The 72,089-nt window shown below is 36.9% G+C and overlaps 5 protein-coding genes across 6 annotated transcripts in view; all 5 read right to left on the bottom strand.

The window, feature by feature from the left end:
- LOC100454959 (olfactory receptor 51V1-like) overlaps positions 1-45 on the bottom strand; it is a 3,201-nt gene extending 3,156 nt beyond the window's left edge. Inside the window, exon 1 of the mRNA XM_054525491.1 lies at positions 21-45. Within this exon, the coding sequence (XP_054381466.1) occupies positions 21-45 (25 nt within the window). The remainder of the gene's footprint in view (positions 1-20) is intronic.
- An 18,568-nt stretch (positions 46-18,613) lies between these two features.
- On the bottom strand, positions 18,614-19,526 carry LOC100938970 (olfactory receptor 52A4-like). Its single transcript, XM_009246741.3, is given in 2 exon segments — positions 18,614-18,956; positions 18,958-19,526. Coding segments are annotated over 2 exon segments (912 nt in total).
- Positions 19,527-29,750: 10,224 nt separating this feature from the next.
- LOC100443308 (olfactory receptor 52A5) lies at positions 29,751-30,773 on the bottom strand. The gene has a single exon (XM_002822134.3). The coding sequence runs from the start codon at positions 30,699-30,701 to the stop codon at positions 29,751-29,753; it is 951 nt and encodes a 316-aa protein (XP_002822180.2). The 5' UTR covers positions 30,702-30,773.
- Positions 30,774-44,667: 13,894 nt separating this feature from the next.
- Positions 44,668-63,699, bottom strand: LOC100442947 (olfactory receptor 52A1). 2 transcript variants are annotated; one of them, XM_024255694.3, is made up of 2 exons: positions 63,447-63,699; positions 44,668-50,650 (listed from the first exon to the last, which is right to left on the bottom strand). In XM_024255694.3, the coding sequence occupies exon 2, from the start codon at positions 50,327-50,329 to the stop codon at positions 49,391-49,393; it is 939 nt and encodes a 312-aa protein (XP_024111462.2). In that variant the 5' UTR covers positions 50,330-50,650; positions 63,447-63,699; the 3' UTR covers positions 44,668-49,390. The 2 variants fall into 2 exon arrangements, 1 of the variants encoding a protein (XP_024111462.2); XR_008511273.2 differs by lacking the exon at positions 44,668-50,650 and adding an exon at positions 61,267-61,635.
- A 4,479-nt stretch (positions 63,700-68,178) lies between these two features.
- Positions 68,179-69,117, bottom strand: LOC100442215 (olfactory receptor 51I1-like). Its single transcript, XM_002822132.4, has one exon. It carries the CDS (start codon positions 69,100-69,102, stop codon positions 68,230-68,232), a length of 873 nt encoding a protein of 290 aa, XP_002822178.2. The 5' UTR covers positions 69,103-69,117; the 3' UTR covers positions 68,179-68,229.
- Between the last annotated feature and the right edge of the window lie 2,972 nt (positions 69,118-72,089).

Here is a 72,089-nt window from a genome sequence, read left to right as displayed (position 1 = left end):
CTTTATTGTACTCTACTCACCTATTTTCTGACCATGATTGACCATGGATACTGAAATCATGAAAAGCAAAACAACAGATACCATATATGCTTTATCTTTTGCTATCCTGCAAGTTATCTATTATATAACTTCATTTTCTCCTATTAACACATTCTCAGTGAAAAATAACATGTTAAAAGTAATAAAACTAGAAAAAATTCTAATATTTATTTTTATAATCATGTACTTCATTTTATTTTTTAGTTGGGAACATCCTTTACAAATCAATGTTGTAATTAAAAATCAAGCAACTAAATATGCAAACATCTATGAATCTCTTTAATGAATGATGTAAGATATCCTTGAAAACTATGTAATAAGAAGACTCAGATAAATGGTAGAATATACCACACTTATTATTGAATTTAAAGACACAATATTGTAAATAATATGATTTTCCCTATAAAGATATTCAGATTCAATGCAATCTCAATAAAAATTTCTGAAAGTCATTTTGTGGAAATTTTCAAGTAGCATTGAAAGTTTGTATGGAGATGTAAAGGTCCTGGAATACTCAAGGCTTTCCTGTAAAACAAAAACACTGAGGGATAAACACAACCAGATACAAGATTGATACTAAGTAGACGTCAGAACCACATTTGCTGTAGTTTGACTCAAGAATAAGCAAGTAGGCTAATGAATCAAAACAGACAATGTAAAATCAAACCGCTAATATAGAGACAGAGACAGTGTACTACTTTGAGGAAATGATTTTTTAAAGGAATGGTGATGAAAATAGCTCGTGTATATGAAAAAAGCAAAATGAATCTCAATCCCTCAATTGCACTATATACTAAAATTAATCCCAGAGGAACTTTAAATTATAATATAAAAGATAAAAAAATAAAGTCTTTAGAAAAAATGCTCAAGGGAATGTGGAGAAAAATGAACTCCTATATGCTGTTTGTGGGACTGTTAATTGGTATTGCCATTATGAAAAACAAAATGGAGTTTTCTGAAAAATCTAAAAGTAGAACTACCATATGAGACAGCCATCTCACTACAGGGTATATGTCCAAAGGAATAAAAAATCAGTATGTCAAAGAGATACCTGTACTCCTATGTTCACTGCAGCACCATTCACAACAGCTAAGACATCAACCTCTCCAGAAAGGATAAAGAAAATGTGGTATGCTATGTATACACAATGGAATACTATTCAGCTTTAACTAGGAAGAAAATCTTGTCATTTGCAACAACAGAGATAAAACTGAAAGACATTATGTTAAGTGAAATAAGTCAGGCATGCAAAGACAAATACTGCAGGATATCACTTATATGTGGAACACAAAAAAGTTGAACTCATAGGAATAGATAGTAGAATGGTAGTTACCAGAGCTGAGGAAGGTAGGCAGTGATGGGGAGATATTGGCAAAAGGGTACAGAATTTTAGTTAGACCAGAAGGGCAAGTTTTTGAGATCTATTGTACAGTATCTTGACTATAGTAAATGATAATGTATTATGTATATCATAACTGCTAAGAGAATAAATCTCAAATGTTATTACCACAAAAAATAAGTATGTGAGGTGATTTATATGTTAATTGGATTGATTGTATATATTAGTTCTATATTAGAACTTTTCATTAACTCAGTGCATCTAAAACTCAATGTATCTAGAACTGATTTTAATATATCTAATATGTTAATTAATGTTAATTACATTGATCATTGCATAATGTATACATATACAAAAATATCACATTGTACCTTATAAATATATACAACCATTATGTGAAATAAATTAAAAGTCAAATAATATACAGAACATGTGTCAGGGACATTTCTAAATATGTGCATTTATTTCTATGTGTAACCCTTTCAGACAGGTACTGTCACTACCTCATTTCATGCATAGGGAAAGTAAAGAGCATGGAGACTAATTTGCCAAATGTCACTGCCAAAGACTTTTGGCACTTTTGAATGCTACTGCCAAAGACTTCTCCAGCCTTCCTAACTCACCTAAGAGGAAATAAAAATCTAGTCAACAGATGTCAAGGCTTCAAGGAAATAGATTAGGAACACTGAAGTCAGGGAAGAGAACAGAGAAGGAGAGGGCACTATACAACCAGATAAATACTTGTGAAGGTAAAGACGTGAGCCAAAGGGCCACCAGAAGGCTGTTTAATTGGAAGATTATTGAGAGCTTTCCTTCTGCCATACCTTACCACCATGCAAACAGGGTTCCAGTATAATAGTGGATTATACTTGAAGGAACTGAGAAATAATCTTTAGGATGATTATAGTCACATGTTGCTTAACGATGAGGATATGTTCTGAGAAATGCATCCTTAGGCGATTTTGTCATTGTGTGACATCATAGAGTGTACTGACACAAACTGTGATGGTACAGTCTAATACATGTCTGGGCTATAGATTACTGCCTATTACTCCTTGGCTACAAACCTGTACAGCATGTTACTGTGCTGGATACTACAGGCAGTTTTAACACAATGTTAAGTATTTGTATATCTAAACAGAAAAGTTAAGAGTAAAAATATGATATTTTAGCACCACTGTCCTACAATACTGTAGGACCCACCCCCTAACAGGCCCTAGTGTGTGTTGTTCCCCTCCCTGTGTTCATGTGTTCTCATTATTCAGCTCCCACTTATAAGTCAGAACATGCGGTGTTTGGTTTCCTATCCCTGTGTCAGTTTGATGAGGAAAATGGCTTCCAGCTCCATCCATGTCCCTGCGAAGGACATGATCTCATTCCTGTTTATGGCTACATAGGATTCTATGGTGTATGTGTACCACATTTTCTTTAACCATTCTATCATTGATGGGCATTTGGGTTGATTCCATGTCTTTGCTGTTGTGAATAGTGTTGCAATGAACATATGTGTGCATATATCTTTGTAACTGAATGATTTATATTCCTATGGGTATACACCCATAGGAATATACACCCAGTAATATATACCCATATTCCTACGGGTATACACCCAGTAATGGGATTTCTGGGTCAAATGGTATTTCTTGTTCTGGGTCTTTGAGGAATTGCCACCCTGTATTCCACAATGGTTGAACTAATTTACATTCCCACCAACAGTGTAAAAGTGTTCCTATTTCTCCACAGCCTCACCAGCATCTGTTGTTTATTTACTTTTTAATAATCGCCATTCTGACCAGTGCATGATGGTATCTCATTGTGGTCTTGATTTGCATTTCTCCAATGATCAGTGATGTTGGGCTTTTTTTCATATGTTTTTTAGTCACATAAATGTCTTCTTTTGTGAAGTGTCTGTTCATGTCTTTGCCCACTTTTTAATGGGGTTATTTTTTTCTTATAAATTTATTTAAGTTCCTTGTAGATACTGGGTATCTACAATGCTTTGTCATAGACTGAAAGCATTTTCTTTCATCCTGTAGGTTGTCTCTACATTCTAATGACAGTTTCTTTTGCTGTACAGAAGCTCTTTAGTTTAACTAGATCCCATTTGTCAAGCTGTGCTGTTGTTGCAATTGCTCTTGACGTTTTTGTCATGAAATCTTTGTCTGTGCCTATGTCCTGAATGGTATTGCCTAGATTTTGTAGTTTTGGGGTTTACATTTAAGTCTAATTCATCTTGAGTTAATTTGTGTATAAGGTGTAAGGAAGGGGTCCAGTTTCAATTTTCTGCATATGGCGAGCCAGTTTCGCAGTACCACTTATTACATAGGGAATCCTTTCCCCATTGCTTGTTTTTGTCATGTTTGTTGAAGATCATCTACTTGTAGATGTGTGGTCTTATTTCTGATATCTCTACCCTGTTCCATTGGTCTCTGTGTCCGTTTTTGTGCCAGTACTATGCTGTTTTTGTTACCATAGCCTTGTAGTATACCTTGAAGCTGGGTAGTGTGATGACTCCAGCTTTGTTCTTTTTGCTTAGGATTGTCTTGGCTATAGGGGCTCTTTTCTGGTTCCATATGAATTTTAAAGTAGTTCTGTGAAGAATGTCAATGGTAGTTTAATGGGGATAGTATTGAATATATAAATTACTTTTGGCAGTATGGCCATTTTTATGATATTGATTCTTCCTATCCATGAACATGTAATGTTTTTCCATTTGTTTGTGTCCTCTCTTGTTTCCTTGGGCACTGGTCTGTAGTTCTCCTTGAAGAGTCCTTCACTTCCCTTGTTAGCTGTATTTCTAGGTATTTAATTCTCTTTGTAGCAATTGTGAATGTGAGTTCATTTGTGATTTGGGTCTCTTCTTGTCTATTGAAGGTGTATAGACATGCTTGTGGTTTTTGCACATTGATTTTGTATCCTGAGATTCTGCTGAAGTTGCTTATCAGCTTAAGAAGCTTTCAGGCTGAGATATGGGGGCTTTCTAGATACAGGATCATGTCATCTGCAAAAAAAGACAGTTGGATTTAATTTCTTCTATTCGTGTTTGAATATCCTTTATTTCTTTCTCTTTTTTTATTATTATTATACTTTAGGTTTTATGGTACATGTGCGCAATGTGCAGGTTAGTTACATATGTATACATGTGCCATGCTGGTGCGCTGCACCCACTAACTCGTCATCTTGCCTGATTTCCCTGGCCAGAACTTCTAATATTATTTTGAATAGGAGTGGTGAGAGCAGGCATTCTTATCTTGTGCCAGTTTTCAAGGAGAATTGTCCAGTTTTTGCTAATTCAGTATGACATTGGCTGTGGGTTTGTCATAAATGGCTCGTATTATTTTTTGATATGTTCCATCAAAATCTAATTCATTGAGAGTTTTTAACATGAAGAGATGATGAATTTTATCAAAGGCCTTTTCTGCATCTGTTGACATAATCTTGTGATTTTTGTCTTTAATTCTGTTTATGTGATGAATTACATTTATTGATTTGCATATGTTGAACCAACCTTGCATCTTGGGATAAAGTTGACTTGATCATGGTGGATAAGCTTTCTGATGTGCTGCTGGATTCGGTTTGCCAGTATTTTATTGAGAATTTTGGCATTGATGTTCATCAGGGATATTGGCGTAAAGTTTCCTTTTTTTGTTGTTGTTGTATCTCTGCCAGGTTTTGGTATCAGGATGATGCTGCCCTCATAAAGTGAGTTAGGAAGAAATCTCTCCTTTTCAATTGTTTGGACTAGCTTCAGAAGAAATTGTACCAGTTCCTCTTTGTACCTGTGGTATAATTCAGCTGCTAATCCATCTGGCCCTGGGCTTTTTTTTTAGGCTATTTATTACTGTCTCAACTTCAGAAGTTGTTACTGGTCTATTCAGGGATTCAAATTCATCCTGGTTCAGTCTTGAGAGGGTGTATGCATCCAGGAATTTATTCATGTCTTCTAGATTTTCTAGTTTATATGCATAGAGGTGTTTATCTCTGAGAGTTGTTTGTATTTCTGTGGGGTCAATAATGATATCCCCCTTATCATTTCTGATTGTGTCTATTTGATTCTTCTCTCTTTTGTTATTTTTCTAGCGAGAGATCTATTTTATAAATTTTTCAAAAAATCAGCTTCTGGATTCATTGATTTTTGGAAGTGTTTTTCATGTCTCTATCTCTGTCAGTTCCACTCTGGTCTTGGTTATTTCTTGTCTTCTGCTGGCTTTAAGGTTTGTCTGCTGTTGGTTCTCTAGTTCTTTTAGTTGTGATGTTAGGGTGTCTATTTCAGATCTTTCTAGCTTTTTGATATAGGCATTTAGTGCCACACATTTTCTCTTAACACTGCTCTAGCTGAATCCCAGAGATACTGGTAAATTGTCTCTTTGTTCTCATTAGTTTCAAAGAACTTCTTGATTTCTGTCTTAATTTTATTATTTACCCAGGAGTCATCATTCAGGAGCAGATTGTCCAATTTCCATGTAGTTGTGTGGTTTTGGATGAGTTTTCTTAATCTTGAGTTCTAATTTGATTGTGCTGTGGTCTGAGATGTTGTTATGATTTCAGTTTTTTGTGTTTTTTTTTTTTTTGCTTTTTTTGCATTTGCTGAGGAGTGTTTTACTTCTGATTATGTAATTGCTTTTAGAGTAAGTGCCATGTGGTGATGAGAAAAATGTGTATTCTATTGTTTTGGGGTGGAGAATTCTGTAGATATCTATCAGGTCCACTTGATCCAGAGCTGAGTCCAAGTCCTAATATCCTTGGTAATTTTCTTTCTCGATTATCTGTCTAATATGGACAGCAGGCTGTTAAAGTCTCCCAGTATTATTGTGTGGGAGTCTAAGTCTCTTTGTAGGTCTCTAAGAACTTGTTTTATGAATCTGGGTGCTCCTGTATTGTGTACATATATATTTAGGATAGTTAGCTCTTCTTGTAAAATTGAACCTTTTACTATTATTTAATGCCCTTCTTTGTCTTTTTTGATCTTTGTTGGTTTAAAATCTGTTTTGTCAGAAACTAGGATTGCAACCCATGCTTTTTTATGCTTTTTATTTACTTGACAATTTTTCTTCTATCCCTTTATTTTAAGCCAATGTGTCTTTGCATGTGCAATGGGTGTCTCGAATACAGCACACCAATGGGTCTTGACTCTTCATTCAGCTTTCTATTCTGTGTCTTTTAAATGGGGCATTTAGACCACTTACATTTAAGGTTAATATTGTAATGTGTGAGTTTGATCCTGTCATCATGATGCTAGCTAGTTATTTTGCAGACTTGTTGATGTAGTTGCTTCATAGTTTCATTGGTCTGTGTACTTCAGTGTGTTTTTGTAGTGGCTGGTAATAGTTTTTTGTTGTTGTTGTTGTTGTTGTTGTTTTGGTTTAGTTTTGGATCGTTTTTCGAGATGGAGTTTTGCTCTTGCTCCCCAAGCTGGAGTGCATGATCTCGGCTCACTGCAACCTCCGCCTCCTGGGTTCAAGTGATTCTCCTACCTCAGCCTCCCAAGTAGCTGGGATTACAGGCATGCGCCACCACGCCTGGCTAATTTTTTGTATTTTTAGTAGAGATGGGGTTTCTCCATGCTAGTCAGACTGGTCTTGAACTCCCAACCTCAGGTGATCCACCTACCTCAGCCTGTCAAAGTGCTGGGATTACACGCGTGAGCCTCCGTGCCTGGCCAGCAGTTTTTCTTTTCCATATTTAGTGCTTCCTTCAAAGTCTCTTGCAAGGCAGGTCTGGTGGTGATGAATTCTCTCAGCCTTTGCTTGTCTGAAAAAGATTTTATTTCTCCTTCTTATTTCTCCTTTGCTTATGAAGCTCAGTTTGTCTGGATATGAAATTCTGGGTTGAAAATTCTTTTCTTTAAGAATGTTGAATATTGGCCCCCAATATCTTTTGGCTTGTAGAGTTTCTGCTGAGAGGTCCACTGTTAGTCTGATGGGCTTCCCTTTATATGTCACATGGTCTTTCTCTCTAACTGCCCTTAACATTTTTTCCTTCATTTTGACTTTGGAGAATCTGCTGATTATGTGGTTTTAGGTTCGATCTTCTCATGGAGTATCTTACTAGGGTTCTCTGTATTTCCTGAATTTGAATGCTGGTCTGTTTTGTTAGGTTGGGAAAGTTCTCCTGGATGATATCCTGAAGTATGTTTTTCAACTTGGTTTTTTCCCTGTCTCTCTCATGTACCCCAATCAGTTGTAGTTTTGGTCTTTTTACATAATCCCATAGTTTTCAGAGGGTTTGTTTGTTCCTTTCATTCTGTTTTTTCTAATCTTGTCTGTCTTATTTCAGCAAGATAGTCTTCAAGCTCTGAAATTCTTTCCTCTGCTTGGTCTATTGTTATTGATACTTGTAATTGTATTGTGAAGTTCTTGTGTTGTGTTTTTCAACTCCATTAAGTCATTTATGTTCCTCTCTAAACTGGTTATTCTGGTTAATCGCTCCTGTAATGTTTTATCATGGTTCCAAGCTTCTTTGCATTGGGTTAGAACATGCTGCTTTAGCTCAGCAAAGTTTGTTATTACCTGCCTTTTGAAGCCTACTTCTGTCAATTCAGCCATCTCACCCTCCACCCAGCTCTGTGCCATTGCAGGAGAGGTGTTGCAATCATTTAGAGAAAAGCCACTCTGGTTTTTGAGTTTTCTGCATTTCCTCACTGATTCTGTCTCATCTTACTGAGTTCATCTAGCTTCAATTGTTGAGGCTGCTGACCTTTGGATACGGTTTTTGTGGGGATGTATTTGTTGATGCTGCTGCTGTTGTTGCTTTCCATTTGTTTGTTTGTTTTTCTTTTAATAGTCAGTCCTCTCTTCCACAGGGCTGCTGCAGTTTGCTGGGAGTCCACTCCAGACCTTATTCATCTGAGTGATCTTTTGATATTTAGTAAAAGGTTATTGAGTGTAGAGGCTATATCCAATCATCTGTATATCTTCATCGGAACTTATTACAGATCCCACAGCATTATAGTTTTTTTATCATTATTTATCAAAAATTGTCAGTAGAAAATGTTACTATTAATGAATGAAAACAATATAAATAATAAATTCACCTTGCTCATGAAACATTGTCTTGGATGGTAGGGTATAAATCATGCCAGCGTTATTTACAGATCTCGCCATACTCTTGCACTTAGCATATCTACTTTGGTACATCAAATGAATAAATTAACAAAACAAATTCACACAAAATAACAAATTTCCTGTGGACCCCAGAATTTTAAGGATACAAAAGAGACAGCAAAAAAGGATTGACAAAAGCATAACAATTATTCTCAGCCTCTGCTAAATGCCTCATTTGATTTAATTGCTTCAAATGTCCAATGCAGAAATTGAGATTCGTGGAAATTAGTAACTTTCACAGTATCAGACTAGTCCATGGAAGTGCTGACAATCAAACCTAGGTATGCTTGACTTCAAAGCTGATTTGCTTTCCACTGTAATTCTTCCTCTTAACCAAACATTCTACATTCTAACTTCTTTGTTTCTACATCAATATATGCTCTCTTACTCATCCTGAGTTCTAAACTTTATTGCTTTTAATTGAACAGCATGTATCCCTTTCTTATTCTTGGACGCCTTCTCTTGAGTTACTTTAGAAATGTCCGTTAGAGAAATATCTTCACTTAAACACACACACACACACACACACACACACACACACACACAATATATCTATCTTCCAAAGAACGTCTCAAATACTTCATCATTAACCATGTCTTTCCCCAAAAACCTTGAACTCAGCATTGAATGTCACCTTTCTCTTTTAAGCTCCTTGGCATTTTGTACATACGGTTCTGATAAAATGTATTAAAGTCATATTTTACCCTCTTGTTATTTTGATGTGTGGTACACTTTCAAAAATACCAACATTTCTTTATAATGTATAGTATGTCTTGCTCTTTTTATATTTTGTATCAAAAGCACTGCACTGTGCAAGAGACTTTAACAATCCCCCAGTATGGATTCTGTCTCTGTCTCAGTAATAGATTCCTCTCCACCTCCACCAGCCTATAGTTTAAGCTCATCTCATAGCCACTCATCTAGAGACTGCATTTTTCTTTCACTCCTGTCCCTGGTTGTGATCATGTGGTTGGGTTTAGACCAAAGGAATGTGAGAAATGATGCATATGACCTCTTTGACATGAATAAAAATGTTTGAATTAAATTCACAACGTGATGCTACTGTACACATGCAAGAAAATGAAAGATTGATGATTCAAAATGCTAGCAAGGATATGAAGCAACTAGAACACTTAAAAATTGCTGGCCTAGGACTTAGTTGTACGTTGTTCTCATTACCCAACTTTTCGTTATCTTGACACCTTAAATTCTGATGTTCAATATCACAGTAGGGTGACAATTGTTAATAACAATATATTGCATACTCAAAAAACAGCTAGAAGAGAAGATTTGAAATCTTCCCAACACAAAGAAATGATAAATGTTTTAGGCTGTGGATATCCCAAATACCCTTATTTGATCATTACATGTTGTATGCATGTATCAAAATATCTAATCTACTACATAAATATCTATAAATACGATTTGTCAATAAAAAATGCAAAAAATCAGCTGTAACCTTACAAATTGGTACAATTACTTTTTTGCAAAATCAGTTTTCAAAAAATACTTATCAAGATGTATTAATATGAATCTTAGGAATATCATATTATCTGGCAATTCTAATTCTATACATACACTCCTTCAAATACAGCCATATACTATCAATACTATGTAAAGTAATGCCCACAACAACACTACTTTTGATAGCAAAATATTATGTATTATCTAGCCCCCCCACAAAAAAGCATACAATGTGTAAAGAAATTGTAGTGTATTCATAAAGTTGAATATTATAACACAATGAGAAGAAATACCTCATTTTTATATGCAACAATATAGATAAATCTTCAAAACCTAAACTTGAAGCAAAAAAATTTGCTGCAATATTTCATTTATGTACATTTCTAAAGAAGCAAAGTTATCTTGGTAATAGAAAACAGGATAGTGGTTATCTAACGTGGGTAGGGACAAGGAAACAAGTGAAGGAGAATTTCTGCTTTGCTGGTCGTGTTATGTTTCTTGATCTGGATGCTTTTTAGGCTCAGTCTGCCCATTATATGAAAATTCATGGCAGTGGCACACGTCTGTAATCCCAGCACTTTGCAAGGTGGAGACGGGAGGATGGCTTGGGCCCAGAAGGTCTATACAAGCCTGAGCAACATAAAGAGAGCTCCTCTATACAAATAATAATAAAAAACTTAGGTGGTGGGCCTAGGGGCATGCACCTGTAGTTCCAGCTACACCAGAGGCTGAGGTGGGAGAATTCCTTTAGCTCAGGCAGTTCAGGTTGCTGTGAGCCATGACTGCACCACTGCACTCCAACCTGGGCAATAGAGTGAGACTTGAGCTCAAGGAAAAGAGAGGGGAAGGGGAGGGGAGGGGAGGGGAGGGGAGGGGAGGTGAGGGGAGAGAAAAATGTAGTCTTAGGATTGGTGCACTTTTCTAATTGTATGATATACTTCAGTGAAAAGCTTAAAAATAATAATCTGAAAGAAGTTAAAAATTAAAGAAAAGGGGAGATAAGAGATATGAAGAAATTAGAAGCCAATAATTAGATGGAGGATTTAAATATTGACATATCATATAACACTACTTAGTTTGGTATGAAATAATTATTTGTTTTATTATTCTAGACCCTAAGCATGCAAACGGAAGCTGGTTTGACTGAATAATGGATTTAGATAGGCAAAATCTCTGAATCATAGTTTGCAGATTATAATGTGCTTTCACTTATCTCTTTTGGCAGCATCCAGCTACACTATTGTGGGTGGGTGGGTCAAATGGTGGGTGTTTGTGGAAGGCAAGTGGAAAGAAAAGGTGTAATTTCTGTTTTAAGAAAATAAATGAAAGACTTGGGGAAATAAATTATCAAATTCTGATAGCTAAATAATAATGGCAGCCTAAATTTACATCTTTTGTTCCAGTTGATTTTTGTGTGTTGTGCTGTTGGATAACTTTGAACTGAGTAAAACAAAGTCACATCATGATGGTGTAGGGGCATCATTAAAGAAAAGTTGAGAAAGGAGGATAGGCTTTTCTTAACAGAAGGTTGTTGCAGGAAATTTCACTAAAGTTGTCTAATAAGGTTTAAAATTAGTACTTTAGTATCCCATACATTTGTTTATAAATATTACAAGTGCTAAAGAAATATCTCAGGGAGTACTAATTCTTATTTTATTACCTAATTTTTCTTCAGGGAAAATTCCAGGAAAATAATCTATCAGTAAACAACTAGGTTTGGCTCCAGAATTAATATCTGCAATCAAAAATGTCAAAAAATACTTGTTCTTTACAACATCAAAGTATTCTATGACTTTAATAATTAAACTAGTAAAGTATGGTGGTATAAGGACAGTCAGAAAATAAGGACATGAAAAAATACACAAAGTTGTGGTAATATATTAAATGAAAAAAACACAGAATAACATGGAAAGATAATAAATTGCTTAATACAAACTCTATTTAGCAAAATAGAGTTTCCTCTATTAAGTTTCCTCCGTTAAGCTGTGTAATTCACTTTTTGCACAAAAACAAAATCCAGTGTGAATTAAAAATAAACTCAAAATAAAACCATGTGACTTTAAGTAATAAAACTATGGACTTTTTTAAATTTTTTTTCTTTTTTTTTTCCCATTTTTTATTATCATTATTATTATTATACTTTAGGTTTTATGGTACATGTGCACAATGTGCAGGTAAGTTACATATGTATACATGTGCCATGCTGGTGCACTGCACCCACTAACTCGTCATCTAGCATTAGGTATATCTCCCAATGCTATCCCTCCCCCCTCCCCCCACCCCACAAAAGTCCCCGAAGTGTGATGTTCCCCTTCCTGTGTCCATGTGTTCTCATTGTTCAATTCCCACCTATGAGTGAGAATATGCGGTGTTTGGTTTTTTGTTCTTGCGATAGTTTACTGAGAATGATGATTTCCAATTTCATCCATGTCCCTATAAAGGACATGAACTCATCCTTTTTTATGGCTGCATAGTATTCCATGGTGTATATGTGCCACATTTTCTTAATCCAGTCTATCATTGTTGGACATTTGGGTTGGTTCCAAGTCTTTGCTATTGTGAATAATGCCGCAATAAACATACGTGTGCATGTGTCTTTATAGCAGCATGATTTATAGTCCTTTGGGTATATACCCAGTAATGGGACGGCTGGGTCAAATGGAATTTCTAGTTCTAGATCCCTGAGGAATCACCACACTGACTTCCACAAGGGTTGAACTAGTTTACAGTCCCACCAACAGTGTAAAAGTGTTCCTATTTCTCCACATCCTCTCCAGCACCTGTTGTTTCCTGACTTTTTAATGATTGCCATTCTAACTGGTGTGAGATGGTATCTCATTGTGGTTTTGATTTGCATTTCTCTGATGGCCAGTGATGGTGAGCATTTTTTCACGTGTTTTTTGGCTGCATAAATGTCTTCTTTTGAGAAGTCTCTGTTCATGTCCTTCGCCCACTTTTTGATGGGGTTGTTTGTTTTTTTCTTGTAAATTTGTTGGAGTTCATTGTAGATTCCGGATATTAGCCCTTTGTCAGATGAGTAGGTTGTGAAAATTTTCTCCCATTTTGTAGGTTGCCTGTTCACTCTGATGGTATTTTCCTTTGCTGTGCAGAAGCTCTTCAGTTTAATTAGATCCCATTTGTCAATTTTGGCTTTTGTTGCCATTGCTTTTGGTGTTTTAGACACGAAGTCCTTGCCCATGCCTATGTCCTGAATGGTAATGCCTAGGTTTTCCTCTAGGGTTTTTATGGTTTTAGGTCTAACATTTAAGTCTTTAATACATCTTGAATTGATTTTTGTATAAGGTGTAAGGTAGGGATCCAGTTTCAGCTTTCTACATATGGCTAGCCAGTTTTCCCAGCACCATTTATTAAATAGGGAATCCTTTCCCCATTTCTTGTTTTTCTCACGTTTGTCAAAGATCAGATAGTTGTAGATATATGGCATTATTTCTGACGGCTCTGCTCTGTTCCATTTATCTATATCTCTGTTTTGGTACCAGTACCATGCTGTTTTGGTTACTGTAGCCTTGTAGTATAGTTTGAAGTCAGGTAGCGTGATGCCTCCAGCTTTGTTCTTTTGGCTTAGGATTGACTTGGCGATGCCGGCTCTTTTTTGGTTCCATATGAACTTTAAAGTAGTTTTTTCCAATTCTGTGAAGAAAGTCATTGGTAGCTTGATGGGGATGGCATTGAATCTGTAAATTACCTTGGGCAGTACGGCCATTTTCACGATATTGATTCTTCCTACCCATGAGCATGGAATGTTCTTCCATTTGTTTGTATCCTCTTTTATTTCCTTGAGCAGTGTTTTGTAGTTCTCCTTGAAGAGGTCCTTCACTTCCCTTGTAAGTTGGATTCCTAGGTATTTTATTCTCTTTGAAGCAATTGTGAATGGGAGTTCACTCATGATTTGGCTCTCTGCTTGTCTGTTATTGATGTATAAGAATGCTTGTGATTTTTGTACATTGATTTTGTATCCTGAGACTTTGCTGAAGTTGCTTATCAGCTTAAGGAGATTTTGGGCTGAGACGATGGGGTTTTCTAGATATACAATCATGTCATCTGCAAACAGGGACAATTTGACTTCCTCTTTTCCTAATTGAATACCCTTGATTTCCTTCTCCTGACTAATTGCCCTGGCCAGAACTTCCAACACTATGTTGAATAGAAGTGGTGAGAGAGGGCATCCCTGTCTTGTGCCAGTTTTCAAAGGGAATGCTTCCAGTTTTTGCCCATTCAGTATGATATTGGCTGTGGGTTTGTCATAGATAGCTCTTATTATTTTGAGAAACGTCCCATCAATACCTAATTTATTGAGAGTTTTTAGCATGAAGGGCTGTTGAATTTTGTCAAAGGCCTTTTCTGCATCTATTGAGATAATCATGTGGTTTTTGTCTTTGGTTCTGTTTATATGCTGGATTACATTTATTGATTTGCGTATATTGAACCAGCCTTGCATCCCAGGGATGAAGCCCACTTGATCATGGTGGATAAGCTTTGGGATGTGCTGCTAGATTCTGTTTGCCAGTATTTTATTGAGGATTTTTGCATCAATGTTCATCAAGGATATTGGTCTAAAATACTCTTTTTTTGTTGTGTCTCTGCCAGGCTTTGGTATCAGGATGATGCTGGCCTCATAAAATGAGTTAGGGAGGATTCCCTCTTTTTCTATTGATTGGAATAGTTTCAGAAGGAATGGTACCAGCTCCTCTTTGTACCTCTGGTAGAATTCGGCTGTGAACTCATCTGGTCCTGGACTTTTTTTGGTTGGTAAGCTATTGATTATTGCCACAATTTCAGCTCCTGTTATTGGTCTATTCAGAGATTCAACTTCTTCCTGGTTTAGTCTTGGGAGGGTGTATGTGTTGAGGAATTTATCCATTTCTTCTAGATTTTCTAGTTTATTTGCGTAGAGGTGTTTGTAATATTCTCTGATGGTAGTTTGTATTTCTGTGGGATCAGTGGTGATATCCCCTTTATCATTTTTTATTGCATGTGTTGAGGAATTTATCCATTTCTTCTAGATTTTCTAGTTTATTTGCGTAGAGGTGTTTGTAATATTCTCTGATGGTAGTTTGTATTTCTGTGGGATCGGTGGTGATATCCCCTTTATCATTTTTTATTGCATCTATTTGATTCTTCTCTCTTTTTTTCTTTATTAATCTTGCTAGTGGTCTATCAATTTTGTTGATCCTTTCAAAAAACCAGCTCCTGGATTCATTAATTTTTTGAAGGGTTTTTTGTGTCTCTATTTCCTTCAGTTCTGCTCTGATTTTAGTTATTTCTTGCCTTCTGCTAGCTTTTGAATGTGTTTGCTCTTGCTTTTCTAGTTCTTTTAATTGTGATGTTAGGGTGTCAATTTTGGATCTTTCCTGCTTTCTCTTGTGGGCATTTAGTACTATAAATTTCCCTCTACACACTGCTCTGAATGCATCCCAGAGATTCTGGTATGTTGTGTCTTGGTTCTCGTTGGTTTCAAAGAACATCTTTATTTCTGCCTTCATTTCGTTATGTACCCAGTAGTCATTCAGGAGCAGGTTGTTCAGTTTCCATGTAGTTGAGCGGTTTTGAGTGAGATTCTTAATCCTAAGTTCTAGCTTGATTGCACTGTGATCTGAGAGATAGTTTGTTATAATTTCTGTTCTTTTACATTTATTGAGGACAGCTTTACTTCCAAGTATGTGGTCAATTTTGGAATAGGTGTGGTGTGGTGCTGAAAAAAAATGTATATTCTGTTGATTTGGGGTGGAGAGTTCTGTAGATGTCTATTAGGTCCGCTTGGTGCAGAGCTGAGTTCAATTCCTGGGTATCCTTGTTGACTTTCTGTCTCGTTGATCTGTCTAATGTTGACAGTGGGGTGTTAAAGTCTCCCATTATTAATGTGTGGGAGTCTAAGTCTCTTTCTAGGTCACTCAGGACTTGCTTTAGGAATCTGGGTGCTCCTGTATTGGGTGCATATATATTTAAGATAGTTAGCTCTTCTTGTTGAATTAATCCCTTTACCATTATGTAATGGCCTTCTTTGTCTCTTTTGATCTTTGTTGTTTTAAAGTCTGTTTTATCAGAGACTAGGATTGCAACCCCTGCCTTTTTTTGTTTTCCATTTGCTTGGTAGATCTTCCTCCATCCTTTTATTCTGAGCCTATGTGTGTCTCTGCACGAGAGATGGGTTTCCTGAATACAGCACACTGATGGGTCTTGAGTCTTTATCCAATTTGCCAGTCTGTGTCTTTTAATTGGAGCATTTAGTCCATTTACATTTAAAGTTAATATTGTTATGTGTGAATTTGATCCTGTCATTATGATGTTAGCTGGTTATTTTGCTCATTAGTTGATGCAGTCTCTTCCTAGTCTCGATGGTCTTTACATTTTGGCATGATTTTGCAGTGGCTGGTACCGGTTGTGCCTTTCCATGTTTAGCGCTTCCTTCAGGAGCTCTTTTAGGGCAGGCCTGGTGGTGACAAAATCTCTCAGCATTTGCTTGTCTGTAAAGTATTTTATTTCTCCTTCACTTATGAAGCTTAGTTTAGCTGGATATGAAATACTGGATTGAAAATTCTTTTCTTTAAGAATGTTGAATATTGGCCCCCACTCTCTTCTGGCTTGCAGGGTTTCTGCCGAGAGATCCGCTGTTAGTCTGATGGGCTTCCCTTTGAGGGTAACCTGACCTTTCTCTCTGGCTGCCCTTAACATTTTTTCCTTCATTTCAACTTTGGTGAATCTGACAATTATGTGTCTTGGAGTTGCTCTTCTCGAGGGGTATGTTTGTGGCATTCTCTGTATTTCCTGAATCTGAATGTTGGCCTGCCTTGCTAGATTGGGCAAGTTCTCCTGGATAATATCCTGCAGAGTGTTTTCCAACTTGTTTCCATTCTCCCTGTCACTTTCAGGTACACCAATCAGACGCAGATTTGGTCTTTTCACATTGTCCCACATTTCTTGAAGGCTTTGCTCGTTTCTTTTTATTCTTTTTTCTCTAAACTTCCCTTCTCGCTTCATTTCATTCATTTCATCTTCCAGGGCTGACACCCTTTCTTCCATTTGATCGCATCGGCTCCTGAGGCTTCTGCATTCTTCACGTAGTTCTCGAGCCTTGGTTTTCAGCTCCATCAGCTCCTTTAAGCACTTCTCTGTATTGGTTATTCTAGTTATACATTCTTCTAAATTTTTTTCAAAGTTTTCAACTTCTTTGCCTTTGGTTTGAATATCCTCCCGTAGCTCGGAGTAATTTGATCGTCTGAAGCCTTCTTCTCTCAGCTCGTCAAAGTCATTCTCCGTCCAGCTTTGTTCCGTTGCTGGTGAGGAACTGCGTTCCTTTGGAGGAGGAGAGGTACTCTGCTTTTTAGAGTTTCCAGTTTTTCTGCTCTGTTTTTTCCCCATCTTTGTGGTTTTATCTGCTTTTGGTCTTTGATGATGGTGATGTACAGATGGGTTTTTGGTGTGGATGTCCTTTCTGTTAGTTTTCCTTCTAACAGACAGGACCTTCAGCTGCAGGTCTGTTGGAGTACCTGGCCGGCCGTGTGAGGTGTCAGTCTGCCCCTGCTGGGGGGTGCCTCCCAGTTAGGCTGCTCGGGGGTCAGGGGTCAGGGACCCACTTGAGGAGGCAGTCAGCCTGTTCTCAGATCTCCAGCTGCGTGCTGGGAGAACCACTGCTCTCCTCAAAGCTGTCAGACAGAGACATTGAAGTCTGCAGAGGTTACTGCTGTCTTTTTGTTTGTCTGTGCCCTGCCCCCAGAGGTGGAGCCTACAGAGGCAGGCAGGCCTCCTTGAGCTGTGGTGGGCTCCACCCAGTTCAAGCTTCCAGGCTGCTTTGTTTACCTAAGCGAGCCTGGGCAATGGGGGGCGCCCCTCCCCCAGCCTCGCTGCCGAATTGCTGTTTGATCTCAGACTGCTGTGCTAGCAATTAGCGAGACTCCATTGGCATAGGCCCCTCTGAGCCAGGTGCAGGCTATAATCTCCTGGGGCACCGTTTCCTAAGCCCATTGGAAAAGCACAGTATTCGGGTGGGAGTGGCCCGATTTTCCAGGTGCCCTCTGTCACCCCTGGAAAGGGAACTCCCTGACCCCCTTGCACTTCCCGAGTGAGGCAATGCCTTGCCCCTGCTTCGGCTGGCGCACGGTGCACTCACCCACTGACCTGCGCCCACTGTCTGGCACTCCCTAGTGAGATGAACACGGTACCTCAGATGGAAATGCAGAAATCACCCGTCTTCTGCGTCGCTCACGCTGGGAGCTATAGATGGGAGCTGTTCCTATTCGGCCATCTTGGCTCCTCCCCCCTTTTTTTAATTTTTTGGTTAAATTTTAATAATATAACATGGGGAAACAAGTACTTGAATTTTGCTTATGGAAGTATGAGCTACTGGAATTGTCTAAAATGAAATAACAATACTTATCAAAAATTAACAGAACAAACTTTTTATACTGCAATTTCATTTCTGTTAATATACCTAGAAAAATGCTTGCAGAAATATGTATATGTGTATATATATGTTTGTAGGTGTGTGTATACAGACACATTAATTTATTCATCAATCATAATGATACCCCAAACCACTGACTGGATCTCATAGGTCTAGTAATAGGTGAGCTATTATCTTTATGAAGAAACTATTTCAATCAAATTTCAAGCCTCATCTTTGGAACAGAATATTTTTACTACCTTATCTCTAATGTGCTTGGTCTTTATCCCATAGATAAAGGGGTTGAGGAATGGTGGGACCAGTAGGTAAAGACTGGACAAGGTAATATGTACATATGATGGGATATAAGATCCAAATCTGTGAGTAAAAAATGAAAAAAAAAGCAAGGAGATAGAATTGGAAGAAGACATATATATGGGGAATACATGTATTAAATACCTTAAGTCGTGCCTCTTTCAGAGGCAAGTGAAAGACAATGATAAATATTTGAATATAGGAGAGCGTGATGAAAATGAAGTCAAGCCCACCATCAATAAATACTCCAAGGATACCACAGACCTTATTAATGTAAACATCTTCAGTGGCAAGTCACAAGGGTCATGTGTTCACAGTAAGTGTGGGATATTAACTTGGTTCGGTAGAGTTTCAGATGGCACTTTATAAACAATAGGCATGGAATTACCAGAATGGCAGGCCGCAATGTCACTCCAACTACAATATAAGTGACTAGCTGTTGAGTGAATACTATAGCATGCCTCAGAGGATAACAGATCGCTACATAGCGGTCCAGAGCCATGGCTAGCAGGACTCCTGATTCAATGCCTTGAAATGTGTGGATGAGCCACATCTGAAAGAGGCAAGCATCAAAATATATCTCTGGCAAATGGAACCAAAAAATACCAAGCATCTTGGGCACAATGCTGGTGCTAAGTGAAATGTCTGTGGCTCCTAATGTGGCCAGGAAGATATACATGGGTTCATGGAGGCTTGGCTCAGATTTGATGATGATCAAAAGTAGAGAATTTCCAATCAGAGCAATGGCGTACATAGCACAGAATGGAATCCCAATCCAGCATTGTACAGATTCAAAACCGGGGATCCCAATAAATGTCAGCACAAAGGGCATGAACAAGGTACCATTTGTAATAGGCAGGGCCATTCAGGGGTCTTCTTAGAAAGGGGAGAAAGTTTGCCAAGCTGTGATTCTCTGTACTTTTATATATTTTATGCTTATCCAATCACAAAGTTATTGAATAGCAGAATTAGGAGAACCAACTCCATCAGCTTACTTATCTTTTTTTTAATGAATGAAAAAATGCCAAAATAAAGACCCATAGAAAGGTTCACCAGTTTACACTTTAGCAAAATCATCCGGCCACACTCAGTGAAGACTTTTGGACATCATTTCTGAGAAGAGGCCAATATGATCAACCTGCCTAGTGGTGCTTTCCTTGTTCCCCAACTCCATTTTCTCTTTCCTCTTCTAACCTGATCATGGAAAGCAGGAATACAAATATTTATATTTGGAATTATATTTTAGACAGAGAAATACAAACATTTGTTATAGCTTTAGCCCCAAGTTTTCAAATATGACACTGCTGCAAGACTCAGACTCCATTCAGTAGACAATGACAGTCACATAATTTTGGTGTATTACCATAGCAATTCTGATACAGGAGACAAGCCTTATACAAAAACTCTTTAGTTCATATAAGCACCCTAAACCTCTCACACCAGGATTTTTCCATGCATTGGAGGGTAAAGACATATTTAAACTATTTATATGTATATATAAATTTGAAATTAAGGAGATTTTAGAGTACCTGGTTTAGGAGAAGAGGAACCTCAGGTTGTATCATCAGGGAAACCATGAAGAAGATGCTGAATTAGTTAGAGGTGAGGTTTAGTTAACGAGTTTGGAAGCCTGGATCTCCATATGGAGGCAGTGTGAACAGATATAACCCTTACATAGAAATCAGGCCCCGGTGTGTGATGTTCCCCTTCCTGTGTCCATGTGTTCTCATTGGGCCTGTTGTGGGGTGGGGGGAGTAGGGAGGGATAGCATTAGGAGATATACCTAATGTTAAATGACGAGTTAATGGGTTCAGCACACCAACATGGCACATGTATACATATGTAACTAACCTGCACGTTGTGCACATGTACCCTAAAACTTAAAGTATAATAATAAAAAAAAAAGAAATCAGGCTACTTACTGCTGAAGGAAAGTCGAAAGCTCTATTTTTTTTCTTTTATCTTCTGGGAAAGTTGACATAAGAAAAATATTATGGGATGAGACTATTTGAAAATTCTCCAAGAAATTCAATGGGAAATAACTGACAAACATGTTGAGGTGGAAGTGCCTTGGGAAGCAGCAGAAATAGAGAAACATCCAAAACAAAATTCTGATTGCAATATAATGGCTGTGGCTGGGACACTTAACAATTTCTAGTAACCATATACTGGCAAATAACTATGGTTCAGTTGCAGGGCTGGTAACACAATATTATGCATCAATGATTTTTTTTTAAGTGAGAGCAGAGAGGTTATGCAAGTGATTAGTTGTCTAGGTCTAAATCAAGGTGATCTATAAATTTTATAAGTGGTGTGCTAAGCATTTCTAATATTTCTCCATAACTCAAGTCATCACATCCAAATATTATTCTGTGTTCTTCCCTGGCCCCTAGTCACCATAATAATTACAGATTTAAACTCTGGAATGTTTTGGAGATCATTACATTGTTAGAGCCCAGAAAACCAATATCCCTAAATATAGCACTTTAACATTCTGAACTAAAGAAGCAACCGCAAGGTTTCTCTGACATCCCCCAGCCCTTCCTGTCTTTCACTTCTTTGTCTTTCCCAAAGCATGGGATGAGGTTATTCTCTGAAGTTCCCTTATCTACCTAGACACTAGACCCCTAAAAAGAAACACAATTGCCTTCAATCCCTTCCCTGAAATTCCATTAACCAGAGAAGATTAAAACTCATATTACAGACGAAGACACTGAAAATTAAACACCACACCTGGAGCCCAGATGAACTTCATCTCAAACTATTGTCTCTTCTCAGGTCCCATTCAATCTCTCCCCTCCTCTATAAAGAAGGATATATAAGCATCTGTGCTTAATGGAGTTATCAGGTAATCATTCTCCTTAGATTTCTCCATGCTTATGCATGTTAATAAAATTCTATGTCTTTTTCCTGTTAATTTGTCTTTTGTTGATTCATTTTAACAGACGTAGACTTCAACCTTCAGAGGGATAGTTTGAACTTCCCTACACACTCATGATCCTTCTCTCTTTCAAGTAAAACATCTGCAGGTCTAAATTACTTCTCCAATAGCAGGCTCCTAACTGCCCTTAACATCTCAATCTTCCAAAGTAGATTCTTCAACTTATCATTATTGTTCTTTAATTGTAGTTCATAGAATTTCAAAGTCAGACTCTAACAAAAATATACTCTTCATGTTTATGATTTGGATTTTTTCTGGAGTCTACATTCATTAGCTGCACTTGTACTTGTACTTCAAGATGTACTGTTTCACCTCCACTTGAGCTGTACACATTCCTAACTATAACTTAATATCCAGAAGCAGCAGTGAGAAGTGACCGGCACAGAGGAAGGTTGCTCTTTGCTGGTCCCAGCTATGTAATATTTGTGGTTTGTAACATAATTTTCCCTGATTACCAGAGTTTTATTAGCCTTTCTCAAATCCTGAGAGATATTATTTTTTCCCTAGGGCAAAGATGGAAGTTTAAAGCCAGCCATTTCTAAGGGTTAGCGTCTTCCTCAATTCCCTGGGGGCCTGGCGTATCTAGTATGGCCAGGAGATGGCAGTGTTGAAGCATCTTCTGTTAGTAAAACACATCCCTGTCTCTCAGAGCCCCAGAGATAGGCTTTATCTCGTTCTCACTTATTTGACAAAGAAAAAGGACACTAAAATAAGGCAATGCATCGATTGAGACTCCATTTCATCTCTGAACAAATTGGACAGCGTTATTGTATGCTTGGTAAGGAAAGGGAATCAAAAACAAAACAAATATTGTATCTTATATTTACTCTTGACCATCAAAGGATTTCCAGAAGGCATTTCAGTGATCCAAGAAAGAAGTGTGTTTGGAAGTGGTAGGCAGAACAGGGTTGAGAGTACAGTAATCCCTATAAGAAGTAAGACTTGCTAAGAGAAAGGGAAGAAAATCAATTATGGACAGATGATTTTTGTCCTATTTTAAGAGACAGAAAATTAGAGCAGTCCTTCCTAGAAAAGTAAATCACAAGCTTTTTTTTTTAACAATCTCTTGATCCCAAGAAGTTCCCTACTCTTAAATATCTTTAATACAGAATTTAATTTAAAATGCATATATGTTTTGGCTTTTAATTTTTCCTTATGTAAAATTAATTAATGCAGAACAACACAAACTAGAGAACCTAAACGAAATGGACTAATTCCTGGAAACATACAACCTCTCAATATTGAGCCAGGAAGAAATTGAAATTTTAAGCAGACCAATAACAAGTTCCAAAATTGAATCACTAATAAAAAACCTATCGACCAGTAAAAGCCCTGGACCAGATAAACAGTCAAATTCTACAAAGAAGTATAAAAAAAGAGCTAGTACCCATCCTACTAAAATGATTCCAAAAAATTGAGGAGGAGGGACTAATCCCTAACTCATTCTGTGAGACCAGATTTGTTCTGATACCAAAACCTGGGAGAGACACAAGGAAAAAAGAAACCTTTAGGTCAATATCTCTGATGAACATAGAGTCAAAAATCCTCAACAAAATACTAGCAAACAAAATCCAGCAGCACATCAAAAAGCTAATCCATCAAGATCAAGTAGGTTTTATTCCTGGGATGCAAGATTGGTTCAACATACATATAACAATAAATGTAATTCATCACATAGAACTATAAACAAAACCACATGATTATCTCAATAGGTACAGAAAAGCTTTTCGTAAAATTCAACATCCCTTCATGTTAAAAGTCCTCAACAAACTAGGCATTAAAGGCACATACCTCAAAATAATAAAAACTGCCTATTACAAACCTACACCCAATGTCATACTAAACGGGCAAAAAGTGGAAGCATTCCCCTTGAGAACTGGAACAAGACAAGGATGCCCACTCTCACCACTCCTATTCAGCAAAGTACTGGAAGTCCCAGCCAGAACAATTGACAATAAAAAGAAACAAGAAACAAAAGGGATCCAAATAAGAAAAGGGGAAGTCAAACTATCTTTCTTCACCCGCAATATGATTCTATACCTAGAAAATCCCATAGTCTCTGCTCAGAGGCTGTTAGAACTACTAAACAACTGAAATAAAATTTCAGAATACAAAATTAGTGTACAAAAATGAGTAGAATTTCTACACATCAACAACATCCAAGATGAGGGCCAAATAAAGAATGCAATTCCATTCACAATAGCCACAAAAAGAATAAAATACCTAATAATACAGCTAACAAGGGAGGTGAAAGATCTCTACAATGAGAATTAAAAAACACTGCTCAAAGACATCAGAGATGACACAAACAAATCATAAAACATTTCATGTTCATGGATAGAAAGAATCAGTGTTGTGAAATGGCCATATTTCCCAAAGCAACTTACAGATTCAATGTTATTCCTATCAAATTACCAATGACATTTTTCACATAATTAGAAAAAAAATTCTAAAATTTATATGGAATCCAAAAAGAGACTGAATAGCCAAAACAATAGCAAGCAAAAGAACAAAGTCATGGAGTCACACCAGATGACTTCAAACTATACTCCAAGTCTACAGAAACTAAAACAGCATGGTACTGGTACACAATTAGACACATAAACCAATGGAACAGGTTAGAGAATTCAGAAATTAAGCTGCATGCCTACAACCATCTTATCTTTAACAAAGTTGACAATATGAGTAATTGGTAAAGGATGTCCTATTCAGTAAATGGTGCTGGGATAACTGGCTAGCCAATACAATCTTCTGTAACAGATGCAGAAGATTGCATATGGCTAGCCAGTTATCCCAGCACCATTTACTGAATAGAACATCCTTTAAATATCAATTCAAGATTAATTAAAGTCTTAAATGTAAGACCTCAAACTATAAAAACTCAAGAAGAAAATCTAGGAAATACTATTCTGGACATAGGCCTTGGCAAAGATTTTATGATGAAGGCTCCAAAAGCAACTGCAGCAAAAACAAAAATAGATATAACTATACTAAAAAGTTTCTGCACAGCAAGAAAAACTATTAACAGAGTAAGTAGACAAGCTATAGAATAGGAGAAAATATTTGCAAAATATGCATCCAAGAAAGGTCTATCAACCCCATTAAAAAGTAGGCAAAGAACATGAACAGATATTTCTCAAAAGAAGATATGCATGGGGCCATCAAGCATATGAAAAAATGCTCATCTAATCATTAGAGAAATACTAATCAAAACCACCATGAGATACTACCTCACATCAGTCTGAATAGTTATTTTTAAAAGGTCAAAAAGTAACAGATGCTGGTGAGGTTGTAGAGAAAAAAGGATGGTTATACACTGCCAGTGAGAATGTAAATTAATCTAGCCAGTGTAGAACACAGTTTGGAGATTTCTCAAAGAACTTGCAACAGAACTACCATTCAACCCAGCAAGCTCCTCACTGGATATACACCTAAAGGAATGTAAATTATTCTACCGAAAAAACACATACACTTCTGCGTTCATCACAATGCTATTCGCAATAGTGAAGACATGGAATCAACCTAGATGCTCATCAATGGTGGACTCCATAAAGAAAATGTAGTGCATGTACACCATGGAATACTATACAGCCATAAAAAGAAAGGGACCATATCCTTTGCAGCAACATGAATGCACCTGGAGGCCATAATCCTAAGTGAATTAATGCAGGAACAGAAAACAAAATAACACATGTTCTCACCTGTAAGTGGAAGATAAACTTTGAGTACACATGGCCACAAAGAAGAGAACAATAGACACCAGCATTTACTTGAGGTCAGAGGGTGGGAAAAGGGTGAGGGGTGAAAAACTATTTATTGGGTATTACATTCACTATCTGTTTGATGAAATCATTTGTACATCAAATCCCAGTGATATGCAATTTCCCAGGTAAAAAACCTACACATGTTCCACCTGAACCAAAAATAAAGTTTAAAAAAGAAAAAAAAAAAAAGAGTATATTGATCAATCCCCAAGGAAAAAAGAAAAATCTACAGTGTAGGAAAATCTAACATAGATCTCTTTGAAACTGAAAAAACAAGGCAATAATTAAGTTTTAAAAATTCTACAAACATCATATTTACACATAGAATGAATGTAAGAAACAGGGCTGCACCTTTATGGTCATTGCCTTCATGAACATTCCTTTATCCTAAATTCTAATCATAGTTCTTAAAGCATGGAATAATCTTAATAAATATTTGCTAAAGAAACTAAAACACATTAGGAGATATTTTTACTATGAATATAAAAATACTGTTTAACTTCTGTTAAACTAAGTTGTTTGCCAAGTACTACATCAGGAATATATTCACTTATCTTTTTTTGCCAAATATATTATACAATAAAAAAATATAAAAAATAAATAAAGCATAACTAAAAAATCCATGTAATCCATCACACTGTTTCTTGAGGGAAGGTTCAATACAATTGAATCACACTTCTTCTGCACTTTCACAATATTTCCCACCCTCCTTCCAGAGATAATCAATATCCTATACCTGGAGAGTATTATTTCTAATGTTTTTCTTTGTATTTTTACCAGTTCACTTTCCTCATTCTGACAACAACAATTTGACAGATACATTAAATGTATACATTAAATCTGTTGATCTCATCTTATTTCTGCTGTGCTCCATTTCTTTCACAGTTCATCTATGATCTTGCTTTCATTCTTTGCTAGCTATTCAACTATTTTATCTCATCTGGTCTCATCATATCTCATCTCATCTTTGAATTTAAATGTACACTTGTCTATTCCTTCTTCCCTGCAAATGAATTTTACTGAAGAAAAATACACAAAAATGTTGATAAGACTGGTTTTAAATGTATGACAAATAACATCAAATGGGTCTTTTAGTGATGTTTTTTAATGAAAGCTAACAATAGCCAAAAAGTGGAAGCATTGTAAATGTCTTTCAACTGATGAATAAATGAATAAAATGTGGCATACCCATATAATGGAATATTACTCAGCCTTAAAAAGAAATGCATTACTGATATATGGTACATGGATGAACATTTAAAATATTACATTAATATAAGAATTAATTGAAAAGAATTGGAAAAAAAGTCAATACAAGAGTTCACATATGTAATGCTTTATTTATATAAAGCGTCCAGACAGACAAATCCATTGAAACAGAAAAGAGATTAGCAGTTGCGAAGACTGGAGATGGGAGGAGCAGAAGTAATAGGATGTGACTACTAATGTGTATAGATTTTTTTTTAGGATGACAAAAGTATTTTCAATTAGGTAGTGATGATGGTTGCACAGCCTTTATAATACACTAAAAATCATCAAATTGCATACTTTAAAATTGCAAATATTATGGCATGTGAATTCCATCTCAGTAAAAATAAACAATTGAATAAAGATCACCAAGGTATTCTGTTGTCTCAGCATGCTTCTGAGAATGTTACACACAGCTCTGCCCAAAGACATTGACCTAGCTCTAGCTAGAGGATCATCAGCCACACAGCTATCCCGGCACTCTGCTCCATTCATTTCCGTCTCTTTGCACTTAATCCTGAAATCATTTTTCTCTGCATCTTAATTCTCAGAGTATGTACACCTGGGCCTACATGTTTAAGGTGTGTTTTAGCCTGGATCTGTGCTACATGCTTGGTGAGCCTTTTCTCACATATTCCTCACAAGTCTCTGAGGCTTGTATGGTTAGCCCCATTGCAGAGAAGAGGAAATAACATGCCTAGGGGTATGTAGAATGTTAAAGGAAGGGTAATGGAGAAACTCAGACCTTTTTGATTCCTAGCTAGGATACCTATTTAGCCATCTGTAACTTAAGGCAATCCCTTCGAGCCCTCAAACAATTTATTCTTGGAATAAATTTCTCTTTTAAAAATGTTCATTGCATCATAGTCAGGGCATATCAGTCTGACTCATATCTCAGCCCTCTAGCTGCTGTAGGTGGCTGTCCTTTACCTCGGATTCTGCATCCAATTAGCCAGAGTCCTCAATTGAAGAGCAATGGAGCAGACTCTCAGAAACTATGTGTACAACCTCATTTTGAGGCCAGGTCTTTTTTTATACCTTAAAAAAGGTAATATGAACCCAGATCTTCAGCATGGAACAAATTTGACCTGTAAAGAAGACCAAAAAGCAACCAAGAAGTCAAACAGATCTGTGTGCTGACTGGTACCTAGCTGAAATCAGCTGGACCAGGTGCTGTACTCCATGTGGAAATTGCTTCAGCTGGGGTTTCTTTAGCAGAGAACACTGGACAGGGACAACATTGTTTCAGAAACTAGTAATATTATTATGCACTGTAATTGTTCTTTTTATTAATTACAGGTTTAAATGGCTTGAAATGCCAACCCACAGTCTAATTATGACACAAATTTTTCATTTAATTTTTTTCCATTAGATAATGTGCATTTTTAAGATCTTTGTTGTTGTTGTTTGTCTTCCCTCATACTCCAGAGAATGAAAAAAAAATGTGTCTTTTAGGATATATAATGTGTTTTTTTCTGATAGACCTATGTTGAAATTTTTATTTTCTGTTGATTTTTTCCAATATGGGTGTTTTGTCCATTTTCATTTATATAATTTGGTGCATTTTTATACCAGATACTTTGAAATACAGTTTTTTCATTCTGTAGTTATCTGTAGTTATCATCATATTGTTTGTTTTATTAATAATTAATTAATGATCGATTAATCTGTAGTTATCATCATATTGTTTGTTTTGGTTTCTTATTTAGGAGTATCACTTACTTATTATCTTCATTCTTTATCCTTCATGTATACTAACTTTTCTGAAAGAATTCATATATTTATGATTTTTGATTTTATGAATTTATGATTTTTTTTTCTTTTGGGAGAATGATTCCTCATTAATTATTCATTCTGCGTTATTAATGGCACAACTACTGAAATATTTAATGCTCTAATCCAGAATTAAAATGGTTATTTCGTTATTAAGTTTTGCTTATCTAATTCAACAATGTTTAATATGTCTGCCTATCAACTAACATGTTGTTTTATCTTTTGTCATGTATTTTTGATTCTTTCTAAATATAGTTAATGTTTACATAAACTTTACTAAAAAAAAATTATGACTCAAAGTTATTTCTACATTATTGAGAAGATTTTTCCCCAAAATTATATGTATCTATGTCTGCCTCTTGAATGATATGATTTTTTACATCAGAACATTTTACTGTATTATTTCTTTCTTTGACCATGCATCTTTTCAAAATTAGTGACTCAGATGACTCTCTCTGTCAACTTGATTCTTAAGGAAAAAAAAAAATTTGTTTGGTTCTAAGTCTTGACTAAAGTCCTTATTCAGGAGGTGGTTTCTTATATGCCAGTTCTGTGTTTAGCTAATATATTATTTCAGGTTTGCATAATGATTATTTCAAGTCTTCACCTTTCTTTTACCCTGATAATATTAGAATAAAATCTCTAGCATGCAGGTTTTCTGTATGGTAAGATTGCATATTACTTAGAGCCTCCAAATTTGTGGCTTTTGAATACCATTAATTGACACAAAGAAAATGTTCACTCTGTTCATTATTCAATGTCATTTTTACTTAGATTCTAAGAATTCTCAGGCATTGTCCTCTGTATTGCTGATAAAGTGTAAATAAGATATAGTTTCTGTACTCGAGATGCTTTCAGTGGGTAATAGAATTTGTATGTTCAATTTTAGAACTTAAACTTCCAAATTTGAGTAAAACTCAAGTTAGGTAAAAATCAATAGAATTGTGTGGTTCTAGAAGGATATTTGATATGTAAGCCCAGATCACTGATTTTATTTTCCTAAAAATGATATTTGTGAATATGTTTAATACTTTTCAATTTTTTTTGCATTCTCTCCTGTGTAAATTCCTTGGTGTTTATAGTCATTGGTTGCATTACATAAGTTTTATGTTGTAGATATTGGTATTACTGATTTCATATTATTTTTATATTGATAAGTATTTCAGATAAAGTAGATAAGACACTGATAAATGATTCCAAATTTATCAAAATATAGATTCAAAGCAAATACTAAAAAGTGAGGCATAGCTAGAATTACAGGTATGTGTTGAGCTAGTAGTTTGAGAATATTGATCTGTGACTTTCATTACATTTAGGTTTTTACTTAGAACAAACCCTAAATCTCTATAGGAGTCACTAATGATCAAGTTACTTTTTTGAAGAAAAACACTTTCAGAACATGGTCACGAATTTGCTTGGTCTTCACTCCATAGACAATAGGGTTGAGAAAAGGTGGGACTAACAGGTAAAGATTTGACAAGAGGATATGAACATATGGTGGTATGTGTGAACCAAACCTGTGTGTGAAGAAAGAGAAGAAGGCAAGAAGGTAGAACTGTAGGAAGACACAAATGTGGGCAATGCATGTATTAAAGGCCTTGAATCGTGCCTCCTTCTGGGGCAGTTGAAAGACAGTGATAAAAATTTGGACATAGGACAAGGTGATAAATATTATGTCAAACCCCAGGATTGCGAAGGCAACAAATAGGCCATATATCTTGTTGACTCGGATATCTTCAGTAGCCAGCTTCACAATGGCCATGTGCTCACAGTAAGAGTGAGAGACGACTGTAGTTCGATAGTGTTTAAGACAGCATTTGATGAGCCCTAAGGAAGGTATTATAAGAATGGCAGCCCTGAGTGTCACCCCAAGTCCAATATGAGTTAAGAACTGCTGGGAAAAGATGGTGGCATGTCTCAAGGGGATACAGATGGCCACATAGCGATCCAGGGCCATTGCCAGAAGGATACCTGATTCAATTGCCTGGAATGAGTGAATAAGCCACATTTGAAAAAGACAGGCACCAAAAGAAATCTCTGACAAATGAAACCAGAAGATGCCTAACATTTTGGGAAGAATGCAGGTGTTAAGTGCAATGTCTGTGGCTGCCAACATGGCCAAAAAAATGTACATGGGTATATGGAGGCTGTTTTCATATTTGATTATAACTAAAATTAGGGAATTTCCAATCACACCAATAAGATACATGGCAGAGAAAGGAATCCCAATCCAACACTGCACTGACTCCAGACCAGGAATCCCAATTAGTATAAACGCAGAGGGCATGAAGACTGAGCCATTGAATGTCAGCATGATTCGTTCAGCAGAATCAAGTGGTAGATTTGCTGTTTCATCTTCTATTCTCTGTTGAGCCTTGATGAATTAAAAATTAAAAATATGTTAATTAATTTTAGGAAAATATACTTTAGTTATTTTAGGAGTGTATCATGTTGTGTTTTCTATTCTAACTAATCTTCTCTAATTTTCTGTCTCCTTTACCAAAGTCACTGAAAGACAAACATCAGGTTCTGTTTCTCCATGTCTTAATCATTTTCAATGGGCAAAATTAAATGGATTAGATGGCTTTTTTCTGGTTCATGACTATTGGATCAACAATATTTTATGTTTGTTACTCAGCATTATGTGCTTTTTCTGTGACTTACCAATTGAAATTGTAAAAAAAAAATTATTTAATGCAGAGCAAAGAATTTTAAAACTAGACTTCATCTACATTAGCCATAAAGAAAGGATCCACAGGCCGGGCACAGTGACTCACACCTGTAATCCCAGCACTTTGGGAGGCCAAGGCGGGTGGATCACGAGGTCAGGAGATCGAGACCATCCTGGCTAACACGGTGAAACCCCATCTGTACTAAAAATACAAAAAATTAGCCAGCGTGGTGGCAGGCGCCTGTAGTCCCAGCTACCCAGGAGGCTGAGGCAGGAGAATGGCATGAACCCGGGAGGCAGAGCTTGCAGTGAGCCAAGGTCACACCACTGCACTCCAGCCTGGATGACAGAGAGAGACTGTCAAAAAAAAAAAAAAAAAAAAAAAAAAAAGAAAGGATCCACAGTGAGTGCTGTCATTCTGGTCATAATCAGAAGACAAGTTTGACTGAAATGTTCTTTAGTTTTGAAATCCACTGGCTGTTTTTTTTTTTCCAGGTTAGTTTTTTTGTAGTCTGATTCTTCTCATATAGGCTCAAAATTCTTTCAACCTAATTTTTCAAACTTTCAGTGTCTTCTCAAAACCCAATCATATCTTATACCTTGTCCTGTGCATTCTCTAACAAAATTAATACCTTATTTTTGAATTCATGGGTCTTTTTCTCAGCACTTCCTATCAAAGCTTCTTCTCACCTACCATGCTCTGCCATGTGCACATCTCTTGTATTAATATCAAGTGCCAACATATACCCTCTAATTTTCATTACCTAGAAATAGGCATTGTTACCTCCCTAAGCCTGAACCATCATCTCTTCTTAACAACTTGAAATTACATGAAACTCTCTAAGAAATGTTATAATTATTTTCTTTACATAAAACTTTATGTATCTATACATCTTCTATCTACTCAAATACAATTATTTATGTAAAGGTGAAGATTTTCTTTGGCACATTATTTTGCATAGGACTATTTCAATACTCTTTTCTGTCTCTGCCCTTCACTGGTAACTCCAACATGTAATACTCTAGGCTTCCAGAGCCTTCTATCTCTGTTACCAGGGGACAAGTGTCAGTGTAGAGTGGCTTTGCCTTCTCATCATCCAAAGCTCAAGGGCTTTTTATTGTCTGAATTAATCTCTGCTTCAAGAAAATATTTGCATCACAAAAAATGTGAAATATTAAATAATTTACATATTACCTATATTTTCTTTTAGTAATTGCAAAACTCACTCTCTGAAATAATTTAAGTAGACTGCAAAATAGATAAAGATAGTATTGGGGGGCCAACAAGGAAAAATCTCACCAACCTGCCAGCCTCATCACCTTTCAATTGTCTATTTGTTTAATTTTTTTCTTTTTCCCCGATATAGTTAGATTGTTTCTGGGAAGTGAAAGAGTACGTATAAGCTATCTCCAGCAATTGCAGAAGCATCTCTTTCTTTCTTTCCATAAAACTTATCCAAAAAATAAATTAGAGGTTTATTATTTAATGATTTTAATTAACAAAGATTTATTAAGTATCCACTATGATCCAAATATTGTTTGAAGCAATTGAGAAACAAAGAGAAATTTATTTATTCCGTATTTATTAATTATCTACATTTTGCTGAATGTTTGGACTTCAAAAAGTAACATGTACCATTTATTAAATATGTGTTAAATATCACTCAGTTAAAATCTTTAAACATTTTACATTGTTTTACCATTCTTAATTTATGAAATTAGCACTGATTATATTAATATATTAATATTAATATAGTTGCTTATATTAATGAAAGTCTAAAACTTCTTGTTATAAGTAAATACACTTGGATCAAAATTTTATGCCGTATTTACCCAGAAAGAACAAAATGTGCAAATTTCTGTCCTCTGAGATTTATTTTTATTTTCATTTTTTTAACTTATTTTTGAGATTGTCACCCAGGCTGGAGTGCAGTGGCGCGATCTCGGCTCACTGCAAGCTCCACCTCCCGGGTTCACGCCATTCTCCTGCCTCAGCCTCCCCTCCCGAGTAGCTGGGACTACAGGCACCCGTCACCACGCCTGGCTAATTTTTTGTATTTTTAATGGAGACGGGGTTTCACCATGTTAGCCAGGATGGTCTCAATCTCCTGACCTCGTGATCCGCCCGCCTCAGCCTCCCAAAGTGCTGGGATTACAGGCAGGAGCCACCAAGCCTGGTCGAGATTTTATAAATATAATTCAATAAATAAGGATTACAAGATATATGTATCAGAGTGTAATTACGTGAGGCTGGGTGATGTAAAAATAAACCAACTATTTTCATCAGTGAGCTTGTTAAGATTCTGATGGACATTACTCCCCAATCACTTTAATTTATCACATAGGTATAGGACGCACAGTATAGAACACGTTTATTATATGCTACCTGTTTGATATATGTCCACTTCTTGAACAACATACCATCCAAATGTAAATAAAAAATAAAAGTTTAAGTCCCTTCAACCATTTGAATGGACTTTCTCCTGATCCAAGGCACTCTAAAATTTAACCTGAAAGGCTGGTTCAGGCCATGAAGGGAAGTGGGGGTGAGACATGCCTCATTACACCTCTCCAGTATTAACATCAACACAGACCTTAAGTCTAATAAGAAACATTTACAATCTGTTCTCTCTCAAGCCTGCTACCCAGAGGCTTCATCTGCATGATAAAACTTTGATCTCCATAACCTCTTACTGCAACTCAGATATTCCTTTCTAATTGCCAATTAGAAAAATTTTAAACCTACCTACAAACCTGGAAGCACCCCTGATTTCTGGACCTAACCAATGTATTTCTTAAATGTATTTTATTGAAGTCTCATGTCTCCCTAAAATGTATAAAACCAAGGTACCACCAGACTACCTTGGGCACATGTTCTCAGGACCTGCTGAGCACTGTGTCCCAGGCCATGGTCACTCATATTTGGCTCGGAATAAATCTCTTCAAATATTTTACAGAGTTTGACTCTTTGTTGACATTTATACTGGGCAATAATCTCCGATTTGGCTCAAAAATATTTATTATTGCCTTTAACAGAAATATTGCTCTGATTAATTTAACAGGGCCACATGAGTAATAGTTGAGCTGGAGACTCTTTGAAAGGTAACATACAAATTCAAGCTTTGACAATGTATATACTGAGTAGTCAGAGAAAAGACAGCAAAAAGAGACGATGAAGCAAGTGAACAAAATAGCAAGTAAATAAAATAGAAAAGCAAGCCTTCAATCAAAAAGCCCATAGATCATGTTGAGAAAACAATGACCCTTCTTCTGGATAGTTTTTCATTTCCATTTCTATTTCCACCTCCACTTCCACCTTCCATTAGGCCTAATTTGTTTTTCTAGGGCAGACTTTCTCAATCTCAGCACTGATATCTTAAGCCAAATAAATTATTTGTTGTGGGAGATATCATCTGTATTGTAAAAGGTTTAGCAGCATCTCTAGCTCCTATCCATTGAATGCCAGTAGCACTTCCTTGTAGCAACAATAAAAAATGCCTTCAAGCATTGCCAAATGTCCCTTGGATGCATGAAGAGGGACATATCTCTGGTTGCTAGCAGTTATAACCTAAGACTTCACATTAGAGGGGAAAATAAGCCCTTAATTAAATAAAGATTGATGAATTTATGTATGTTCAATCAAACTGGGCAGAATAAAACTGGGTATTGAGGGAAATATTTTTTCAGTAGATATTGGCCAGATAAAGGAGATAGACAAGGGCATTCCTTAAAGACAAAATAGTTTGTATAAAATCACAGAAGTATGAAACACATGCTGGAAATACATATCAATAAATATTTTACTACATAAATTCATTCATAAGCAGAAATAATAGTTGGTTAAATGTAAAGGGAAAGGATCAAATGTAAAGTTACTATTTTAAGCCAAGTAATAAAAGTTTGTAAGTGATAGGCCAGACTTTTGGCCTTTTAAAAATTCTATCTGCTAGCAGGTTAGCAAATGATTTTAAGGGAATGAGAGCAAGGGCATAGTAAGATCTTGTTAGGTATTTGTGATAGTCCAGATGGGATATTATAAAGTAATGTGACAATAGTGAAGGATTAACAACAAATCAAAATCTGTGAGGACTCACCAACATGATGTAAGGGTACATTGAGAGATGAGGCAAAACATGTTCTTGGACTGAGAATTACTGCACTGGATGAGAAAAGGCAGCCTGGGGAACAACTTTGTTTGCACAAATATGCATATGTTTAAAGGAAGAAGAAAGCTTCCCAAAGCCCTTGAAATTCCTGGGCCAAAGTCAACATGCTAGAAACTTACATCTTGCATGTGTGAATAAACCCTGAATAACTACCACTCCAGTTCTGATACAAGCGAATTCCAAGGATCTAAAACTACTAAGGGATTTAGGAGTTTAAATATACACTCCCTCCTAGAGTTAATCCACACTATCTACAATATCAGAAATCTCATCCCTTTATATCATCTTTAAAGTTACCATTTGATCTCTGCCTGAAACCTTCCCATGACAGAAAACTCTCTCCCTCTCTTTCTCTCTCTTTTTTTTTTTTTTTTTCTGAGATAGTGTGCCACATCGCAGGACAGCTTCCAGTGTCAACGAGGTCTTCTTTATATAGAGCTCCAAACTGCCTCCCTCTTAATTTCTCATAAAGGTCTGAAATCTACATTTTAATAATAGACACCGGTCATAGATAATAGCAGTGAATTCTACAGAACCTGAAGCCGGTCAAGAGAGGTCAAATCCTAGACCTGCTATTGCTTGGCTTTGTATGCCCTTGAGCCAGTTGTGAAATTCTAACTACCTCAGTTTCCTCATTGGTAAAATAGAAAGAGACACATTATAGAGTGACTGTAAAAATTAATGACATAATCCATTTCAAATATTGAGAAATAAACAAAAATGTGTTGATTGGCACCGGCTATTTTTCTATAAGACTTTATCCTTCTCATCCCATGAAATAACTTCGCATATTTGATGGCACAGTGAGCAGTTCTCCTAAATCTTCCCCAGTCTAAGCACGTTCAATTTTCTTGGCTTTTAGCAAATAAGCTTTCCATTTGCTTATCAGCCCAGATAATCATTCTCTAGATGTCCTCCCATTATTAAATCTCACTTTAAAATTTGTCACCCAGCATTTCATCAACTGATCATAAATATTTTGAAAAGCATGAGATACCATGAGACATCATTTTAGAGTTTGAACACTCAACTATTTTAAGATTCTGTTGCATTTTTATCATCCTGGCATATTGAATCGCAGGAGATGTATGTTCTCTTTAGAATGAATTCTTCATTTTCCCAAATACCATGCAGAATCTCAAGCTCAAAGACTTACCAGGGATATCAATGGACTTATAAGTAGAAGCCATAGAGTAGAACTCTTTTTTTTTTTTATGTTTCAGGCAGTGAACCCTGAGCATTTTGTATTACAAAAGGCCCCTTTGGGATTGGGTCTCACAAATCTCTGGCCAGCCTTGAGGACCACTTGGGACAAGAGTGAAACAAGAGGCAGAATATGGTTAAGAACTCAGAAGATTCATTAACTAATCGAGCTCTGTATCTAAAAATACAAAACAGAAACAAAAAGACTCAATCTCTTCAGGACTTGGAACCAAAATGAACTCCTTTTACAAATTCATAAGAGATGACAGTGTACCATGATGACAATGTCATCACAGCACTTAATTATAAAAATAATGAGCCAATAAAGGGAAATCAAAACATCTTGAAATATTCAGACTAATCAGTGTAGACAAATGCTGACAGATAATTAAAGGAATATTTTTGTAGTTTAATTCCAGTATGATAAGCAATTATTTCTCATTAGGTTCATGAAAGAGGCTGACTTTGAAAAGTATACCTCAGGGCCCCAATCAGTCACTCTCTGAGCTTCTTCTGCATGAACTTAGGTGACACAAATCTTTCTTATATACAAACCAGCCCTCCTCAAGTTGTCCCAGTCATGTCAGAATTCTGACACAATGATATGTATTTTTCAAAAATGTTAGTGCAGTCATAATATCTATATCAACTTTGCGTTGGGGACTAGAATTTTTAACATTTATTTCCTTAGTTGTGATAAAAGAAAAACTTCAGCCAAACTAAATTTAGAAAAGTTTAACTGAGCAATTTGCAAATTGGGCAGCCTCCCCGCAAGCTAGAGTAGGCTCTGGGACTCCAGCGCAGCCACATGGTGGAAGATTTATGGACAGAAAAAGGAAACTGAGGTAACAGAAAAGAGAAGTGAGGTACAGAAACAACTGAATTGATTACAGGTTGGCGTTTGCCTTATTTGAACATGATTCAAGCAGTTGTCTACAATTGATTGACCAAAACTCAGTGACTAGCACAAGTGTAGGCTACAGTCTGTTTATACCTCCACTTGTTATAGTTCACAATATACAGAGAAACCCTTGGGCCGAAATTAAAATATGTAAGGAGGCAGCTTTAGGCTAAACTTGGTTTTACAGTTGAAAAAAGAGTTTGTGCCTTACAAAATGGATTTTACAAGTTGAACTCATAAATATAAAGAATAAAGTGATGGTTACCAGACTTTTGGGAAACGGGAGGATTGGGGAAATGTTGGTGAAATGACAAAAAATTTCAGTTAGATGGAGAAAATCAGTTCAAGAGATATATTGTACATCAAGGTGACTATAATTAATCAACATATTATATATACTTGAAAATTGCTAAGAGAGCAGGTTTTTAAGTGTTCTCACAACAATAAAAAAGATAAATATGTGAGATGCACATGTCACTGATAAGCAGCTCTATTTAATCATTCCACAACGTATACATTTATCAAAACATCATGTTGTACACCACAGATTTATACAATTTCTACTCATCAATTAAAAAGGAAAAAGGAAAAGGGATTGACAGCTTTGGCCTAAAGTAGAGAGAGGGAAAAGATTCCCATTCTCTGCATAGTACTAGAAGTCTTGAAGACTGGATTTCTTGCATCTGCCTGAGAGATATGCTCTTGCCAAGAGTCACACTGCTTTTCTCCTGTCTTATTGGGTCTGGACTTATTCAGGAGACCTGTTCTTTTTACATATAAACAGTCAGTGATTCCATCTTGTCAGTAACCTCCCATAAAATTATATCCAACCTAGAAAAACCAATGGTATTGAATTAAGAGTAGTTATGTACTAGAACCAGCTCATATCATGCCTATAAGAGCTGGTTTCAAGCATCTCTTTCCAGCTTTGCTTTCACTGACTTCATGTTGGTAGCTTGACATCAGCCATAGCCAGAGTATTTACATCAGGAAAGTGAACAAACAATGCAAATAAGAATGCCAATCTCCGACACGAATAACAACATATGAACCCCAAATAAAATGAAATATTTTCAGGAAAAGTAAGATAAATACTTTTCAGATAGATATGAAGTAGGCTCAGGTAAAATCTGTACACTTCTGAAATCTAAATACTACTTTATTATTTATAGAGTAACAAATATAGACCTACTGAATGGCTCCAAAGATACTTTTGGAAACATGCCAAAAAATGTGTGAACCTCAAGGAATCACAATGCTATAGAATACTAGAGACAAAAATATTACTAGATACTATTTAGTTAAAACCCATTGGAACAATGGGGAAAACATCTGTTTTAGATGCAATGTGACTCACTACTTTGGTGACTGATATGGATCCTTAGTACTCATGCTAATAAATAAAAATAATGGTTTGCATAAGCATTTTAATGGAAATGTATACCCCTGAAAAATGTAATAGGAAATAAAACACGTTTTTTAAAATAGACTCCTATCTGCACATGTTTCCCAGAGAAAAGCAGAAACAAAGCATTTGAGTTAAAATATAACAGAAACAAAATTTGAATAGCTTTTACTATGGATGGTTGATAAAATTCAGCTAGTGAAAAGAAATAAGTTTTAATGAAATACGAAAATTTAAAATACAAAGGCCTGACCTTATGTATATGATGTGTAGAATTTTACAAATTAAGATGGATGTCTTTACCACACAAAAAAAGAAGGGATCATGGAAAAGCTTATATTGGCCAGAGAATTACCTACTAAGTTCAAGAGTAGAGTCATCTATATGATGGACTATTAATCATAAAGAGAAATGAAGTTCTGACTTGTGCTAAAACATCGATGAACCTTGAAAAGATTACGCTAAGTGGAAGAAGCCAGACATAAAAGGCAACATGTGGTATAAACCCACTTATATGAAGTATCCGGAATACACAAATCCATAGGGACAGAAAGTAGATGAGTGATTACCAGAATCTGGAAGCAGAAAGAAATGGGGAGTGACTGCTAGTGGGTATGGAATTTCATTATTGGTGTGATTAAAATGTTCTGAGGCTGGGTGCGATGGCTCATGCCTGTAATCTCAATGCTTTGGGAGGCTGAGGTGGGCAGATAACCTGGGGTCATTAGTTCGAGAGCAGCCTAGCCAACATAGTGAAACCCTGTCTATACATAAAACAAACAAACAAAAAATGTAAAGATTAGTTGGGCATGGTGGCACATGCCTGTAGTCCCAGCTACTTGGGATGCTGAGGCAGGAAAATCACTTGAACCTGGAGGTTGCAGTGAGCCAAGATCATGCCACTGCACTCTAGCCTGGGTGACAGAGTGAGACTCCATCTCAATAAAGAAAAAAAATGTTTTGAAATTATAGGGTGGTAATAGTTGCATTATTTTCTCACTGTACTAAATCCACTGACTTGTACAGCTTTAGCAGGTTAATTATTTGGTATGTGAATTATATCACAATTAAAAATAATAATTGGCTTAGCATGGTATACACAGACTATACAAAAAAAAACTAGATATATGTTTTCAAACATTAGGATATGATAAATAAACATGGTGATGTAATTTGATAACCAAGAAGAAAGCATAGCTCAAATGTAAATGCAAAATCTTTATTCTGGGTAGAAAGGATATATGGAAATCTTTTGTACTTTCTACTCAGTTTTTCTGTAAACCTAAATTTTATCCAAAAACCAAAGTATATTAATGAAAAAACAACAAAATAATAGAAAAATCTTTTTTTTTTTTTTTTGGCGGAGTCTCACCCTGCTGCCCAGGCTGGAGTGCAATGTTGCAATCTCAGCTAACTGCAACCTCCACCTCCCAGGTTCAAACTATTCTCCTGCCTCAGCTCCCCTTATAACATGTATACAAACATTCACATGTACCCATTATCACAAATTGTTCATATTTTGCTCTATTGTACTTTATCACTAGTTCAGTAGGTAGGCAAAAGGAGCATTTTCTTTTCTGAATGGTTTACAAATAAATTGAAGACATGGTTCCCCTTTATATCTAAATTTTAAAGTTTGTATTTCCTAAGGAAAAGACATTACATTGTATAACTATGGTATTATAACCAAGATGAGGACAGTTAGCATTGAAATAAAATTATAACCTAATATAAAGTCCATGTTTAAAGTTAGACAACAGTCTCAACAGTGACATCTATAGCTATATTTTCTTTTTTCAGAATCCAATCCAGGAATACCTAGTGCAGTTAATTTTCGTGTCTCTTTAGACTTCTTGAATTTTCAAAATCTCCTCAGCTTTTCTTTTACATCTTGGATCTGTGAATAAACCCTGAATAACTACCACTCCAGTTCTGATACAAGCGAATTCCAAGGATCTAAAACTACTAAGGGATTTAGGAGTCTAGATTTACACTCCCTCCTAGAGTTAATCCACACTATCTACAATATCAGAAATCTCATCCCTTTATATCATCTTTAAAGTTACCATTTGATCTCTGCCTGAAACCTACCCATGACAGAAAACTCTCTCCCTCTCTTTTTTGTTTTTTTTCTGAGATAGTGTGCCACATCGCAGGACAGCTTCCGGTGTCAACGAGGTCTTCTTTACATAGAACCCCAAACTGCCTCCGTCTTAATTTTTTCCTTTTGCTTTCTTGATAGTGGAATTTTTGAGGAACATCCATTTACTATTCAGAATTTCCATCATTTTAAGTTTTTTTGGTGTTTCCTCATGACTAGGATTCAGACTATGCTGTTTTGCTTGTTTGTTTTTAATATCACAGAATAATATAGCCTTTCTCTGTTCACAATATCATTAATCATATGATGCTGATATGTTCTAATATTAATGTGGTTAGTTTCAGTCACTTGGTTAATGGGATGTCACTCTGGATATCTGGTAAGTTGCTATTTTTCTCTTTGTATTTCATAGAAATCTGTGAAAAAATATATTTATTGAGACGATTTAAATGGTCCACTCCTCTGAACACTTTCACTCATGAGTTTTTTTATTCTGTTTATGAATTTTTAAAACCATCATACCTTTCCTATTTATTTATTGGCATTACACTATAAAGAAGAACATTCCCTTTTCCCAAGTTTGTATTGCTTTACTTATGTTTGTATAGATTCACAGAATCTGATTTTATTCAATGGGCTATAATCCTTTGCCATAATTATTTATTTTGATGCTCATAATTTTCTAAATTTTGCCATAAGGAGCTCCTTCCAACTAGATCTTTGGTCCTTTCCACATGTTCCAATCATGCTTTGAGTACTTCCTTACTTTCTATCTCTGCATTATCATTTCAAATTACTTTATGCTTTTTCAGCTCAAGCCACAGAAACAGATATTTTTCCGAAAAGCCCTGGTCTCTTTCTGTGAACAAAGTTATTAAGAAAATCAGTATCTTGATACAAGGACTGTTTATTCATTGCCATTGTTTGTTCATTGCTTTTGGTTCCTATAAGTGAACAGAGGAAATACATGCACACACACACACAATTATATAATTACGTTTGCATATGTTTGTATCTCTCTTTATTAAAAACAATGAATCCATACTTGCAATAGCAATCGGAATCCAAACCTTCAAGATTCTTTCTAGTCTCAATACTTTACATATAAGTAATTATTTTCTTCACAAGTATAAAAATTATCTTCCATTATCCTCAACAGTTTTTCTCATTTCTCCAAGCCTAGAATACCCAGTAAATAACTCCCATATGGCTAGCCAATATTACTATGAAAAGCAAATGTAATAGCTGTTTGGTGTTTATTTATACTACTCTTTTTTACTCAGAAAAGACAGTAAAATGAATTGATCTTAAGCTTATTTTTTGCAAATACGTTACTCATTATCCTATCAAGATATAGAATATTTCCTGCACTCCAGAAAGTTTTCCCAACATGACCATTCCTACTTTTTCAGGGGAAAGCATTGTTGTTGTAAAAAAAATTACTTTCAATTAATTTTACCTGTCCTAGTGAGAGGTGACAGCGTGCTGGCAGTCCTCACAGCCCTCGCTTGCTCTCGGCGCGTCCTCTGCCTGGGCTCCCAGTTTGGCCCCACTTGAGGAGCCCTTCAGCCCGCCGCTGCACTGTGAGAGCCCCTTTCTGGGCTGTCCAAGGCCCGAGCCGGCTCCCTCAGCTTACGAGGAGGTGTGGAGGGAGAGGCGCGGGCGGGAACCAGGCTGCGCTCTGTGCTTGCGGACCAGCGCGAGTTCCGGGTGGGCGTGGTTTCGGCGGACCCCGCACTGGGAGCGGCCGGCCAGCCCCACGGCCCCGGGCAGTGAGGGGCTTAGCACCTGGGCCAGCAGCTGCTGTGCTCAATTTCTCGCCGGGCCTTAGGTGCCTTCCGGCGGGGCAGGGCTCGGGAACTGCAGCCCGCCATGCCTGAGCCTCCCCCACCACCCCTTGGCCTCCTGTTGGGCCCGAGCCTCCCCGAGGAGCGCCGCCCCCTGCCCCACGCGCCCAGTCCCATCGACCACCCAAGGGCTAAGGAGTGCGGGCGCAAGGCGTGGGACTGGCAGGCAGCTCCACCTGCAGCCCTGGTGCGGGATCCACTGGGTGAAGCCAGCTGGGCTCCTGAGTCTGGTGGGGACATGGAGAACCTTTATGTCTAGCTCAGGGATTGTGAATACACCAATGGGCACTCTGTATCTAGCTCAAGGTTTGTAAACACACCAATCAGCACCCTGTGTGTAGCTCAGGGTTTCTGAATGCACCAGTCCACACTCTAGCTACTCTGGTGGGGACTTGGAGAACCTTTGTGTGGACACTCTGTATCTAGCAAATCTGGTAGGGAGGTGGAGAACCTTTGTGTCTAGCTCAGGGATTGTAAACGCACCAATCAGCGCCCTGTCAAAACAGACCACTGGGCTCTACCAATCAGCAGGAATGTGGGTGGGGCCAGTTCAGCGAATAAAAGCAGGCTGCCAGGAGCCAGCAGTGGCAACTCCGTGGTAGCTTTGTTCTTTCTCGTTGCAGTAAATCTTGCTGCTGCTCACTCTTTGGGTGCGCACTGCCTTTATGAGCTGTAACACTCATGGCAAAGGTCTGCAGCTTCACTCCTGAGCCAGGGAGACCACGAACCCACCAGAAGGAAGAAACTCTGAACACATCCGAACAACAGAAGGAACAAACTCCGGACACTCTGCCTTTAAGAACTGTAACACTCACCGCGAGGGTCCGCAGCTTCATTCTTGAAGTCAGTGAGACGAAGAACCCACCAATTCCGGACACACTAGAACATCATATAAATACTAAAATATGAACTAATCAGTTTTACTCACTAAAAAGTTTTTTTCTAAATTATGATCCATACTTTTGCATAGCTTATTAGTTTATTGCTTTATGAACTGTCTAAAATGTTTTGCACATTTTTGTCTTTTACATGGAGTTATAAGAGTTATTTATATAAAATTTAAATACTTACATAATTCAGATTTGGGTTTTTTTGCATGATTTTAGTCTGTGTATTGCTTGTTAATTTTCTTAGCAGTATACTTTTGCTGTAGTCGAAATTGTTGATAAGATTATATCTTGTTGCTTCCTGTGTTGTGAGAAGGAAATCTTTGCCAATCCTCAATATATTAAGGTATTTTGATTTTTTCTTCCTAGAAGCCTTATTTTTTACTTCTATATTATCCCATAAATATACATCTTATATTTTGTGTGGTATTAAATAAATTTTTACATTGAACATATATGTTTGTAAAATATATATAGATATATATGAATATCTAATTTTGTTTAAAAGGCTATTTTCCATTGAATTGCTTTGATACTTTTGTATAAAATCAATGGATTGTACAAATGTGGGATTACTTACAGGCTCTCTGTTGTGTTTCATTAGCTGTCCTCATACTGATATCACACTGTCTTTATTATTAGAATTTTGTAGTAATCTTGATGTCAGGTATTCTCAGTAATCAACATTTATTCTTTATTTTGAGAATGCTTTGGCTGTAGGTCCTTTGAATTCCCATGTAAAATATAAAATTACCTTCTCAATTCATGGCAAACAAAAGGTTGTTATGATTATATTTGGGATTGCTTTGAATCTTTAGATGACTTTAAGGAAATTAACATTTTAACAATAAGATTTCCAATCCATGAATATGGCACAGCTCTCTGTTTCTTTAGATTTTGCCTTTCTTTCAACAATGTCTTGTAATTATCAGTGTAAAATTCTTGTATTTTATTGTATGCATAAATATAAATTATGTATCTTATGTTTTCACACTTTATGGCAAACTAGTGTTATTTTCTAATTATTGGATTACAGTATGTAGATTTACAAACAATTTTTACATAGACTTCCTACATTAAAACTTGCTAAATTCACTTACTAATTCATGATATTTGTTGTATTTGTATATTCCTTAGAATTTTTCATGTTAAAAAGTTGTGTTCACTACAAATAAAGGTTGTGCAATTGTCATGGTGTATGTTAGTCTCAGACCTTGCATGGAGGAGACAACATTTACTGTCCTCTGTTCCCATCCTCGACTCTTTAGAGAGTCATCATCTAAAACCAAAATCTTAGAATATAGGGCAGAGGTATTTATCAGAACTCTATCATACATTTCACTTTCAGTTTTTACTTCTTTAATTAAATATCTTTTTTTTCACTTATGCCAGAAAAGTCTGACAGCATTCTGCTTAAGATTACTCTACATTTCTAGATTAAATTTAAGGAGGATTGATATCTTTACAACACTGAGATTAGCACATCAATGGTTGAACGTGGATGAATTCCTACAAGCTTTATTTTGTCCCAATATTCTTTCTTTAGTAACTTGTAAACCATGATGTTGAGTCTCTGGTGTGGGGAGGTGCTGTAGTTACCTGCTCTCTGCCTTGGTTTTTTCATACTGAATAGTGTCAATTTGACACATACATACTGTATGTGTCAATTTGATTGGGGCACAATGCCCAGATTCTGGTCAGATATTATTCTGGATGTTTCTGTGTGGGCATTTCTGGATGAGACTGGCATTTAAATTAATAAACTTTGAGTAAAGCATATTGTCCTTTATAATGTGCCTTCTAAGCAGTTGAAGGCCTGGACAGAACAAAGGACTGACTTGCCCCAATCAAGAGAGAATTCTGCCAGTAGACTGCCTTTGGACTTAAATTACAACACTGGTTCTTCCCTGAGTCTCCAGCCTATAGGCTCTCCCTGCAGATTTTGGATTTGCCAGCCTTCATAACTGTGTGAGTCAGGTTCTTAAAATTAATCTATCTCATATAGATACATAGATACAGATATATATGTATAGGTATACATATCTGCATATAAGTGTATATACATATATGTATGCATAACCTATTGGTTTTGTACTGCAAAGAACCCTTATTAATACAAATTCTGAGCAATTTTAGAAATTATAAATAGATGTGGTAGGACAAAATATCACCTGTACTTTTTTTTTTTTTTTTTTTTGGAGACAGAGTCTTGCTCTGTCGCCCAGGCTGGAGTGCAGTGGAGACAACTCGACTCACTGCAACTTCCGCCTCCCGGGTTCAAGCGATTCTCCTGCCTTAGCCTCAGGAGTAGCTAGGAATCACTTGCATTTTTAATACTGTTTAAATACAGGCATACAGCTTAGTATTAAAGCCAAATAGGCCTGCTAACCAAATCTCAAAAGGTCATCCATTTAACAATAAATTGAAGGTAATACTGATGTATTCTCACATTGAAATGGAGACCGCTTAGGAGTATCAGCATAGAAGGCTTGTTGCCAAAGGACAGTTCTCTACCAAGAAGGGTGGAAATGAGCCAAATGTTGTAAGTTATTTTTCCCAAATCGAACGTTTAAATGAAGGGCTGCAAAAAGCTAGAAGGGTCAGTTCCTGAAATCATTTTTTTTTTTTGAGACAGTGTCTCACTATGTCGCCCAGGCTGGAATGCAGTGGCACGATCTCGGGTCACTGCAAGCTCCACCCTCTGAGTTCAAGCGATTCTCCTGCCTCAGCCTCCCGAGTAGCTGGGATTACAGGCACCCCCTACCACGCCTGTCTAATTTTTTGTATTTTTGGTAGAGATGGGGTTTCACCATCTTGGCCAGGCTGGTCTTGAACTCCTGACCTCATGATCCACCCACCTCCGTCTCCCAAAGTGTTGGGATTACAGGCATGAGCCACCGCACTGGGCCTGAAAGCATTTTTTTTTTTCACGAAGTGTTCTGCTCCTAATAGGTCAAAGGTCTTCAATATTAAGACTTTTTACTTTTCTTTTTCTTTTCTTCTTTATGCCTGAAGTCACTTCTACTAGAAAATGCCAATAGCCTATTGGAAATCCTCTGGTAAAGTCCTGAACAATAAAGCCCTTGGAAATGATTCAATATTTACTCATCAAATTTTAAACTCAAGAAGAAAATAAATGGACACAAATTAGAAAAATGAACAAAGGAAACAGTGAAGTACTTCACATAAAGAATGTACAAACAGAAAAGAAGATAGCAGCACAAATATTTCTTTGTTAAATGCTAATTATAAAGAGAATCATATTTCACCTATCAAACTGTCAAAGGTAAATATCAGTAATAACTAGTGTTTTTGAGAATTTAGGCAAACATTATTTTAGTCATTGTTGAAATTGATGTAATCTCCTGAAAGTTGATTTTGTGATTTCTAGAAACCTTTCTTGAAAATTATCCTTACAAAAAATATTATTATCTTTCAAGCAATTTTATGTTTAAGATTTTTTTTCAATAATTGTCCTAGTCCAAGTGTGTGGGAGGTTAGAGGGTCCTGATTATCCTCTTTTCCTTGTAATGACCCATTTGTTTCTTCTGTTTTCTATTAGTAAGTCTCAGCTTGGGACTGATCCTGAAATTTGAAGACTACAGTAATTAAACAATATGAACTCTGGACTACATATTTTATGAGATACTAAAATTCAGAGATGGTGCAAATATGTTGTAGTTTCACATTGTGTCTCTTTGTTGGACCTATATTACCACACATTTTTGGTGGTGCTGCTTAAAGTGGTAATTGTTAAACATCCCAAACCTGGCCTACTTCCTGTTTTCTATAGCCCACTAGTTAAGAATGATTTTTACAGATGAATATTTGTAATCAGTTTGGTGATGGGGAAACTCTAACTTTCAGCTACACTTTGTTACTCTGTAGAAAAAAAAATGGATTCTATTATTTTAATTAGTAGACCTTCTTTAATTAAAGACAATGCAATTATTATTGTTGTTAATATTGTTTGAATTTCATAAAAATACTTGTGGACATACATTTTTCTATCTTGTTATATTAATGCCTATATGATATTCTTGAATTTGACTCTTTTTCCATAAAGCCTAAACTATATATTATTTGGCCATTTATGTAAAAGTTTGCTGAATTCTGGCTAAAATATTAAGAAATAACATCAGAGGCTATTTTATTTTTGAGAAAATTATGTTACTTAAGAAAAACCATCCCTATTGGTAATCCAATAAAATTAGCTCTAGTAAATATTGAAACTTGAAACAGTCTCAAAAGATCCCTTAAGATAGCCTCTATAATCATTCTCAACAGCCATGGATATCTGCTAAGTCCTAATCCGTGAAGCCAGAGGATCCACCAGGTAGGTGTATGACAAGCAATCCAATATTTCTTATATTTGCAGTGGTTTTAATCTGGTAAATCAAAGTATGGACATCTGCCTATATGTGAATATTTTCCATAACCTTGAAAAAAATGATCTATGACCTGAGGTTTTTCAAGAACAATTAACTAGCCATAAGTTCTTATGCCACTAATTTTAGACAATATATTCCTCCTCTTCACTAACACAATAGACCTGGACTTATTTATATTGGCTGTGTGGTATGCTGCCACATGCCCAAGCAGACACACACACACACACACACACACACACACACACGTGTCTTACTTGTAGAACACAAGCAAACAAATGAATACTCTCCAATGGCACATTATGGCTTTTGGAATAAAGTCCAGCAACTCTGCACAACATTAATAGCCATTTTTGATATTCATATTTTCCTTGTCTCCCCAAGTTCTACCTTGCATTCATACCATATTGAAAAAACTAGAGTTACCTTAAACTACATTATCTGGTTTAAATCTCCTCTACTATCTACCTGGCATGATGTGTTCTTAATTCCTTGGCTACTCATCCATCATTCCTCAAGAATCAGAGGTAACTACCTAACCAAAAACAAAATACAATAAATGCAACTCCCCTGCTTTAGTTAGATTTCAATGCTTCATTCTATCTGAACTCCAAATCCTATGTGTACATTTGTTATTTCTCTCTTCTTTCCCTCGCCTGCCCATTCCCCACCTCTCTTCCTTTCAGTCTCTCTTTTCCAGAATTACATAGGTACAAACTCATGAGAATTATTCACTGTGCCAAATTTACTATTATGTCATGATTCTGTAGTATAGTATTTTTAATATTGCAGGTTTTTGATAAAATGATGAATTAATAAAGAAGTAAATTTTGAGGTTAGCAAAAAAAAAAAAAACAACATTGATGTGTCAAATGCAACACCTGGTTCTAATTTTTGTGCCTGTAATTCCTTGTATGACTCTGAAAATGTATTTAAATTTTTAGGCTTTATTGTCTCTTGATATTCATAAGGTTTTCTTTGACAAGAACACAGTTAACATGTACTTCCTTTGAGTTTTTTTTTTAAGGCAAGGATGATCAAGAAAATGAGAGTCGACAACTTGTTTTCATTGAGTACCTGGACATTTCAGAACAATGAGCCTTAGGTGCTTTTAAATTCAGTGACAAAGGCATAATTTATAAATCCTCCTGGAGAAATATTCTTAGAGGAATAACTCAACCAGGGGCTAAAGAATAAAACAGAAAAAATAAACAATATATATTCACTACTTCACTCATTTCACACTTCTCACTTTCATTAGTCAGGTAGAATTCACAACCCCATTGATTGATATGAGCTATGATGATCTAAAACCAGCTATTATGCTGGCAGATTTCACAAACCCAGCATCTCAAATAATATGTATTTTTGTTTGGTTTTGATATGGTTACTATTGAAAAGAAAAAAGCATGTAGGCATTAATTAAGGTGGATTTTACGAACAGAACATTTTTAACACATGAATGCGAATCTGTGTGGTCTTTGCACCATAGACAAGTGGATTGAGAAATGGAGGGACCAGCAAGTAAATGCTAGAAAAGAGAATATGGATATAAGGGGGGATGTGAGACCCAAACCTATGTGTGAAGAAGGAGAAGAAGGCAAGGAGGTAGAACTGGAGGAAGACACAGATGTGAGCAATGCAGGTATTGAATGCTTTAAACCTAGCCTCCTTCTGGGGCAAACAAAAAACTGTGATAAATATCTGGATGTAGGACAACGTGATGAATGTGAGGTCAACTCCTGCAACAGTGAAGGCCACAAACAAACCATAGATTTTGTTGACTTGAACATTTGCTGCCGCTAGTTTCACAATGGCCATATGCTCACAGTAGGAGTGGGAGATGACTGTTGTGTGATAAAATTGAAACCGGCACTTTATCAGTACTAGGCATGGGGCTACAAGAATAGCAGCCCTGAGTATGACCATAGTTCCTATCTGAATGACAAGCTGGTGGGTGAAGATGTTGGCATGTCTTAGTGGATAACAGATGGCCACATAACGATCCAGGGCCATGGCCACGAGGATGCCTGACTCTATACCCTGAAATGTGTGGATGAACCACATTTGAAGCAAGCAGGAATCAAAATAGATTTCAGGCACATTAAACCAGAATATTCCAAGCATCTTGGGTATAATGCTGCTGGCAAGTGCAATGTCTGTGGCTCCTAGCATGCCTAAGAAAATGTACAAGGGCTCATGGAGACTCTGCTCAGATTTGATGATGATCAGAAGCAAGGAATTTCCAATCATAGCAATGAGATAAATGGCACAGAATGGAATCCCAATCCAGCACTGCACAGATTCTAGGCCTGGGATCCCTATTAGTGTCAACACAGAGGGCAGGTAGACTGTGATGTTGGAAATGGACATAGTGTCCTTGGGCCTCTTGATGCAAACAAAAGAAGTTTCTCAGTCAGTGTTATTGTTCCTCTTCTGCTTTCTGATTTTCTCCAAACTCATTATATTGAGTCTGTCTGATTTGGGTAGAACTCTAAAATCGCCCATCTTATTCACAGTTTTGAAAGGAAAAGATGGATTCATGGAGATACATCACTGTTTTCAGGTAGGGCATTCACAGGCACTGTGTCATAATAGGGTGTTATGTGCATGGCAATCCAAATACATTAGAACCAGCAAAATCACCTGGACAGGGGATTGGACCACTGGCCGGTCTGTTGTTTCTTTCCAGACCTGGGGACAAAAAAAAATAGAAGTTTATTTTTATTGGATATTGCATTTTAATGAGTTTAATAAACCTCTCTGTATTTCACATTTCAGCTATTCCTCTAGTATTTAACTATTTCCAATTTTCTTTAAGTTAAGAATATTTTAGACAAGCAAATTAACAGACTCTGACCACTACATTGGTGTAAAAGATTCCCAATGAAAGAGAATAGAGGTAGGAATAATTAACACCCAAGAACATAATATATTTCTTTTTATATTCAGAAGAATGTAAAGAGAATGCTTTAGAAAGAATTGAAATCTTTATACTTTTGCCAAATCTGGGCCAAAGCTCCTGGTTGCTTTTTAGATTTCTTTAAAGTTAAAGGGAATTATATATTTTCCTATATATTTTAAACAACTGAAACTCTTGAAATGTTGTGAGTTTAAAAATTTAATACACTTTATAGAATATCTAGAGAGAAGGAACTGCTAAGGGACAAGACGAGCAGCAGCAATGCCTACAGCAAGAAAACTTGCTCCTGATAAACCACAGACACTGAATAATGGGCAAATGAATCATTTAGCCAGAATAGAGTCCAGTTTCCTGGTTTTAAACTGTTCAGAGTTATAATTAGCATAATATAGCCCAATAAAGGCTCATTAGTTCTTAATGAAAAATAGGTGAGATGCTTATATAATTTTGTGAGCTCTGACATAAGAAATTAGTAAAAATAAAAAAGCTAAAGGACAGATTTCTTAGAAGAAGTCAAATGTAGAACCAGACAGGGAAGACAGGACAAACTTGGGGATACTAAAATTTAGAAAAGCACTATGAATAACCAAAGAAAATTTAGTCACTTTTCAATTTCACTGATGACTGAATTTTCTGAAAAACATGGGCTCTTATGCTTTATATAAAAGTTCTCTGATCAAAATAGTTATTTTCTAAAAATTACATATTTTGAATCAGTACATTTTAAGCTATACATTAGAGAAATGTTTGTGATTCAGTGAAAAGCAGAGTTAAGTTACTTCATTCTTTCCTAGACATTTCAATAAAGTTGCTTTATCTCAGCAAGCTCATGAATCAGCTAACCGTATACTTCATATCACCAATATGCTGTAAATTCAGGAAGTAGCTGTTCTTTGAAAGAAAAAGCAGCTGTTTTTGTTTTTGTTTTTGTTTTTGTTTTTGAAAGAAAAAGAAGGAAGGTAAGTAACAAGGAAGAAAGAGAAAAGAGGAAATGGATACAAGTTTACTCAAATGTTCAACAACAAATGTTCAACTGCTGCTAAACTTCAAATGAAAGAACCAAATCAGCAGAGGACATTTCATGACAGGGAGGCTGTATCAGCTAACATACATTTACCGTAAACTAGTAGGTCAATTACATACTGTGATTTCCGCAGATTTGATCCCCAATGCTTAGTTTTATGACACTCCCATCCACAAGTCACTGGCTTTTTCTAATAGGGGCAAATTTTTTCTTCTCCAAAGATAATCACAATTAGAATAAGAATCCTTTAATGGCAATCACAATGTCTGACTTATTCAAGACTAAAGAGCTGACATGTGAGTACTACCTGACAGGCATAGATAGCAGGGTTGCTGGTGGTGGTGTATGTAAGTTCCTGGTTAGTTGGATAGAGTGATTGTTATTGGAGAAGATGGTAATTAAATTATGGGGAGGAAACTTGGAATTTGTGAGACTTACTCCTCAATTATTATTGAAAGCTGGTTTTGCTCTTACAAGATACCTGAAGAATATTGTCCATTTTTCATAACACTTTCATTCATCACTCACCAATTTTTCCTCTCCAAGGATTCCAGCTTCATTCCCTTAAGTTGTGGGTTCTGTGATGGCTCTACTTTCTGTCTGCACTCTGTGTAACAGCATCCAGCTAATGTCATCAATTTTACTCTGTTTGGTGCCAGGATATGTGCCAATATAATATACTGTGAACATTTTGCAGATGACTTTTTACACTTTTCATTTATCTCTAACACGGACACTCTTCTTCTTCTGGAAGTCTGTCTGAGACCATCTTTGTGTGCTCATACCCCATTTAAACTCATAGTGAGGTCTGTAGCATTCTGAAACACGGGATGAATTTATTGAGCTCAAATTGGAGAAAAAAGTGGCTAGCCACCAATTTAATGTTCCTTTATGAATGTGTGGAGAAGTAGGAGGCGTTATGAGCATGAAATGAGGGATTTCCTAGTTGATAGCCAAAACCACGAGGGACCCAGCAAATTTTAAGTCAGCCCTCTTGGGTTCACTGGCACCTAATATCACTGTAATTATTTCTACACTTGCAGAAATCTCCTTTCTCTCTTTTTCTCTTTTCCCACAGGCTAAATGCAGAATAATTGATAAGCAAAATTTTTTTTTACAAGCTATGTTCCTTTTCTGCCATTTCTATTTGCAAAATTCTAAAGCCCATTTAATGCAAACATGTTTCTATGCCAATTCCATTCTATTTAAATAAATATCTTGGTGACATTTTCACTGAGGCAAGGTTTTTCTCTTTTTATTCAGAAAAGAAAAATCTGTATTCATAACTACTTTTTATCACACAATTACCTCCTCAGTCTTCTTCAGTCTCATTCTTCCCATTTTATTTTATTGAAGTATTTTTTTATCTTTTAGTAAATTAAGTAACATTCTTATAGTGACAAATTTGTAAAGCTGGAAGCAAGTTGTTGAACATTTGAGTAAACTGGTATCCATTTCCTCTTTTCTCTCTTTCTTCCTTGTTACTTTCCTTCCTTCTTTTTCTTTCAAAAAACAGTCATTATATTCCTACTATATATGAGGGAGATGTTATATATTCTAAATGAAATGAAAAAATTATAAATAGTCTTACCTTTAAACTATTAGTAAAATGGGATTATGCATTAAAATTTCATTTATCACATAAGTATCTGATAAATTCTAAGCAAGACTTATGCATATGACACTATTCTCCCTGATATTTTACACCTGGTTTCTAGGCTTTCTTGAATGTAGCTAAGAGACACTTGATATTATGTTTAGACATTGGCAAATTTAGGAAGCATACTAATGGTGGAGAATATTTATAATGGATTTCCAGGAGAACAAGGAATACAGATGAAAAGGCAAGGAACCCCATGTGCTCTTTCCAGAATCTCCTTTCTGAAGGAGCATAAAACAATAGTACTGTTGCATGTTGAATGAAATTGATTTAGAGAGCATATAGGCAGCTAATCTAATATTCAGGTTATTCTTTTGTCACTAAGAAACAATTTAGACTTGTATACCATTTGGTTTCTTCCTCTTCTCTTTTACTGATTTTATTTAGATTTGGGTGCTCTCCAAAGTTCTATCTTGGGTCATTTCATTCTAAAACTATTCACATGTGCTAGTGACTCCAACTACTCCAAATACTTTAGTTGTCACCTTCATGTGCTAACTCCTATAACAATATTTCCAGCCCAGATTTTCTCCCTCTGTTCCAAGTACACAGGAACAGCATGTACTGTCCAAATTTTAGTTCATCCCTCACATCCTTTGAAACATTGTCAATGAGTTCTACACTTAATTCAAGGGAATTTTTTTTTCATTGTACTTGTAAATATTGGAATACTTTTACATATGAATCAATACCTATCTCTAGATTTTTTTAGCTAGTCTACTGAATTATTTTTTCTTTTTTTTGAGACAGAGTCTCGCTCTGTCGCCCAGGCTGGAGTGCAGTGGCCCCTGATCTCTGCTCGCTGCAAGCTCCGCCCCCCGGGTTCACGCCATTCTCCCGCCTCAGCCTCCATAGTAGCTGGGCCTAGAGGCGCCCGCCACCATGCCTGGCTAATTTTTTGTATTTTTTTAGTAGAGACGGAGTTTCACTGTGTTAGCCAGGATGGTCTCGATCTCCCGACCTCGTGATCCACCCGCCTCTGCCTCCCAAAGTGCTGGGATCACAGGCTTGAGCCACTGAGCCCGGCCTACTGAATATTTTTTAAATTTATTTTTATTAAGGTAAAATATACAAATGTAATTTACTGTCTTTCCTTTTTTTTTTTTCCTTGAGACAGAGTCTCGCTCCGTCATCCAGGCTGGAGTGCAGTGGTAGGATCTTGGCTCACTGCAACCTCTGCCCCCCAGGTTCAAGCGATTCTCCTGCCCAAGCCTCCCAAGTAGCTGGGATTACAGGCGTCTGCCACCACACCTGGCTAATTTTTTGTATTTTTAGTAGAGACAAGGTTTCACCATGTTGGTCAGGCTGGTCTTGAACTCCTGATCTCATGATCCACCTGCCTTGGCCTCCCAAAGTGCTGAGATTACAGGCATGGGCCACCGCACCCAGCCCATCTTTACCATTTTTGAGTGTACAGTTCAGTGGTAATACATACATATATATACAAATTTATATGTATACATACATACATATACACATTTATATATATATATATGCATACATACATATACACACATACACACAGAGGGAGAGAGAGAGAGTGGGAGGTTTTTTTTGCTTCATTTCTCCTTCCTCTCTTCCCTCCAGCCTCCGGTAACTACCAGTCTACTCTCTGTCTTCATAAGATCCACGTTTTTAACTTCCACACATGAGTTAGAACATGTGATATTTTTCTTTCTGTGCGTGGCTTATTTCACTTAACATAATTGCTTTCAGTACCATTATGTTACTGTAATTGATAATATTTCATTCTTTTTTATGGTTGAATAATATTCCATTGTGTGTATGTGTGTGTGTGTGTGTGTGTGTGTATTATTTTCTTTATCCATTTATCTGTTGACAAATACATAGGTTGATTTCAAATCTTGGCATTTGTGAATAGTGCTATAATAAAGATGGGAGTACTGATATATCTTCAACATACTAATTTCTTCTTTTAAGGGTATATACCTAGGAGTGATATTGCTGGATCATATGGTAGTTCTACTTTACATTTTTGAGAAATCTCCATACTGTCCTTCATAATTGCTGAACCAATTTATACTCCCACCAACAGTGTAAGAGGGTTTCCTTCCCTTTGTCGACATCCACACAAGCATCTGTTATTTCCTGTTGTTTTGTTATAAGCTATTTTAACTAAGGTGAGATGATATCACATTGTGGTTTTGATTTATCTGGTGATTAGTGATATTGAACATTTTTTCAAACACCTCTGGGCTATTTGTATGGCTTCTTTTCAGAAATATCTATTCAGGTCTTTTGGCCATTATTTATTTATTTATTTATTTTCTGTTGAGTTGCTTGAGTTTCTTGCATATTCTGGTTATCAATTCCTTGTAAAATATATAGTTTGCAAATATTTTCTCCCATTGTTTGGGTTGTCTCTTCACTTTATTGATTATTTTCTTTGCTGTGCAGAGCTTGAAACAATCCCAATTGTATATTTTTGTTTTGGTTATTTGTGCTTTTGAAGACTCATAGACAGTATTTGCCCAAATCAATGAATGTCCTGGAGGGTTTCCCCACTGTTTTCTTCCAGTAGTTTCATAGTTTCAGGTCTTGGATTCAAGTCTTTAATTCATCTTGATTTGATTTTTGTGTATAGTGAGAGATAGGGGTCCAATTTTACTCTTTTGCATATGGATATCCAGTTTTCCTAGCACTGTTTCTTGAAAATACTGTTTGTACCTTTTTTTTTTTTTTTTTTTTTTTTTTTGAGATGGAGTCTCACTCTGTTGCCCAGGCTGGAGTGCAGTGGCAGCACAATCTTGGCTCACTGCAACTTCTGCCTCCCAGGTTCAAGCGATTCTCCTGCCTCAGCCTCCTGAGTAGCTGGGATTACAGGAGCACCCCACCATACCTGGCTAATTTTTGTATTTTTAGTAGAGACGGAGTGTCACCATGTTGGTCAGGCTGGTCTCGAACTCCCGACCTCGTGATCCCCCCACCTCAGCTTCACAAAGTGCTGGGATTACAGATGTGAGCCACTGCACCCGGCCCATTTGCTCCTATTTTTATGTTCTTGATGCCTTTGTTAAAGATGACTTGGTTGTTAAGTGCCTGGATTTGCATCTGGGTTCTCTATGCTGTTCCATTGGGCTGTGTGTCTGTCTTTAGGCAGTACTGTGCTGTTTGGCTACTGTAGCTTTGTAGTAGATTTTGAAGTCATATAGTGTGATAGCTTTGGTTTTGTTCTTTTTGCTCAGGATTGCTTTAGCTATTGGGGGTCTTTTGTGGTTCCATATAAATATTAGGATTGTTTTTCTATTTCTGTGAATGCCATTGGTATTTTGACGGAAATTGCACTACATCTGTACATTGCTTTGGGTAGTATTGTCATTTTAATATTAATTCTTCTAGTTCATGAGCGTGGAATATCGTTCCATTTTATTTGTGTGCCCTCTTCTATTTCTTTCACCAGAGTTTTATAATTTTTCTTATAGAGATCTTTTGCTTCTTGGGTTAGATTGACTCCTGGATATTTTATATTTTTATCACTATTGTAAATAAGATCGTTTTATTGATTTCTTTTGCAGATTGATTACTTTTTATATATGAAATGCTACTGATTTTGTATTTTTATTTCATATTCTGTAAATTTATTGATTTTTTTAAATCATTTTAATAGTATTTGGTGAAGTTTTTAGTTTTTTTCTAAGTATAAGATCACGTCATCTACAAACTAGGCTAATTTAACTTCTTCCTTTCAAATTTGGATGCGCTTTATTTCTTTCTCTTCCTGAATTTCTCTGTCCAAGACTTCCAATATTATGTTAAATAATGGCAATGAAAGTGAGCATTCTTGCCTTATTTCAGTCTTTAGAGGAAAGGCCTTCAATGTTTCTCTGTTCAGTGGATGTTAGCACTTGGTTTGTCCTATATGGTCTTTATTATTTTGAGGTATGTTCCTTCTGTACCTCCTCTGAGGTGCATTTGTTGTTGTTGTGTCCTGGTGTGGTTTGGGTATATTAGAGTAATGCTGGCCTCATAGAATAAGTTTAGAAGTAGGCCCTTCTTTTCAGTTTTTGTTTGTTTGTTTGTTTGAGGAATTTGAGTACGATTAGTATTAGTTCTACTTTAAATGTTTGGCAGCCCATCGAGTCCTGGGCTTTTCTTTAATAGGAAACTTTATATTACAACTTTAATCTTGTTATTCATTATTGTTCTATTGAGGTTTTCTATTTCTTCATGCTTCAGTCTTGCTAGGCTGTATGTGTCCAGGAATTTATCCATTTATTCTAGATTTTCCAATTTGTTGGAATACAGTTGTTCATAATAGTTTCTAATGAGTCTTTGTGTTTCTGAGGTCTCAATTGTTATATCCTCTTTTTCATTTCTAATTTTGACTCTTTTTTCTTAAAGTTTTGTTGATTTTGTTTACCTTTCCAAGAAAGCAACTGTTTGTTTTTAATGATTTTCTGTATTTTTTGGTCTCAATTTCATTTGTTTCTTTTCTGATCTTTATTATTTCTCCCCTTCTATTAATTTTGCATTTGGTTTGTTCTTGCTTTCCTATTCCTCAAGGTGCATTGTTTGGTTGCTTAGTTGAAGCCTTTCTACTTTTTTGGATATAGGTGTTTATTGCTATAAACTTCACTCTAAGTACTACTTTTGCCATATCCTATAGGTTTTGGTATGTTGTATTTCCATTTTCACTTGTTTCAAGAAGTTTTAAAATTTCCTTCTTAATTTCTTTAGTGACTCATTGGTTATTCAGTTTCATGTGTGTCCGTGTGAAGAGACTACCAAACAGGCTTTGTGTGAGCAATAAAGCTTTTAATCACCTGGGTGCAGGCGGTCTGAGTCTGAAAAGAGAGTCAGCAAAGGGAGATAGGAGTGGGGCCATTTTATAAGATTTGGGCAGGTAAAGGAAAATTACAGTCAAAGGGGGGTTGTTCTCTGGTGGGCAGGAGTTGGGGGGTCACAAGGTGCTCAGTAGGGGAGCTTTTGAGCTGGATGAGCCAGGAGAAGGAATTTCACAAGACAATGTCATCAGTTAAGGCAGGAACAGGCCATTTTCACTTCTTTTGTGGTGGAATGTCATCAGTTAAGGCAAGAACTGGCCATCTGTATGTGTACCTGCAGGTCACAGGGGATATGATGGCTTAGCTTGGGCCCAGAGGCCTGACATTCCTGTCTTCTTATATTAATAAGAAAAATAAAATGAAATAGTGGTAAAGTGTTGGGACGGCAAAAATTTGAGGGGATGGTATGGAGAGATAATGGGTGATGTTTCTCAGGGCTGCTTTGAGCGGGATTAGGGGCAGCGTGGGAACCTAGATGGGAGAGATTAAGCTGAAGGAAGATTTTGTAGTAAGAGGTGATATTGTGGGGTTGTTTGAAGAAACATTTGTTGTGTAGAATTATTGGTGATGGCTTGGATACGGTTTTGTATGGATTGAAGAACTAAATGGAATAAGAGAAGGAGAAATACAGGTATTAAAGGACTAAGAACTAGGAGGACCTAGGACATCTAATTAGAGAGTGCCTAAGGAGATTCAACGTAGTCCTGCCAGCAAAGATTATTTATTTACTTCAAGAGTTAGGAGTGGCAGTTTGGGGATAGCACCAGGAGATATCAGCTGTGATGGCTTGGAGAAACAGTGTAAACCAGCAGTGTAAACAAGAGCAGGGCATGTATGAGTAGTTGAGAACAGTGAATAGGAGTATGACTAGACAGAAGATAGTAGGAATGACAAGTTTTTTGGGGCACAGTCCAAGTTGGTCTGGTGTCTGGAATGATACTGGGGCTTAATAAAAAGGAGCATCTATACAGGAGCTCAAATGGGCTGTACCCTGTAGCATTCTGAGGACAGGCCTGACTTCTGAGAAGGGAAAGTGGTAAAAGTATTGTCCAGTCCTTTTTAAGTTGGTGGCTGAGCTTGGTGAGGTGTGTTTTTAAAAGACTTTTAGTCCGTTCTACTTTTCCTGAAGACGGAGGACCATAAGGGATATAAAGGTTTTACTGATTACTAAGAGCCTGAAAAACTGCTTGGCTGATTTGAATATAAAGGCTGGTCTGTTATCAGACTGTATAGAGGTGGGAAGGCTAAACTGAGGAATTATGTGTGACAGAAGGGAAGAAATGACTGTGGTGGCCTTCTCAGACCCTGTAGGAAAGGCCTCTACTTATCCAGTGGAAGTGTCTACCTAGACTAAGAGGTATTTTAGTTATCTGACTTGGGGCATGTTGAGCAAAGCTAATTTGCCAGTCCTGAGTGGGGGCAAATCCTCGAGCTTGATGTGTAGGGAAGGGAGGGGGCCTGAATAATCCCTGAGGAGTAGTAGAATAGCAGATGGAACACTGAGAAGTTATTTCTTTGAGGATACATTTCTACAATGGAAAGGAAATGAGAGGTTTGAAAAGGCAGGCTAGTGGCTTGTACTATAGCATAGCCTGCCTTTGCTGGTGTGTGGCGATTAAGCCTGGTGGAACAGCCATCAATAAATCAAGCGTGATCAGGGTGAGGAACAGGAAAGAAGGAAATATGAGGAAATGGGGTGAATGTCAGGTGGATCAGAGAGATGCAGTCATGGGGTTCAGCTGTGGTATCAGGAATAATGTGGGAGGCCAGATTGAAGTCTGGGCCAGGAACAATGGTAATTGTGGGACTTAACAAAGAGTAAGTACAGCTGAAGGAGCCAGGAAGCAGAAAGTATATGCATCAGTTATGAGGAAGAAAATAGATTTTGGAAGTTATGAGAACTGTAGTGAGTGAGTTGAGCATAGTTTGTGATTTTTAGGACTTCTAAAAGTATTAAAGCAGTGGTAGCCACTACACACAGACATGAGGGCTAGGCTAAAACAGTAAGGTCAAGTCATTTGGACAGAAAGGCTACAGGGTGCGGTCCTGGCTCTTGTGTAAGAATTCTGACTGCACTAACTATTCCTAGGAAGGAAAGGAGTTGTTGTTTCGTCAAGGATTGAAGTTTGGGAGATTAATCAGACACAATCAGCAGGGAGAGCATGTGTGTTTTTATGAGAATTATGCCGAGATAGGTAACAGATGAGGATGAAATTTGGGCTTGACTGAAGTAATGGGGTCTGTCTGTGAAGCCTTGTGGCAGTACAGCCCAGGTAATTTGCTGAGCCTAATGGGTGTCAGTGTCAGTCTAAGTGAAAGTGATGAGAGGCTGGGATGAAGGTTGCAAAGGAATAGTAAAGAAAGCACGTTTGAGATCTAGAACAGAATAATGAGTTGTAGGGGGAGGTATTGAGGATAGGAGAGTATATGGGTTTGGCACCATGGGGTGGATAGGCAAAACAATTTGGTTGATAAGGCGCAGATCTTGAACTAACCTGTAAGCCTTGTCTGGTTTTAGGACAGGTGAAATGGAGGAATGGTAAGGAGAGTTTATAGGCTTTAAAAGGCCATGCTGTAACAAGCGAGTAATAACAGGCTTTAATCCTTTCAAAGCATGCTGTGGGATGGGATACTGGCATTGAGTGGGGTAAGAGTGATTAGGTTTTAATGGGATGGTAAGGGGTGCATGATCGGTCGCTAAGGAGGGAGTAGATGTGTCTTATACTTGTGGGTTAAGGTGGGGAGATACAAGGGGAGGATGTGAAGGAGGCTTTGAACTGGGGGGAAAAGATGGCAATGAGATGTAGCTGTAGCCCAGGAATAGTCAGGGTAGCAGATAATTTAGTTAAAGTGTCTCGGCCTAATAAGGGAACTGCGCAGGTGGAGATAACTAAAAAGGAGCGCTTAAAAGAGTATTGTCTAAGTTGGCACCAGAGTTGGGGAGTTTTAAGAGGTTTAGAAGCCTGGCCATCAATACCTACAACAGTTATAGAGGCAAGGGAAACAAGCCCTTGAAAAGAAGGTAATGTGGAGTGGGTAGCCTCCTTATTGATTAAGAAGGGGACGGACTTACTCTCCACTGTGAGAGTTACCTAAAGCTCAGCATCCATGATGGTCTAAAGGGCTTCCGAGGTGATCAGGCAGTGTCAGTCTTCAGCTGTGAAGCCAAGAAGATCTGGGAAGGAGTCAGAGGGCCTTGGGCCAGAGTTCCAGGGGCTCTAGGAGTGGCTGCCAGGTGAGTTGAACAGTCCAATTTCCAGTGGGGTCCTGCACAGATGGGACATGGCTTAGGAGGAATCCTGTGCTGTGGGCATTCCTTGGCCTGGTGGCCAGATTTCTGGCACTTGTAGCAAGCTCCTGGGGGAGGCAGTTCTGGAAGAATGCCTGGCCACTGCAGTTTAGGCGTTTGGAAGTTCTTGTGTGCTGGAGATGTGGCTGGGGTTTTGTCTCACAGTGGAGGCAAGGAATTGCAACTCAGAAATATGTTGCTACTTGGCTGCCTCTACTCTATTATTGTACACCTTGAAGGTGAGGTTAATTAAGTCCTGTTGTGGGGTTTGAAGGCCAGAATTTAATTTTTGGAGTTTTATTTAATGTCAGGAGCAGATTGGGTAATAAAATGTATATTGAGAATAGAATGGCCTTTTGACATTTTAGGGTCTAGGGCTGTAAAGCATCTCAGGGTTGCTGCCGAACGAGCCATGAACTGGGCTGGGTTTTTCATATTTGATGAAAGAGCCTAAATGCTCACTGATTTGAGAAAGGTAGGATAAAGAAAAAGGAGCATTAACCTTGACTATGCCTTTAGCTTCAGCCACCTTTTTAAGATGAAATTGCTGGGCAGGTGGGGGAGGGCTACTCATGGAATGAAACTGTAAACTGGACCAGGTGTGGGGAGGGGAGGTGATAAAAAGATTATAGGGTGGAGGAGCCGAGGCTGAGGAAGAATTGGGACCTAGCTCGGCCTGGTGAGGAGCAGCCTGGGGAGGAGGGGAGAGGTCAGATGGGTCTGTAGAAAAGATTAGAAAGACTCAGCGATGCTTGGGGTTGGGACTGAGGGGACAGGTGGGAGGGAAAGAAGGAAGATTTGGGACAAATTCCATTGGGAAGAGACTAAGGAGGGAGTGATGTGTAAAAGAATGCCTGGACGTCAGGCACCTCAGACCGTTTGTTTTACGACAAGAATTATTTAGATCTTGAAGGATGGAAAAATTGAAAGTGCCATTTTCTGGCTATTTGGAACCACTGTCGAGTTTGTATTGGGGTCAAGCAGCATTGCAGAAGAAAATAAGGCATTTAGGTTTTAGGTCAGGTGTGAGTTGAAGAAGTTTTAAGTTCTTGAGAGCACAGGCTAAGGGAGACGGAGGAATGAATGGTGGTGGAAGGTTGCCCATAGTGAAGGAGGCAAGCCTAGAGAAAAGAGAGAGTAGAGACATGGAGGGAAGGGGTTTGGGAGTTCTTACCCTCCAGAAAAATGGGCAAGGGGTCAGGGTGTGGAAATAAGGGGTTGGGGTGCAGAGATAAGAGGTCAGGACATGGAAATAAGGGATTGGGGCACAGAGATAAGAGGTTGGGGTGTGGAAATAAGGGATGGGGCACAGAGATGAGAGGTTGGGGCACAGAAATAAGGGATTGGGGCACAGAGATAAGAGGTTGGGGCATGGAAATAAGGGATTGGGGGGGTTCTTGCCCCCAGAAAAGCAGAGAAGGGGTAGAGACATGGAGAGAAGGGGTTGGGTTACTTGCTTCTCCCCCAGAAAAGTGGGACTTGCCGCTAAGGGTGAAGGACAAAGGCAGGCATCCCTGTGTGGTCTGACACCTCTGAAACGTGGGTTAATAATCAGAGAGGCATCCCTCCAATGATTAAACACCAAGGGAAGGCTGCCTTCCCAGTCTGTGACTGGTGCTGGAGTTTTGGGTCCATGGATAAAATGTGTCTCCTTTGTCTCTACTAGAAAATGAAAGGAATTGAAATTAAGAGAAGGGAGAGATTGAAGTGTGGTGCCAAGATTGAAAGGAGAAAGAGGTTGAGGGATAGTGAGGGAGGTTGGAGAAGAGAGTAAAAAGAGGCTGCTTACCGGATTTGAAATTGATGTGATGTTTCTTGGGCTGGTCGGTCTGAGGACCTGAGGTCGTAGGTGGATCTTTCTCATGGATCAAAGAGCAGTAGGACAGGGGATTGATCTCCCAAGGGAGGTCCCCCAATCTGAGTCACAGCACCAAATTTCATGTGAGTCCATGTGAAGAGACCACCAAACAGGCTTTGTGTGAGCAACAAGGCTGTTTTTTTCACCTGGGTGCAGGCAGTCTGAGTCCGAAAAGAGAGTCAGCAAAGGGAGATAGGAGTGGGGCCATTTTATAAGATTTGGGTAGGTAAAGGAAAATTACAGTCAAAGGGGGGTTGTTCTCTGGTGGGCAGGAGTTGGGGGGTCACAAGGTGCTCAGTAGGGGAGCTTTTGAGCCAGGATGAGCCAGGAGAAGGAATTTAACAAGACAATGTCATCAGTTAAAGCAGGAACAGGCCATTTTCACTTCTTTTGTGGTAGAATGTCATCAGTTAAGGCAGGAACTGGCCATCTGTATGTGTACGTATAGGTCACAGGGGATATGATGGCTTAGCTTGGGCTCAGAGGCCTGACATTCAGGAGCATACTGTTTACTTTCTATATGTTTCTATATTTTCTGATGATCTTCTTGTTATTCATTTCTAGTTTTATTCCACTGTGGTCAGAAAATATACTTGATACAATTTCTACTTCTGAAAAATTTGTACAAACTTACCTTTTGGCCTAACATATGGCCTTATTTGGGAAAACGTTGTACATGCTGCTTTAAAAAAATGTATCTTCAGCAGTTGGGTGACATGTTCTGTTAATGTCAGTTAGGTCTATTAGATATAGTGCGTATGTTAACTCTGTTGTTTATTTATTGACTTTTAGTCTGGCTGATCTGTTCATTACTGAGAGTGAGGTGTTTAAAGTCCCTACTATTATTGTATTGCAGTCTATCTCTCCCTTTAGGACTATTAATGTTTTCCTTATATACTTGGGAACTTTGATGTTGGATACATCAATATTTATAATTGTATCCTCTTGCTGAATTGGCCCATTTGTTATTATACTGTGACCCTCCTTGTCTTTTCTTACAGTTTTTAAATTTGTAGTCTATTTTATCTGATTTCAGTACAATTACTACTGCTCTTTTTGGTTTCCATTTACATGGAATTTTTTTCCAACCCTTCACTTTCATTTATGTGTGCCTTTATAGGTGAAGTGGGTTTCTTGAAGATCGCATATAGTTGGATATTGTTTCTTTATCCATTTACCATTCTATTACTTTTAATTGGGGAACTGAGACTATTTACACTCAGTGTTGTTATTAAGTAAGGATTTCCTTTTTGTTTTGTTTTGCTTATTTTTGGCTGTATGGAGACTCCTCTCTTCCTTTTTTTTTTCCTTCATGGTTATGTGATTATCTCTGGTAGTATATTTTAATTTGTTGCTTTTTATTTTTAGTAAATCTATTATAGATTTTTGTGCTGTGGTTACCATGGGGCTTACAAGAAACATCTTATAAATATAGCAAGTTATTTTAAAGGATGACAAATTATCTTAGATCACAAATAAAGGAATATAAACAATGGGAAAAAAAGGCAAAAAAATTCTACACTTTAACTCCACTCCACCCCCACATTTTGACTTTTGTCTCATTTTACATATTTTATATTACCTACATCTTAAAACGTTGCTATAGCTATTACTGTTTTTGAAAGATTTGTTTTTTGGGTTTCATACTGGAGTTCTGTGTGGATTGCACACCACAAATATAGTAATGGGGTATTCTAGGTTTGTCTATGTACTTAATTTTACCAGTGGGTTTCATACTTTGAAAAGTTTTCTTTTGCATGTTAATGTCTTTTTTCTTTCAGATTGCATAACTCCCTTTAGCATTTTTTGCAAGATGGGTCTGGTGTTGGTGAATTCTCTCAACTTTTGTTTGTCTGGGAAAGACTTTATATGTTGTTTATATTTGAATAACAGTTTTACTCTATACAATATTCTTGAATATCAGTTTTCTTTTATCCCTGAGCACTTTGAAAATTTCATTCTACTCTCTCTTGGACTGTGTGATTTCTATTGAGAAGTTTGTTGTCACAGGATTTGGAGCTCCTTTATATGCTATTTGTTTCTCATCTCTTCTGCTTTTAGGATCATCTTTTTGCTCTTGACCTGATGTCTTGGAGTAGTACTCTACTATATCTAGGACTACACTTAGAATGAATAATATGTAATAAAACATAGTAAGTGAAGTGAAGTTGCTGACTTAAAAAATATTTATTTATTGAAAGCATAAGAAAATTTGACCAATGTAATCTTAGATGATAGTTCTAAAAGTGTTGGTTGAGGAAGTAGAAGAGAATCAGTACCTAAGCAGTTAAACTAATGTGGGTGAAGGCCCATTTTATAAAGATCCTCTTGAGAAAACATTTATACATTATTAATATATGACTATAATTAGAGGAAACAGAGGTGAGTAAAATTTGTCCTCATGCATCTCAAAGGAGAAAATGGCTTACAGAATTGCTTGGTGTTCTTCAGATTCCAATTTTAAAGTAGAATCTGAATCTTAAGTTATGGGACCACTGATAATATGGTGTGCTAAGTAATCAGGTTTTTAGTTGGATTGTCTGGTTTTGAGTTGTGATTCTGCCACTTATTAACTCTTTGACTTGGGGCATGATAACTTGACTTCTCTATGTTTCTGTTTCTACATTTGTAACATGTAGACAAACTGATAATTTCTTCATATATTTGTTCTGTGGATTAAATGAGCTAATTTATATAAATCACTTAGTATGGTATAGTATAGCTCGTGACAGAGAAATTTATGGCTTTAATTTTTATGTACTTGAGCTTAAAATTAGCATTTAGAGAGACTATCAGGAATTGTGAAATTTGACTGTGTATTCACGTATTGTAGTCAGGTTTGGTGAAAAAGTAATTACTTAATAAAATATAATTACTTATTGAGCAAATTTTACTAGGAACTTTGCTAATTGCTTCATGTGCACCATTTCATTTAATCTTCAAGATCATAAAAGCTAGATTTTATTTTCTTATCCCTTTATAAATGAATAAATTATATTCAAACAGGTCATACTACCAGCAAGATCCCACAATTATTAATAGCAAGATAGCTAAGATTCCAACCTAGGTACATCTGGTTCAAGTGTATAACATCACACTGAGGACTTGGCTTTTGAGTGTACAAGTTTTCCATTGTGTGAACTTGATACAAAAATTATCTGTTAGTCTTTTCATGTATACCATAAGAATAATAATACAGGATTGTAATGGAAGTTACCAATAATTATTGTTAAGGAAGGGCTTCTAAATTACTCCAAAATTTTGAGAATTTTTTTTAAAATCCCATGTCGTTTTTATGACTTTACTACATTGAACACTTTCAAAGGTGTTTCATACATTAAAAATTTTTTAAAGTCCATAAATTGAGTAATTTTGAGGAAAACAGAAAAAAATATAAATGGTGCCACTCGTTACTTTATACATATTATTATTTGACCAAACCTTCTATTAATTTCTTGGTTTACTGCTAATCACTCAAGACTGTGTGGTTTAATAGGATATTCACTGTGGTTCATGGAAATTCAAAATCATCTGAAGAAAACAAAAAGTTGGGCTCTGCAATCCGTGCCTGAGGGATTTTCTGGAATTCTTCTGGTCCTCCCTACCTTTCTGTTTGTCAGAAGCATGTCTACTACCGAGTGATTCATGTCACCGAAGACTGTTACAGGAGTAGGCCTTGCTTTTTCTGTTTTTTAGTTATTTTCTTCTAAAACAGTATTTTCAATAGTTGTGTTTTTTTTTTCTTTCTAGTATTGAACTCATTACAAATAAAATAGCTTTCTAAAGCCAAACAGTTTCCTCCTGACCAGTTAAAAGTTATCTCTGCTTCATGGTGCATATTCAATGAAGATTTAACATTAGCACATTGAGTATAATTTTTTTAAGAATCTTTTTATTACAGAAATTGTAAACTATACAAAGTAAACAGAATATTATAATGAATTTCCAGGCACCCATGACACAACTTCAACAATTATCAACATTACACCATTCTGGTATTTTCCACACTTGTATTCACTGTGCAATCTAATCATCTGTATTATTATTACTATTTTCCTTTTTGTTATTATTATTCAGAAGTTTTGATGTAAAATTGATGTACCTTGAAATGTGCAAATCTTAGCTGTACCATTTTGACAAATTGACAAAACCATGTCACCACATCCCTAACACAACAAAATATTTCCATCTCCCCAGAAATTGTCTCATGTCTTTCCCCATTCTTCCATCTTTATATCCATCAAAGGTAAGCAGGGTTCTGATTTTTGACATTAAATTAGATGTATATGTTCTGAAACTATACAAATAAAATAATACAGCATGTACTCTTTTGTGTCCTGATTATTTTCCTTCACAAATATGTATCACTAATTTTAATATAACCAGAAACTTAAACCTCCCCAAGACTCTTTCTACATATTCCCAGAACCAAATGTCACTGAATTGAGTATTCAAGGATTCAGCACACAAAGTGTGTCATCACCAGGACAAAGCCTGTGTTCTATGCCTCCTCCCACAATTTTATTTCAGAGTAATGCCATTTCCTATTCACAGGGAAATATGTAAAACTGGTTTTTTTTTCTTCATCTACAAAATGTTAAAGCTCATTAACAAGCAACAATAAGCCATGGAATTTTTCATATTTGCAAAGCTAATATTCAGGTAATAAAGCCTGATCTAAGTGCCTGTGCTGTCACGGTATCTTGGGTCTCCATTAGAACTCACCCCTCTTCCTGGATAGTGTAAGAACAACGCTGTTGCGAATTTCTTTGGTTTTGATACTATAGACAATGGGGTTGACCACAGGAGGAAAGAAGAGGTAAGCATTGGCCGTGACAGTCTGGAGAAGTGGAGGTAAATGCTGTCCAAAGTGGTGCATCAGGGAGAGGCTGATCATGGGCACATAGTACACAAGCACAGCACATATGTGCGAAACACATGTGTTGAGTGCCCACCACCGCCCTGCTCCAGAAGCTATTTCCAGTACTGTATGAAGAATCAGCACATAAGAAACCACAATGAACAACGAGTCCAGTCCAAATGTGAAGGTAATGACAAATAGACCAAGGATGCTATTGGGGCGTGTGTCTCCACAGGGCAATTTGATCAGATCTGAGTGGAGGCAATAAGAGTGTGTGAGAGTATTGTGGCCGCAGAAAGGCAGACGCCTCAGGAGAAAGAGTAGTGGGAGCATAAACATTACACTGCGCAAGGCAATGGCAGCACCCATCCCAGTAATGCGGGCAATTGTCGGGATGGCTGTGTAGTGCAGTGGGCTGTAGATGGCCACAAAGCTGTCCACTGACATTGCCAGAAGGACACCTGACTCCATGAGAGTGAAAGAGTGCATAGAAAACATCTGGAGCAGACAACCACCAAAACTGACATCGTTAATGCCAAAGAGGAATATGCTTAACACAGTGGGCATAGTGGAAGCAGAGACACCAAGTTCAACAAAGGCCAGCATGGCCAGAAAATAGTACATGGGTTGGTGCAAGGAAGAGTCAATTCGGATGATGTGAAGAATGATGCCATTTCCCAGAAAGATGATGGTGTATATCAGGCAGAAGGGGATGGATATCCACATATGTTCTGCCTCCAGTCCCGGGATGCCAACGAGAGTGAATGTCGTAGGTGTGAATGTTACCGAACCATTGAAAACGTTATGGTGATACTTCCTCTGAAGATATTGAGAAGCACATGGAGACTGGAATATATAAGTTTCTACTCAGTTATTGCACATCAAGTTCTGAGCTAACAGTCATATCTAAGATATTTCCTCAGAAAAAGGGATAAAAAATTTATTTCTGAAACAAGGGCACAGGTAAGCCACAGTGAGTGGAAGAGAAACTTAATGGGTCATGCAGAAAAGTATTCTAACATAGGCTATATGCCAAATATAGAAGGCATTAATAGAAATCTCAAGTTGGGTCATCTATGGCAGTGAAAAACAGTTAAAATAAGCATAGAGATGACAGATTCACATGGAAATTATGACTGAAGGAACTGGTAACTTGTGTTTGTAAAGAGAGTAGGTGAATAGCTAAAGTAATGTAACACTAATAGAGTATTGATGGTTCTAACATTTAATTGATCTGTAATCTTGGGATTATATTAAAGTTGATTTATATTGCGAGTTATCTGAGACCCACAATAGTATTTTAAGGTAATATTTATATATTGTTTATCATTATATGTGGAATATAGTAAATATTAAATGTATAGAATAAAAAGAACAATTTAATATATTAGAACACAGGGATAGTTTCTCCTAGAATAAAGTATTTTCCATTTTTTTCTTTAACTTACCAGTTCACTCTTTCTCCACCTGCTATCCATAGATTAGGAAAGCTCCTCTGTATTTTGCAGAAGGGTCAGAGTCTTCTGCTGGAACCGGGTCAGGGAGCAAGATCAGAAGCATCAGTATCTCACAAGTCACATGTGTTGGTGGGGCTAGGGTGCAGGCTTAGAGATATTTATCTGGGAACAAGTTTATTAACACTAAAGTTCCACTTATCTGTAGCAGAGCCTTAGGTATTAACGTTGGAGTCCAGAAGTGGAATTCAGGATGGGGCTCAGAAATAAGAATGTGACCAAGGCTGAACTCTTCTTCTCATGTTGGGCCAGGGCTCTTGGTTAGGCATAATCAGTGGGATAGTAATAAATGTTTCCAAATAAAAATGCCCTGATTTTTACCAGTTACCAATTTTTGTGTTTTAATGACTCCTACCATGATCAATTTCAGACTACCAAAGCTATGCTATTAAATGCAGAGCTGAGATGAGCATAATCGGCTTTCCTAAGCTGGTGCAAGCCAGCACATTATACCATTAGGCATAACTATAGTTCATCCTAGACCTCAGATACTTACCTAGGTGGAACTGAGAGCTACCACATCAATCCATGCATACTATTTGTTACTGTTTACTTTCAACTGGGCTATGGACATAGTTACTACCTCCCTGTATATGTGCTTAGTTGACTGGAGGACACAGAGACAGAATGATTCAGAATCCCTCAAGAAGCAATTAACCCAGAATAATTATTCCCAGAACCTTCGGGTGTATTGGAGAGAAAGGAGGGAATAATTCCTGAGAGGCATGCTGGAGAGTATACATAAGAACCTGCCAATGTCAATGCAAAACCCAAATAAACATAAAATAGTCACACAATATCATTAATTATAATTTAAATATAAGACATTGGTTTATATTTCTTATATGCTTCCCCCGCGTCTTATCTTCATTAATTTTTTCATACACAATCATTTACAAAACTTTTATGTAGTCAGGTTAACATACATTTTATTAATATTATATACTTTTCATTCTTAAGCTATTCCATATACAAAGTAAAAAGTGGAGAGATGCAGAGTTGGATCTAGAGCTAGAGACAGAACTGCAGATAGGGATAGTGGTGTAGATAGTAATAAAGGGGGATAGAGACAGTAATCATGGTAAAGACAGGTAATAATAATGTTAGGGAGAAATTCTTGATTCCATCTGAAATTTGTTTGGGGGACTTGGGTAATTAGGATTTTACTTAAGTATTCTCAAACATATAAACAATTTTTCTAATACCAAGTATAAGAACAAGGTTTGGTCTCCAAGCATGTTGAGGGATTACATACATTTTATTTTAAGTTTTTATATAAATATGGATCTAATTCTAGACTGTTTTCTGTTGTTTGATCTGTGTCCTTTTTGCCACATGCACATACTGCCATTCTTATTCTGTTTTTATATACAACTTCATATTCAATTGGTCAAGCTATATTTTTAAGTTGTCATACTAATTTTTTGTATTCTTTCAAATAAGGATTAAAAGGCAGCATGCATAAAAATTGTGTAATGACCTAAATTGAACTAAAGCCATAACACTCTCGGAAGGAAGCATGGGTAAATCTTCATGAACTTTGATTTTACAATAGATTCTTAGATATGACACAAAAAGTATGAGTAACAAAAAATAAATACATAAATTGGATTTCATTTAAAAAGTTCATGCAACAAACAACTTTATTAAGAAAGTAGAAAGACAACCTATTAGATGAGAGAACATCTTTGCAAATTATATATTTGACAAGTTTAATATCCAGAATGTATGAAGAAGTCCTACAACTCAAAAACAAAAAGACAAACAACTCAATTTAAAAATAGGCAAATGATGGGAATGAGTAATTTCTAGAAAGAAGATATAGAAAGGAACATTGGCACATAAAATGCAAACCAAAACCACAATAAGACACCACTTCAAACTTACTACAATGTCTATAATTTAAGTGAAACAAAACAAATGAAAAGTAACAAGTGTTGACAAAGATATAAGAAAATTGGAACCCTCATATATTGCTGCTAAAAATGTTAAGTGGTGCAACTTCTGTAGAAAATATTTTGACAGTTCTTCAAAAACTTAGGCACTGAATTATCATATGACCCCAAAATTCCTCTCCTAGGTGTATATTAAAAATATATATAAAGATTTAAACAAGTACTTGTACTGAAATGTTCATTGTAGCATTATTCACAATGTCCAAAAGGTAAAAACAACCAGAATGTACATAAACAGATGAAT

The sequence above is a fragment of the Pongo abelii genome, chromosome 9 (genome assembly GCF_028885655.2).
Source record: "Pongo abelii isolate AG06213 chromosome 9, NHGRI_mPonAbe1-v2.0_pri, whole genome shotgun sequence".
Taxonomy (NCBI): Eukaryota; Metazoa; Chordata; class Mammalia; order Primates; family Hominidae; genus Pongo; species Pongo abelii.
The sequence above is the reverse complement of the archived record's forward strand: the minus strand, read 5'-3'. Positions and strand labels throughout refer to the sequence as shown.

Excerpts from the sequence above, each read along its gene's own strand:
- LOC100443308 (XM_002822134.3), bottom strand. The coding sequence starts at position 30,701 with ATGCTGACATTCAATGGCTCAGTCTTCATGCCCTCTGCGTTTATACTA.
- LOC100442947 (XM_024255694.3), bottom strand. The coding sequence starts at position 50,329 with ATGTCCATTTCCAACATCACAGTCTACCTGCCCTCTGTGTTGACACTA.
- LOC100442215 (XM_002822132.4), bottom strand. The coding sequence starts at position 69,102 with ATGTGGATATCCATCCCCTTCTGCCTGATATACACCATCATCTTTCTG.